The sequence below is a fragment of the Calypte anna genome, chromosome 5A, assembly GCF_003957555.1.
Source record: "Calypte anna isolate BGI_N300 chromosome 5A, bCalAnn1_v1.p, whole genome shotgun sequence".
In the NCBI taxonomy this organism is placed as follows: Eukaryota; Metazoa; Chordata; class Aves; order Apodiformes; family Trochilidae; genus Calypte; species Calypte anna.
The window spans coordinates 41,162,727-41,232,625 of NC_044251.1; the positions used below are offsets into that span (position 1 = coordinate 41,162,727).

Sequence of the window (69,899 nt, forward strand, 5' to 3'; positions counted from 1 at the left end):
TCAGAGATCATCAAGTCCAACCCTTGATCCACTCCCACTGCAGTTCCCAGCCCATGGCACTCAGTGCCACATCCAGGCTCTTTGGAAATATCTCCAGACACGGAGAATCCACTACTTCCCTGGGCAGCCCATTCCAATGCCTGATCACCCTCTCCAGAAAGAAATTCTTTCTCATCTCCAACCTAAACCTCCCCTGGCACAACTTGAGACCCTGCCCTCTTGTCTTGCTGAGAGTTGCCTGGGAAAAGAGCCCAACCCCCCCTGGCTCCAACCTCCTTTCAGGGAGTTGGAGAGAGTGATGAGGTCTCCCCTGAGCCTCCTCTTCTCCAGCCTCAACACCCCCAGCTCCCTCAGCCCTTCCTCACAGCAATTCTGCTGGATCCCTTCACAGCCTCCTTGCTCTTCTCTGGACCTGCTCCAGCACCTCAATCTCCTTCCTCAGCTGAGGGGCCCAGAACTGGACACAGGACTCAAGCTGTGGCCTCCCCAGAGCTGAGCACAGGGGCAGAATCCCTTCCCTGGACCTGCTGGCCACGCTGTTCCTGAGCCAGCCCAGGATGCCATTGGCCTTCTTGGCCACCTGGGCACACTGCTGGCTCCTGTTCAGCTTCCTGGCAATCCAGACTCCCAGGTCCCTTTCTGCCACTCTGTGCCCAGCCTGGAGCTCCCCATGGGGTTGTTGTGGCCAAAGTGCAGGACCCGGCACTTGGAATGTTGAACCTCATCCCGTTGGGATCATCCCAACTCTCCAGTCTGTCCAGGTCCCTCTGCAGAGCCCTCCTGCCTTCCAGCTGATCCACACTTCCCCCCAGCTTGGTGTCATCTGTGAATTTGCTGATGATGGACTCAATCCCCTCATCTAAATCATCAATGAAGATATTGAACAGAACTGGGCCCAACACTGATCCCTGGGGGACACCACAGCCGCCATTTTGATGCAGCCCCGTTCAGCACCACTCTCTGGGCCCGGCCCTCCAGCCAGTTCCTAACCCAGCACAGGGTGCTCCTGTCCAAGCTGTGGGCTGACAGCTTTTTCAGGAGGATGCTGTGGGAGACGGTGTCAAAGGCTTTGCTGAAGTCCAGGCAGACCACATCCACAGCCTTCCCCTCATCCACCAGGCAGTCCCCTGATCATAAAAGGAGCTCAGGTTGGTCAGGCAGGACCTGCCCTTCCTAACCCCGTGCTGGCTGGGTCTGATCCCTTGCCCATCCTGCAGGTGCTGTGTGATTGCACTGAGGATGATCTGTTCCATGACCCTGCCAGGCACTGAGGTCAGGCTGACGGGCCTGTAGTTTCCTCGGTCCTCTTTCCGGCCCTTTTTGTGGATTGGTGTGACATTCCCCAACTTCCAATCATCTGGGATGTCCCCAGTGAGCCAGGACTGTTGGTAGATGAAACCTCATCCCATTGGAATCATCCCAACTCTCCAGTCTGTCCAGGTCCCTCTGCAGAGCCCTCCTGCCTTCCAGCTGATCCACACTCCCCCCAGCTTGGTGTCATCTGTGAATTTGCTGATGATGGACTCAATCCCCTCAATCCCTCCTCTTTGCCAAACTCCCACCAAGCATCCCCCAGCTCCTGCCTGGTTCTGCTCTCCTTGGGCCAAACTCTGCACTTAACTACTCTCTCAGGAAAGAATTTTTTCCTAGTATCTCGTCTCAAATGTCTGCAGCAAAATCTCCCAGTCCAAATCATTGCTGGCTGGCACCTGTGCTCCAAGAAAACACCAATGTTATTTTTGTCTTTTGGATTCATGGAGAGCAGCTGACAGTCAAATGACATTTTCTTCCTTCACCCAGCCAAAACAGGACCCCAAACTTGGGATTTCGTTGGGCAAAAGCTCCAAGATGCCACTGACATCACAGCACTGAGCCAGCAGCTGCTCTTAGGCTGCTCCTGAAACCTTCAGCTTTGCCCCATGATGTGGAGCACCAAACTCTGCCCCATGAAACCATCATCACCATTCCAGCAAGGGCACAGTAAGCAGGATGAAATTGGGGTTGAATTTGCTAAGGGCCAACCTGCCCCACTCCATCCCAGTAAGTTCAACACATCTAAAGAAGCCCAGACTGGTTTGGGTTGGGAGAGACCTTAAAGCTCCTCCATTGCCACCCCCTGCCATGGTCAGGGACACCTCCCACCAGCCCAGGTTGCTCCAAGCCCCATCCAACCTGGCCTTCAGCACTTCCATGGAAGGGATCTACCTTGTTTTCCAGGTGCATTTTTCCCTCCCAGCACATTTCAGGGGTGTGCATCCCTTGTAAATGTTTTTCTGTCCCAGAGGAGAGCACTGATGCCACTCCTGTGCCTCCTGTCCCCCCCAAGCCACCATGGATGCACTGTCCCCCATCTTTCCTGCCAAACAGAAACTAATTAAAACCATTAATTTGCCAAGGTTCCTGCTGCTCCCCATCCAGCTCCAAGCTTGGTGAGCTGCTTGGCCACCAAGGAGCAATGCAAAATGCCACGTATGTCCTGAAAAAAGCCACCACGACAGGAGTATTTCTTGGTGCTGGAGCAATCCTAAGCCTCAGTCCTACTCCTCCCTCCCAAATTGGGCTCCTAGAGGGCTCTGGCATCCCATAACTGCCAGTCCTGCTTGAAGGAGTAATTAATCTTTCTTTGCCAGCTCCTCATCAGCACAAATTGCCACCCCCTTTGCACAGAATCTTCCTCCAGCCTCCACCATCCCCAACCCAACAACCCAAGCCCAACATCTCCCTTTGCTCTTTTCCTCCCTTCCCTTGGGTTTTATCACTACTTGGGTGTAGGTGAAGACTGGAATTCTCTGAAATGTTCCAAAAAATGGCATTTTAAGGGTGGATATTTAGTCTAATCCCTTTAAACAGGCAACTACCATCACAGAGGGGTCTCTTGACCCCTTTGCAGTGGGTTGGGTCCATCCCTGGTCCAAGGCTGGGACACCAGGTCCTTTGCCAAAGATTTTATTACCTTTTAAAAGGTGAAAAGAGCATCAAGGGAGACTTCTATAGACCTGCATCTCTTCAGCCCTGCAGCCTCTGGGCTGCTCTGGGGTTTTAAAGCCTGCCTGGATCTCATCCTCTCCCTCCATCCAATTTTCCCACCTTCTTTTTCACCTCCCAGTGGGTTTTTCTCCACTTGGCAGAATTGTTTTCTCCCCACACCACCTGGAGCTGAAGGAAAAGGTATGGCTTTAGAGGAAAGAAACATCTGGCAGGGAAAAACCTCACTGTACCCCCCACTGTAAAGAGCAAAAGCAAAGCACCACATGGCATCACCCACCACTGAGACCATCTCCTTTTTGGAGTCAAAGCAGAAGCCCCCCTGCTTCCTGTTTTCAACAACAACAAAAAAAACATAAATCAGGCTTTCCATCACTGGTACAGCAGGATTTTCCACCCAGAGAGAGGTAAGTGGGTGAATCCTGTTGGGGCAGCCAGGATTTGGGGGGTTGCAGGGCTTGTTCTCACCCAGCATTTATCAGGTCTAGAAAAAACAATGCTAGGATGGGTATTATTGAAATATAGAGTGGGTTGGGTTGGGAGGGATCATAACGTGATGTTTGGTCCCCAGGTTCAAAGGATTTTAAATCCCCCACCCTATAACTGGACATTTCTCTTCCCTACAAGAGTCTCTGCTCCACCACCTCCATCTTACTGGGGCCCAGGCTCTGCTTGCCCTGGGCCATCTTTGGAAGCCCCTGGGCTGGTTAAATCCCCACCAAGTGGCCCTGGCTGCTTGTTCCAGGGTACAGGTTTCTTGCAGGATGTTCTCTTTACAGCCCAGCTTTGCCACAGGGTTTATCCCATGGCAGGGAGATGGGATTCCAGCAGCCTGGGCTGCAACCTTGGTGGAGTGAGGAATTTTCTCCACATCACCCCGGTACGAGGTGCTTGCTGTTCATTTTTAGGGAGTTTCCATCCTCTTTTCCCTCTAACAGAGAAAGTTGCCTGGAAGACCTGGATATCCCAGCACTGTGGAGGCTGCTCCATGCCCAGGTCCTCATTCCCAGTCTTTTTTCCAGCTGGCTTTGCTTTCCAGGTGGAAAACCCCTTCCAAAGTGGCCCCGGGGTTGAGGTTCCCTCTCCTGCCCCGTGTCCCCAGCACGGAGTCTCCAGGCAATCCGGGCTCTTCCCAACTCAGAGCCAGCCACGTTGCTGCCTCATGGCAATGCAGGAGGGATCTGGGGAGGGCAGCAGCGTGGGGCAGGGGAACCAAAGCTGGCATTGGAGGGATGAGCAGCAGATCCTGGGAAAGGATTTGCTGGTGTCTGGCGGGAGCTGCTGGAGGAACATCCCCCTGGAAAGGGCTTTTTGTGCCCCAGGGCCAGCTGGCAGGGAGCTGGCAGAGAATCCCAGGCTGGTTTGGGTTGGAAGGGACCTTAAAGCTTCTCCATTATAACCTCAGTTTAGGGGCTCAGGGGAGCTTTGATGTGGAGAAGAGCCCAGAGCTCCTGCAGGGAGCTGGGAGGGGAGATGTCTCCAGCCCAGCCAGCTGTCTAGACTGCCTGTGAGGAGAGGACCTTCTGAGAGGGTGTGATTCAGCTCAGCTCCCAAGCAGACACCTCCAGCCACCCAAAGGGACTCTTCAGAAAGGCAGTGGCAGGGAAATTGCAGCCCTGAATGGAAGCCACGGGGCTGTGAGACACAGCTGGGAACCTGTCTGGTTTGAGTTAGAAGGGAGCATCTGTGCTCCTTGAGCATGCCCAAGCATTGGCTCCATGTCCTGATGGTTTGGATAATCCAGAGGGAATGCTCACCAAAACCACAGAAGCCAGGGATGCCATAGCCCAGACTGGTTTGGGTTGGAAAGGACCTTAAAAACCATCCAGTGCCTGTTCCCTGCCATGGTCAGGGACACCTCCCACCAGCCCAGGTTGCTCCAAGCCCCATCCAACCTGGGCTGAGACACTGCCAGGGATGGGGCAGCCACAGCTTCTCTGGGAAACCTGGCACAGGGGCTCAGCACCCTCACACCAAACTATTTCTTCCTCACATCTCATCTCTCTTCCATCTGGAAACCCTTCCCCCTCATCCCATCCCTCCCTGCCCTTGTCCCCAGTCCCTCCCCAGCTTTCCTGGAGCACCTTCAGGCACTGGAAGGTGCTCTAAGGTCTCCCCATTGCAGCCTTCTCTTCTCCAGCCTCAACACCCCCAACTCTCTCAGCCTGGCTCCAGAGCAGAGCTGCTCCAGCCCTCCCAGCAGCTCCAGGGCCTCCTCTGGACTCACTCCAACACCTCCATCTCCTGGTGCTTTGGGGTCAGTATTACAACAGAGGGATGTGCTCCAGCTGCCATTCCTGCTGGGATTGCTCCTGACCCCTGCACATCCCAGGGCTGAGGCAAATGGGGTCTCCTGAAATCTCCCTTTCCCTGTCCCCAGGCCAGGTGTGAGGCAGCATCCCGAAGGGATAACGGAGCCGGGCACGGCTGGAGCATGGGAATCCCTCACGTGGGGCTTTTGAAGTCATCCTGTTGCTTTTTTTCTTTTGCTAAAAGCCATGGCTAAAAATAGGTGTCTGGGTTGAAAAGGAATTACTAAATATATATATATAACTATAAAAATAGTACAGCCCAAAAGAACCCAGCCAAAAGCCACACTTGCAGCGGGTGGGAGCTGTGCAGTCACCTTGAACCCAACAGCAGTTGCAGAGCTGGCTGGGAAAGGAGCCTGAATCCCCCTCTAATTCCCTGTGATTTTCCTGATGGAAAGGAAAAGTTAGGAGCTGGATTTCTGGGCTCCCATCGTGCTGCTCCCCAAAGGACCCAACCCCTCAGCTGGGGGTTTCGAGCCCCAGCTCCCCCTCCCCAGTCCCTTTGCCAACCTCCACCTTTCCCTCCCCCCCCCTCCAACATCCATCCTGGTGTTTACAATCCCTGACAAGGATCCTGGAGGCAGAGGACATGTTGGGAAAGACAGAAAGAAATGAAGAAGGAGCCCGAGGTGTGTGGAAATAAAACAGTGAGCCCGTTTCCATGGCAACGCCTTAGTTACCACACCAGCATCCGCTCCCTCCTGCCAAACTGGGCTGAGGTGGGATGGGTGCTGGTTTTGGTTCCCATGTCAGTGGGTTTGGGTGTCTGGGGGGTGGCAAAGCTGACTTAGCCTGGTGCAGCCCTAATCAGCCAGATTTCACCCCAAAAGCAATGCTGGGGGTAGCCCAGCAATGGCTCCTCCAGGAATTTTCCTTCTGGAGGCCACGCAAAGAGGAGGGAGGGAGAGGGAGATGTGGAATAGGAGAGGAGCAGCTCAGGCTCCAGGGGGACATTTTGGGTCCCTTTTTGCCTGGAGAAGTCACCGTGCTGGGGGTGTGACATGAAAGTGAGAATCTCAGCTCTGTGTTTTCTCCCAGGCATCCAAACAGCTCAGTCAGGGCAAACACAAACTGACCTCAACTTCCTCCTTTTCTACTCTTTAAGTTTGAGGTTTTTTGGAGGTGTTTGGGGTTGTTTTTTATTCTTTATTTTCTTTAAAAAAGAGATTATTCAGGTGAATTCAGGAAATGATCCTCTCATTCCAACCCCCAGCCATGACACCTCCCACCAGCCCAGTTTACCCAGTGGCACTGCCCAGCTCTCCTTGACAATACTTTGGGCACATTATTTAGGATTTCTACCTCAGCAATGACCAAGGACCACCTGGTTTCTCCCTATAATGCTCTGCACCCACCCTATATAACAACAACCCCATTCCAGAGGATTATTCTCTTCCCATACTGGACTGACCCTGATTTAACCCTGTCCAGGGCAGCTGGGGATAACCCAGAACTTCCAAACCCCTCACATGGATGCAGCAGCAGCTCTGTGACAAAACCACAGCTGAAATGCCAACATTAAAAATTCCTTTGAAACCCCAATACCAAAATCCACCCCATGAAAGGTGCTTCCTACCAATGAAGGGGCAGCAGGTTGGGCAGCCCCTTGCTTTACAGGGTAGAAATTTCTCCTCTCAAGTAGACTTTAGGTCAAGGGAAAAGGCACCAACTCCCAGATGGCCAGAAAAGAGCAGAAACCCTCAAAAAAAAAAAAATAATCTTTTTTTTTCCCCATGGAGAGACTTCTAGAAAACCAAAATCACCCTTTAATTAGAAGTAGCAGCACGGCAATGACTTCTTAATTCCTTCATTTCTTGATTTAATCCCCAAAACCAACTTGAATTGACTCTGAAATAAATTCTTCAGAGGTACCTTGCTCAGAAATCCCAGGTCCCTGCCCCTTGTGCCAGGAAAAAAAAGCAAAAAACCCCCCAAAAAAGAGATGGTTAAAGCTGCTGAGGAAGGAATGAGATCCTGGACCAGGAAAAGGAGTTTAACATCTGCTCAGACAGCTCTGAACTCCTGACCCTTCATTAAGGGAAGCAGCCAAGAGTGATTATTTCATGGTAATTAACTGATCCATTCTTGGGTTTCATTTTTCTAACATCCTGCTGGCCAAGGTCAAGATAAAATCCTTTGGGGGAAAGTTTGAAAGGAGGTTTGGAAGGGAAGGGCCGAGGGGAGCATTGCCTGGAGGAGCTCTTTCCCCCAACCCTACAGATGAAAAAAGGATTTGGTGCTTTGGCTGTGTCCCCAGGGCTCCCAAAGGGACAAACTCCCCCTGATGAGCAAAAGTCACCATCAGCTCAAGGCCACGATGAGGGACAAACCATCAACCCAAGAGCATGAAGGTCCAGCCCCCCCTGAGCTTTCTGCTTCATAGAGTCACCAAATGGGTTGGGAGGGACCTTAAAGCTCCTCCATACCCACCCCATGGTCAGGGACATCTCCCACCAGCCCAGGTTGCTCCAAGCCCCATCCAACCTGGGCTGAGACACTGCCAGGGATGGGGCAGCCACAGCTTCTCTGGGAAACCTGGCACAGGGGCTCAGCACCCTCACACCAAACTATTTCTTCCTCACGTCCAACCTAAATCTACATTTAGGTGTCCAGTTCTGGGCCCCCCAGTTCAGGAAGGATATCGAGGTCCTGGAGCAGGTCCAAAAGAGGCAACCAGGCTGGTGAAGGGACCCGAGCACAGACCCTATGAGGAGAGGCTGAGGGAGCTGGGGGTGTTGAGGCTGGAGAAGAGGAGGCTCAGGGGAGACCTCATCACTCTCTCCAACTCCCTGAAAGGAGGTTGGAGCCAGGGGGGGGTTGGGCTCTTTTCCCAGGCAACTCTCAGCAAGACAAGAGGGCAGGGTCTCAAGTTGTGCCAGGAGAGGTTTAGGTTGGAGATGAGAAAGAATTTCTTTCTGGAGAGGGTGATCAGGCATTGGAATGGGCTGCCCAGGGAAGTAGTGGATTCTCCGTGTCTGGAGATATTTCCAAAGAGCCTGGATGTGGCACTGAGTGCCATGGGCTGGGAACTGCAGTGGGAGTGGATCAAGGGTTGGACTTGATGATCTCTGAGGTCCCTTCCAACCCAGCCAATTCTATGATTCTATGATTTGGAATTGTTGGTGTTGGTCTTTTCTCCCAAGGAAGAGGCACTTCCAAGAAGAGAAGAGGGGAGAGGAGCTGATGTTTCAGTGGGAATTGACCCATCATGATCATCTACTCCAAGTGCCTGATCACTTCAGGGCTGACCCAAACTTAAGGAAAATTTCAGAGAATCCCAAACTGGTTTGGATTGGGTGGGATCTTAAAGACCAGGTGTAGTTCTAACCCCCTGCCATGGTCAGGGACACCTCCAGGGTGCTCCAAGCCCCATCCAACCTGGGCTGAGACACTGCAAGGATCCCATCCAAGCCATGTCCCTACCTGGAAAATTCAGAGCAGATGATCCTTGGGGGCTCTCCCAACCTGGCACTCTCTGATTCTATAGTCAGGTTTGGGTAAGAAAGAAACCTCATTTTTTAGGAGTGGGCTCTCCATCACCACATGGATGGAACACATGGATTTGGCCATGCCACAGCTTCCCAGCTCCTCCTGCAAAGCCTTTTCCAGCTAAAAAATCCCCCTTAGGAGGCAAGAACCTCACTCTGTCTCCTCACCCACAGAACTCCTGCAGCAGGACGTGAAGTGGCAGAAATCAGAAATCAGGAACCATCCCCTGATGGCTTCACCCCAACCAAAACCTTTAGGAGAATTTTATTTTAAGTAACACTCACACGAAGCCTCATTACCCTTTTGGCAGCCCCTTGGGAATCACCCAGCAAAAAAAAAAAAGATCCAACCCCATTAAGCAGCCCAGGAGTTTAACCCCCCCCCCAGGAATTACCTTAGACTCCTTTAATTAGGTATCTGCCATACAAAAGAATTAATTAATTAGTGATAAGCACCTGAACCACATTACTCAGAAGGTTCTGTTTCAAGCTTCAAATACAGCCAACAGGTTACAGCCTGGAATTTCTTTTCCCAGCTTTCCAAGCCAAGCCACAAAAGGAGCTTTTATTTTTTGACTTATTTATCTTTTTTTTTTGGGTGTGGGGTTTTTTTTTTCCCATTTTTTTCCCCTCCCAGCTATCCAGAGATGCTTCTAAAATAGTGTCACAGTGCGTGGGGAGGGGAGAGCTTTGGAATTTTGGAGTGTTTGGTGTGTTTTAGGCAGGAGGGGTGGGGGAAAAAAAGGAGGTTTGCAGCTCCAGGTGATCTGCAAAGGTTTCCCTACAAAGCTGTTTTGTTAGAGCATCCCCAAAAATGAAACAAGGGACCAAATCCCCAGCTGCAGGCAGAGGAGCAGCACGAGATGTGGGGTGATTTTAGCAGCTTTCTGCTTCAAATATTAATATAAAAACAGAGAGGAAAAAAATACTAAGAGGAGATAAAAATATATTCCCATGGATTTTCCCAATCCTTGGAAAAGGAATTTCCTGGGTGGGGCCTCCTCAGTTCATGGCCTGCAAGGTCCTGCTGGAAAACTTGAGGCTACAGAGGGGCTTCTCCCAGTTGTCTGCAGCAGGGATGAGGGCAGGGATGCAGGGAGGGATGCGAGGCAGGAGGGGATGCAGGCAGGGATACAGGGAGGGATGCAGGGAGGGATGAAAGGCAGGAGGGGATGCAGGCAGAGATGTGGCATGGATGCAGGAAGGGATGAGGGCAGGGATGCAGGAAGGGACAGAAGCAAGGATGCAGCAGGGATGTGGGCAGGGATGAGGGCAGGGATGCAGGAAGGGATAGGAGGGATAGGAGGGATAGAAGCAGGGATGCAGGAAGGGATGTGGGCAGGGATGCAGGAAGGGATAGAAGGGATAGAAGCAGGGATGCAGGAAGGGATGCAGGCAGGGATGTGAGAAAGGATGTGACAGGGATGTGGCAGGGATGCAGACAAGGTTGTGGCAGGGCTGCAGGCAGGACCAGAAGCAGGAATAGAAGCAGGACCAGAAGCAGGACCAGAAGCAGGACCAGAAGCAGGGCTGCAGAGCCCTGGTGTGCTGCAAACCAGGTTAGCTGGGGCTGGCTGGGGAGAAGTAGGTTGTTCCCCTGGCCTCAGTGAGCTGACCCATATTATCTCAATTAAATTTAACTTCTGCTGCCTCCTTTTTATTTTTTTTTTTCCTTGTCACCCAATGCAGCTGGGTCTAAAGTAGGACCCAGCTGTGGAGGCAGAGAGGACACCAGGGTCCTTCCCCATGTGAGCAGGGCATGGCCACAGTGGCAGAAGTGGGACAGGGAGGTGGCAGGGGGTGGGGAGGTGTCATAGAAAGGGGATGAGGGCTCCCCCCACTCAGCCCTGACCCCCCCATATCACCCCTGGCCACCATCCCCCCCCTTTAAACCTCCAAAAATCTGCTGTGCAGGGAGCCACACTCACTGAGCCCATCCTCATCCTCACCTCCTCACTCACCACTTCCTACCCACTGCCTGCAACATCTCAGTTTTTCTCCCAGAGCTGCCAAAATCCCTGGAATCAGCCTGTTTTCCCTGGGAAATGTGGGCAAAGCATCCCTGCCCCCAGGATTCTGGCTCCAGAAAGGATGGCACAGGCTCAGCCAACACGGATAGAAGGCAGATGGGAGGAGAAATTCCCACCCCCAAACACCACCACCTCCCAGAACTGGAGTTTGCAATACTGAGCATTGGAAAACAAAGTAATTAATAAAAATAAAGCCAAGGGGATGAAAAACAATGAAGTTTGTTGGGGCTTTTTTGGGTTTTTTATTTTGGGGGTGTGGTTTTGGTGCCTAATTTGCCACCAATTAATGGCTGTGCTTACACCAATCTTGGTTTTAAGCTTAAATAAAATAAACCCCAGTGTCTCCTCCCTGCTTAAACCTCTCCTTAAGAGTGGCTGCTTGAATTAAAATCATCTTTTTTTCTCCCCCCCAAGCTCAGAGTGAGAGGAAGGGGCAGGGTCCCCCCTGCTGGTGTTGGCTGGGGAGAGACTGGGAAGCACCCACCATGGATCCAACCCCCCTGATGAGGATGTGAAGATGAGCAGGAATGAGATGAACCCTCCTGAGATGGATGCTTCTTAAGTAATGCAGCTGGGCAGGATGGGACCAGCCCCACCAGCACTAAACAACCACCAGCACCCCCAGATGGGCTCCCCCAGACTCAACACACAGGGAGGGGATTGCAAGGGCCACCAGGTTGGAGGGATTTGGCTGCTGGAACTTGAAGGCCCTGGAAAATGATGGTCTCAGGGAACGTGGGAGTAAGAGGCAGCACAGGATGAAGGAGAATTTGGCTCTTTGCAAGGTGCTACAGAAACCACTGGGCTCCACCAGACCTGGGCAGTGTTCAGTGCATCCCCACCCGAGGTGACAGCATCAGCCTGGGTGCTTCCTACCAGGGACAGAGCTGCTCCAGCAGCAAAGGATCTAAAAACTAACTGGAAAATCTCATACAATCCCAGACTGGGTTGGGTTGGAAGGGATCTGAATGATCACCCAGTGTCACTCCCCTGCCATGGTCAGGGACACCTCCCACCAGCCCAGGTTGCTCCAAGCCCCATCCAACCTGGGCTGAGACACTGCCAGGGATGGGGCAGCCACAGCTTCTCTGGGAAACCTGGCACAGGGGCTCAGCACCCTCACAACAAACTATTTCTTCCTCACATCTCATCTCTCTTCCAGCTGGAAACCCTTCCCCCTCATCCCATCCCTCCCTGCCCTTGTCCCCAGTCCCTCCCCAGCTTTCCTGGAGCCCCTTCAGGCACTGGAAGGTGCTCTAAGGTCTCCCCATTGCAGCCTTCTCTTCTCCAGCCTCAACACCCCCAACTCTCTCAGCCTGGCTCCAGAGCAGAGCTGCTCCAGCCCTCCCAGCAGCTCCAGGGCCTCCTCTGGACTCACTCCAACACCTCCATCTCCTACTGTTCTGGCCTTGGGGACCCCAGAACTGGACCCAGCACTGCAGGGGGGGTCTCAGCAGAGCAGAGCAGAGGGGGACAATCCCCTCCCTGTCCCTGGTGGCCACACTGCTGGGGATGCAGCCCAGGACAGGGGGGGTTTCTGGGCTGCAGCTCCTGTTGAGCTTCTCCTCACCCAACACCCCCAAATCCTTCTCCTCAGGGTTGCTCTCACCCCATTCTCCAGCCAGGCTGTGGGGTTTTGGGATCCCCATGGGCAGGACCTTCCTCTTGGCCTTGCAGTTTCCATGTCTCTGTTTACTCTCCTCTAGGCAGCCACCACATGGTGACACACAGCTTGGTGTCACCAGCAAACTGAGGTCTGAACCACAGGTTGTGGGTGGCTGATGACCTCTCAATGGACACAGCAACACCTGAACCCACAGGGACTCCTGATTCCCATGGGAACAGCACTGAGCTGGTCCTGCTCCAAGCAGGAGGTGGGACCAGAGACCTCCAGAGGGCCCCTCCAACCCAACTGACTCATCATCCACGTTGAGGTGTTACCAAAATCCCTCTTTGCTCACTGGAAAACACCTGAGGGACCTGGAAAGCAAGAGGAAAATGTAGGGGAGGTGCCAGCTCATCCCAAAGCCACCAACTCTCAGGACTCACACATCCCAGGCTGGTGAAATCCAAACCCAGAGCCAGGGACTTCCCCCATAACACATCCCAAGCTGTCACCCAGAGGTAACCATCTCCCCAGCCTCTCCATCCAGCTCCTGCCAAAATGGGTCAAATTGCAGAGCCAAGACAAGCAGAAGGAAGCCTTGGAGCCAACTCAACCATGAGCTAAGTGAGAATAAAACCTGGATGCTGTGCCCAGGGAGCAGGGTAGGAAGCCAAAACCCAACAGTGAGGACAAAACCCAATGATGAGGACAAAACCCAACCTCCTGGTGGGTGGGGGACCAGAGGTGAGGAATCCTCCAGCATGCAGATGTGCTGGTCAGATGTGTTCCTGCAAAGCATCTGCTGCCCTGCAAGCAGCTCAGGGCTGGGGGGGAGGAAAGGAAACAGCTGTGGCTGGAGCCCTGCTCAAGAGAAACCTTCCAGAGATCACGAGAGGTCTGGGTTTGTCAGATAAAAAGCAAGAGCAGGAAATGTCACAAGGTTTGCAGAGCCAAGCAGCTACAGATTGAGTCTATTCAGCCCCCAGGTTTGACTCAGGATCTTTCTGTACCTCCTGCCAGGGTTTGCTTCAAAGCTTTCCCAAAGCTACAGAGAGGAAACATCCCTCTGGTACCAGCACTGGGGCTGCCTCTGCCCCCAAAATGCCCCCCCCAAAAATGGGCACTGACGTTTTCTCCTCTTGCTTTGGTTCTCAGAAGACTGAGATGAAAATCTTGGTGTCCCCCTGACCCTTTCAGGAAGAAAGGAGGAGAAGTGAGATGGTTCCCTTGGGTTCCATGAAGACCTCCAGGGACATTTAACCTTCCTCCAAAGCCATAAAACCTCAACAGGTTGGGTGCAGCCCATCCCTAAGGCCCACATTGGCCCTGGGCAGACATCTGCAGAGGCTGGGGACACATTAATCCCTCTCAGGATGGTGTCTGCAGGTCTGAAACCAAAAGCAGCAGCAAGGAAGAAGGTCCTGCAGCTCCTCCCTTGCACATCTCCAACCCCACAGTGTCCCCTGCATCCCTGGCCCAGGGGTTTTTCCATCCCCAACCCCATGAGCAGATGTTGGGTGCTATCTCTTCCACCCTTGACACCTGCCTGTGCCCCCCAAGGGCTGCTTGAGGAGAAATGCATCAAAATAGAGAAAAAAAACCTCTTGCAAAGGGATTCCTACCTTCACACAGCTCCTGTGCTGCCTTCCTCCTGCTGACCCCAACACAGCTGGCCATAGGATCATGGAACCACAGCTGGGGTTTGGTTGGGAGGGAACTTAAAGCTCATCCAATCCCCACCCCCTGCCATGCCCAGGGACACCTCCCACCAACCCAGGTTGCTCCAAGCCCCATCCAACCTGGGCTGAGACACTGCCAGGGATGGGGCAGCCACAGCTTCTCTGGGAAACCTGTGCCAGAGCCTCACTAAACTCAAATTAAAGAATTCCTTCCTCCCATCTCATCTCCATCTCCCTTCTTTCAGTTAAAAAACATTCCCCTTCACCCTTTCCATCCCATCCCTCCCTGCCCTTGTCCCCAGTCCCTCCCCAGCTTTCCTGGAGCCCCTTCAGGCACTGGAAGGTGCTCTAAGGTCTCCCCATTGCAGCCTTCTCTTCTCCAGCCTCAACACCCCCAACTCTCTCAGCCTGGCTCCAGAGCAGAGCTGCTCCAGCCCTCCCAGCAGCTCCAGGGCCTCCTCTGGACTCTCCAACACCCCAAAACAAACCAATCAATCCCCTCAAGGCAGGACCTTACAAGCCCCACCACGACCACTGCTTTTCCCTGGCCTCAAGACCCCAACCCCACCTTTGCACATTGGCAAATGAGCCAAGAAATAAATTTATTACATGAGAAACATCCTGGGCAGCTGCCAGGGTTTGCCCAGATCCTGTCCTGTCACCAGCCCTGTCACTATTGTCCTCAGGTGCCAGGCAGGGACCAGGGGGCTGCTGAGCTGCTCCTGTGCAGGCAGGAGGAGGAAAGGGGAGGGGGTTTCAGCACCAGTTTACTCTGAGCATCTCCTGTCACTGTGTCTGTGGTGGCACAGGGCAGTGATGGCCCCGTGGTGGCACTGGTGGCTCTGCCCAGGGGGATGGGGACAGCTCTGGAGGCTTCAGGATGGGATTTGGCCACTGTCCCCAGACCAAACCAGTTCCCTCCCAGTGCCAGAGGAGGGATGCAGAGCAGTGCAGGGATGGTAGGATTCCTTTGGTGGGATTCCATGGAATCCACTGATGCTCAGGAGCCCTGAGGAGCTCCAAGGCTTGGACCAAGCTGCTCTGTCACCTCCAGGCTCCACTCCCTCTTCCAAACGAGACCTTTCCAGCTGCTTATAGTGAACATCACAGGAGGGATGAGACCAACTTCCCTTCCCAAAACCCTCAGGAGGAGCAAAGATGGGACATTAAACCTGTTAATCCAAGACACTGAGGTCAAGGAGCTTTGCTGCACCAGAGCCTCCACCCTCTGCCAACCCTTGGAATGCTGTGACACCCATTCCAAGCCCTACCACCCCATGGACAGCGTTTTGGGGGTTCCTATCAGCACCCCCTAAGAATGAGCAACATCTCAGGAGGCCTTTTTCACAGACTCATTCTGGTTGGAAAAGTCCTTCAAGATGGTTGAGCCCAACCCTACCAAGTCCAGTGCAACCCCTTGGCCCTCAGCACCCCATCTGCAGGGCTTGGGTACCTCAGCAGGGCTTTGGATGCACCCAAAAGCATCACCCAGTACCAGAGACCTCCCCTCAGTGCCTGTACCCCCCCACCCAGCAACATTTGCATCTTCTCTCCTGGCTGAACTAAATCAGCCCAAGCTACAGTGATGGACAACAAGGAAATTGCTGCAGAAAAAAAAAGCCAGGGCAGGATGAGATAAGGTGAAAATTAATTGTGTGTGGTAGGAGAAACAAGTCCTGGTGCAGCTGCTGCCCAGGAATCGTGGTGGGTTTGCCCAGCTGCATGCAAATAGGAAGGTGCTGAGTTTTGGAAGGTTGGTGGGATGCCATTTCAGGGCTTTATTTTTATTTTCTCGGTGCTGAGGTTGTGGAAAAAAAAAAAAATTAAAAAAAAATTGGGTTTTGAAGTCCATGGGATGACACAAAATGCCAGGTTTTGGGCTCCAGGCTCAGCAGGGCTGTGTCCTGGCCCAGCCCTGGGGTTGGCTGCATCCAACTCCTGCTGCTTCCCAGCCGGAAAAGCTCCGGTGATTCAGTGCCCGGCTTTGATCGAACCCATCATTAATTAATCACTGGTTTGACCCAAAGCTTCAGCTCGAGGGACACCAGCAGCCCAGTGACTTCGGATAAAGCCCTGAAATGGCATCCTACCAACCCTCCAAATAAAAAAAACCCCATAACTCTCTGCAAGCAGCTGGGAAAAGCCTCCAAGATTCCTGGGCAGCACCCGGACCTCTGGGCAGCATCCTCCTGCTGCACAAGATTAATCCTCTCCTTATTTCATCCTTTTTTCTGCAGGACAACCCCACCCCCCTTTATTAATTCCCCCCCATGAGTTCAGGGGGTTCCTACCCTCTAAAGGAACCATTTTGGGGGGTGTTGGCACCCTACGTGTTGAATGCAGAAATAAACAAAAAAAAGACCCAGGGGAAGGTTGGAGCCTCACTGGAAGCCAGCAGGGAATCCAACTGGGAAAGGACAAGCACAGGAAAACCTCACACCCCCCTTTGCCACCCTGCACCTCCACCCTTTTAATCCCCCCATCTTTTCATGAGCTTTTCATCCCAGGAGGGAGCAGCTGGGGGAGAAACCAGAGGGAGAAAAAGAGCCTAAAAAATTAAAGACCCACCCTAAGCCCTCTGCTGGTTCCTGGGCTGGCTGGGAAGGCAAGAGAGCAGCATCCCCCATCCCACCCTGCCTGCAGGAAGAGGAGCTGTGCTGAGAACTGATGCAACTCATGCCAAAAATGGTGGTTTTCCTTCCATCCAACCCTTTAATCCCAACCCAAAACCCGGGGCAGCACCACTGGTGTCACGAGCACTCTGGCCTCAGTGCTGGGGTGTGTGTGGGGGGAGGTTTGGGGGGACACAGGGGGTCCCTGGGGGCTTTCTCCATCACTAATTACCATGGTAACAGCCTGCACTGACACCCGGATGTCCTCTTTTGGTGACTCACTGGGTTGGAAAAGCAGAAAGTGGTGGCTCAGCCACTGCCATTTGGAGGCCAAAGCACCCAGAGCATCCCCCCCTTGCAAAGCTGGCAGGTCCCAGGGAGTTTGGGAGTGATGGACACGTGTGGGGACCATCCCAGAGGTTGGGGGGGTACCACCTCCCCACCCCATCCCAAACTGGGGTGAAGGAAGGAAGGAAGGATGAGTCTGGTTGTCCCACAGGTGATGCTGAGCCCACCCAACTCATGGCACAGGTGAGCAGCAGCTTCCTCTGAGAAGCTGGAAGAGCCCCCCCTAAAATCCCCACCCAAAACGATGCCAAACCTCAGGAGAGGCCAAGAGGGGGAATGTTCCCCCTTTACCCCATGGCACAAGGGGGAGAAAAACCTCAGGAGTGCCTTGAAACCTCCTCCCAGAGAAAGGCTTCATCCCGGGGCTTTCCTGGCAATAATTAATTGAGTCATATTTCAATCCAGCCAGAGGCCATATGGTAGAAAAGAGGATTAAAATCGCCTGCTCCAGCTGCATTCAGGGAAATCCAGTTAGAAGGAAAAAAATCCTCCGTGCCTGGCCCCACTCAGCTGCCAGGGGAGGAGTTGCTGCCACCCCCATGGCCCCTGAGAGGGAAATCTGGGGGCTGGGAAGGCAATAAATAAAATAAAATAAAATAAAATAAAATAAAATAAAATAAAATACAAAATAAAATAAATAACCCCCTAAGCCTGCCATGATCCCCTGCCCCACATGCACCAGGTAAAGCTGTGGCAGGTAAAACACCCACTGGGTCACCACCCTTTGGGGTAAGAGCCTTAAGTTTAGTAGTAACTCGTTAGTAAGGGGCAGGGGATTGCTGTGCTCCAGGGTTTGCCTTCAGTATTAATCCATTTTTTCCTTGAAGATGCAAGAAAGCAAAAGTTTTTGATGCTGGATTCCCTTTTTTCTGCAATCCCTGGACCAGTTTTCCCCGGGCACATCTGCCTGGGGGGTTTTCTCAAGATTACTTTCCCTCAAACCACCACTGGGAAAAATAAAAATAATAATAAAAAAAAGGATTTGGATGGGAATGATGGGGAAAAAGAGGGTGGGTGCTGAGGGGATGGAAGGGTGGGGTGTCACCCCCCTCCTCCAAGCCAAGCTGGGAAGGTAGAAGCCATCCCAGCTGAGGTTTCTTGCAGGGATTTGGGGTTGGGGGGGGAGAAAAAAATAAAATACAACTCTCAGCCTGCTTTCTCAGGGAATAATAAGTGAGTAAGTAAGTAAATAAATAATTAAAAATAAGAAAGAACACTACATCTCATTCATCGGTGGAAAAAAAGCCTTTCCTGTGATGGCAAATCAGTTGATTAACTGAGGATCAAAAGCCTCTAAATCAAACCTTTGTTGGGGAGACTGAACTCTTTGTCTCAGGCACCCCCCGCCCCAGACTGAACGGGGACCCCCACGCGTGTGTGTGTCCCCCCCACCCCATCTCCTTCCCGCAGGTGCCATCGCCCCCCGAGCCCGTGGGGTCCCCGCGGGATTGATGGGGGTGGGACCCGAGGAGATGGGGAGGGAAGGGGGCGATTTTTTGCTGATTTGGGTTTGGGAATGAGCCATTTGGGGGTCCACGGGTGGCAGGGGGGGTGTTGAGGACCACCCGGCTCATCCCCCGTGTGTGCCAGTGCTGTCAGGCTCAGCCCTCCCAGTGCTCCCAGTGCCCCCCCAGTCCCCCTGTGCCCGGCGGTACCTGGAAGCGGGAGGTGCTGCCCCGGATCCCGGCGGGGCGGGCGGCGGCGGGACGGATGGATGGATGGATGGATGGATGGATGGATAGATGGATGGAAGGATGGAGGGAAGGATGCGGGCAGGAGGCAGGAGGAAGGTGGTCAGCAGCAGCCCCGAGCGCCGAGTCCCCACCCAGCTTTGTCTGCGCTCATCCCTCTGCCTACAGGAAGCGGCTCGGCCCCGACTTCCTCCTCCTCCTCCTCCTCCTCCTGCTCTCCTCTCCCTTTCCGACCCCCCGGGTTTTGCAGGTGGTTTCTGTCCGGTCCCCCGCTGCCTCCCGCCCCTCACCCCACCTCAGGCCCTGCCTCTGCCCCTGGCCCCCTCCCCTTTCTGCCCCTGCCACCCACCACCCACCCTGACCTCCCCCCCACCCTGCACCCCACACATGCGACACACCAACCCCAAAACCCTCACCCCCTCCCGCTGTACCCCCATCCTGCACACCCCAATCCCCCTGCACCCCACAACCTCCCCTGCACACCCAAAAATCCCCCTACACCCACCCTGCACCTCACAACCCCCCTGCACCCACCCTGCACCTCACAACCCCCTGTTACCCATCCTGAACCCCAAAATCCTCCTGCACCCTGCAACCCCCCTGCACCCCACACCCCCATCCTGCAACTCACACTCCCCTTGCCCCCCCAAAACCTCCCGGTATCCGTCCTGCACCCCCAAATCCTCCTGCATCCATCCTACACCCCACAACACCCCTGCACCCCCAAATCCTCCTGCACCCATCTTCCACCCTCCAGCCCCCCTGTATCCAACCTGCACCCCAAAATATTCACGCATCCTGCACCCTACAACCCCCCTGCACCCACCCTGCACCCTCCAATCCCCCTTCATCCTTCCCAACACCTCTGTACTCTCCAGCCCCCCATGTCCAACCTGCACCCCAAAATCTTCCTGCATTCACCCTGCACCTCATCCATCCTGCACCCCCAAGCCCCTGCACCCATCCTACACCCCACAACCCCCTGCACCCATTTGCACCCCCACCTCTGCACCCCGATCCCCCATACACCCAGTCCTCCCCTTTCCCACCCCCAGCCCCAAACACCCCACACCTGGTGACCATTTTCTGCCCCCCAACCCTCAACCCCCTGCCCTAGTGGGGGGCACCCTGACCATCACAACCCCCCCAGTGCCCTCTGTGCCCCATTTAAGCCCTTCCCAGCACCCGTGGGTCCCTGTACCGAACCCACCCCCCACCCCCATCCCCAGGGCACAGCTGAGAGGAACAGTCAGCAAAAAATTGGTGTCTGTGTGTGTCACCCACCCCTGTCCGAGCTCTGCAGGGCTCCTGGCAGAGGGGTTGGTGGCCATGAGCAGGGTTTTCCCTCCTGTTTCCATAGCAACACTGGGGGACTGATTTCATAGAATCCCAGACTGGTTTGGGTTGGGAGGGACCTTAAAGCTCCTCCATTGCCACCTCCTGCCATGGTCAGGGACACCTCCCACCAGCCCAGGTTGCTCCAAGCCCCATCCAACCTGGGCTGAGACACTGCCAGGGATGGGGCAGCCACAGCTTCTCTGGGAAACCTGGCACAGGGGCTCAGCACCCTCACAACAAACTATTTCTTCCTCACATCTCATCTCAATGAGAACCCTTCCCCCTCATCCCATCCCTCCCTGCCCTTGTCCCCAGTCCCTCCCCAGCTTTCCTGGAGCCCCTTCAGGCACTGGAAGGTGCTCTAAGGTCTCCCCATTGCAGCCTTCTCTTCTCCAGCCTCAACACCCCAACTCTCTCAGCCTGGCTCCAGAGCAGAGCTGCTCCAGCCCTCCCAGCAGCTCCAGGGCCTCCTCTGGACTCACTCCAACACCTCCATCTCCTTCTGGCCTTGGGGACCCCAGAACTGGACCCAGCACTGCAGGGGGGTCTCAGCAGAGCAGAGCAGAGCAGAGGGGGACAATCCCCTCCCTGTCCCTGGTGGCCACACTGCTGGGGATGCAGCCCAGGACAGGGGGGGCTTTCTGGGCTGCAGCTCCTGTGGAGCTTCTCCTCACCCAAAACCCCCAAATCCTTCTCCTCAGGGCTGCTGGCAGCCAAAGCAGATGATCACCCTACAAGCCCCAAGTCCTGGAGCTGTCAGGCTGCCACAGAGTGGTGGCAGGAGATGCAACATCTGGAATTGGAACAGCTGGAGATGGAGCTTCCATCCTTGGAAGGGTAACAGAGAGCAGCAGAACAGCTGCCAGCACCTGGGAGTGTCCCAGGGAAAAGGCTGCTTGGGAACACATGGGGTGGGAACAGGAGGACCTTCACCCCCCCCATGGGACATCTCATCTTGGCAGGATGAAGGAAGATGGAGGCCAAGCCATCAAATGCCTCCAAGGGGAGTGGGATTCATTAAAAAATAAATCCAGGCTTGCAGGATGGTGAAAGGTATGGGGAGAAACCACTCAGGAAGTGTTGCTGATGCTGCTTCCCCATAGGACATCATCTTCACCCCATAGAATCACTGAATTGTTTTGGTTGTTTAAGATGATCAAACCCAACCATAACCCAGCAGTGCCCAGGCCACCCCTGCCCCATGTCCCTCATCCCCACATCTCCAGGGCTCTGAAACCCCTCCAGGGATGATGGGGACTCCAGCCCTGCCCTGGGCAGCCTGGAGGAAATTGTTCCCAAGCTCCAACCCAAACCTCCCCTGGAGTTTCCATTCCTGGACTGGAATAATGGAACTGTTTTAGTTGGAAAAAACCTTTTAAGATCATCAGGGCCAACTGCTCACCCAGCACTGCCAAGGCCACCACTAAGGGGGTGGGGAAAGGGATGGGGATGAGAAAGAGATTGGGATGGAGATGGGGAAAGGGATGGGGATGGGGAAAGGGATGGGGATGGGGATGTCTGGGCCCTGACAACCCTTGCCAGGGAGAAATTCTTCCTTAGCTCCAACCTAAACCTCCCCTGGCACAACTTGAGGCTCTTTCCTCTTCTCCCATCCCTTGTTCCTTGGGAGAAGCAACCAACACCCACCTCTACCCAACCTCCTTCATCTCCATCCTTGTATCTTCTTCATCCTCTGCAGGAAATCAGGATGTTGCTGCTAATAATGGTGACCTCATCCCATCAGCTCTTATCTTCCCTACTACTTGTGCCTCAGCACTTAGGATTGGGTTGGGTGTGGGAGGATTCATCCACTGCAGGTCAAGGGACACTCAGGGAAGAGGGACAGGGACAGGCTGTGGTTTTTGGTACCTCTCACAGCAGCTTTCCTCAGCTGGAGGAGGTGCCAGGATCAATGAACTCAAAACCAAGAAGAAAGGAGCTGGCTAATTACATTCTGAGACATTTAATTAGCCCTGGTGGCATGGGAGCTGGAAGGGTGGTCCTGGGTGCTAGAGAGGGGAAAAGCTGCAGCACAAACCCTCTGGCAGACATTAAAGAATCCAAGAACATCAATTTGGGAATGAGAAAACAAAGAGTTTTCCCCCAGCAGAGAACAGAGCTTTGGGAAATGTCCAGGGGCACCTGGAGAGGAGCTCTGGGAGCATCCCTGAGGCCAAGTCCTGTCCTGGGCTCTCGAGTAGGATCCTGCTCAGGGTCATTAATTAATGGGGTGGGTTTAGGTTGGAAGAGACCTTAAAGATCATCAAGATCCAACCCCCCTGCCATGGTCAGGGACATCTCCCACCAGCCCAGCGTGCTCCAAGCCCCATCCAACCTGGGCTGAGACACTGCCAGGGATGGGGCATCAACAACATCCCAAGGCAACCTATTCCATTGCCTTACTGCCCTCATGGTGAGGAATTTTTCCCTAAGGACCTAAATCTCCCCTCTTGCAGTTTAAAATCATCCCCCTTGTCCCCTCATCCCAGCACTGCTCCCAAACACCCATCCCACCCTTTCCAAGAGGGGATGAATGGGGTGGGAGGGGGTGATGCTGGGGCACAAACACCTCCTGTTGATCCCATTCCCCATTTCCTCACCCCACTTCAATCCCAGAGGATCTGATATTGCCAAGAGTCCAAGTGATGCAAACAACTTGTCACTTTATTGTCACTTCCAGCCGTGCCCCACAAGGCACACAGCAAACTCCCTTGGTACAAAACCATTTTGCTGTGGGAGGGGGGCTTGGGGGAGGTGTTTTCCATCTGGTTTTCCTTGTATTTCCCTCCCTGCATCTCTGGGATCAGGAGATCCTTTCACAGAAAGGATTATTCCCTTATTTCCATGGGGCAGACAGACAGCTCCTTAGTGCAGGGCACCAAGGGCAGGAGGGGACAGCCACCCCCACGAGCCACCTGCAGAATAAATGGCACCTCTTTTTGTGTCCTACCCCCCCTCTTTGGCTCTCCCTGCTGCTCTCCCTCTTCCCTACAGGGGAATCCTCAGCATCATTCCCAACCCCAGGATGCTCCAGGCTGAGTTGTGGGATAACGGGGTGGGGGGACTTTGGTCTTGCTGCCCTTCCACCCTCCCTCCTAATGCTTTCTGAACAGCATCCAGCATTTCTTTACACATTTTCCCTGTTTTTTTCTCCTTCCAACTTGGTGTTTCTGTGGAGCAGCAGGTGAGGGAGCCATGGGGGACACTCAGGTGGGGAGGGTCAGGGACAAATATAATCTGGGGATGAATTTAAGGGATTTCCTCTTTTTGTGTCCCACCCCCCCTCCTTGGCTCTCCCTGCTCCTCTCCCTCTTCCCTACAGGGGAGTCCTCAGCATCATTCCCAACCCCAGGATGCTCCAGTCTGAGCTGTGGGATAATGGGGTGGGGGGACTTTGGTCTTGCTGCCCTTCCACCCTCCCTCCTATTGCTTTCTGGACAGCATCCAGCATTTCTTTACACATTTTCCCTGTTTTTTCTCCTTCCAACTTGGTGTTTCCGTGGAGCAGCAGGCGAGGGGGCCATGGGGGACACTCAGGTGGGGAGGGTCAGGGACCAAAATAATCTTGGGGATGAATTTAAGGGATTTTCCAGCACACTGCTGGGGCACACACCAACCCCCTGCATGCCACAGACACGTGGATGGGGGGCTTGGAGTGGGGCTGCCACTAGCACACCTCAGCATCCCCCCCTGGATGTCCCCACAGGAGAAATTTTGGGGTGTTTGCTGCCATCCCCCCACACCAGAACAGGGCACATAGCCCTGATCCCCCCCTCACCTCCCAAGCATCCCTCTGGGGCAGCTTTGGGGGAGATCAAGAAGCTTTAGGGGTCACCAACCTCCTGCTCCCCCTGCCAGCATTTGGCTCTCTACATTATTTTATCATTTTTCCATACTTTTTCCATTGTGCCAGGGAAATGGAGCACTGTGATCCTGATGCTTTCCCCTGCCAGCTCCCCTATTCCAATAAAACCCCCTTTTTTTTTTTCCTTTGCACTGTGCTAAAGAGCTCCACATTCATTTTCCCTTTGATACCAGCTCCCCTTTCTCCATTCCCTCCCCCAACACTTCTTATAAAAATAAGATTGTGCTTCTTTATACATTTTTTCTTTGTTAAGAAAAGTTTCCAGGGTTTTTTTTTTTTTCTTATCTGTTTTTTTTTTTTTAAAAAAAAAGGTGGTGTATCAAAACATGGCAAACCTTTGGCTGTCAAATCTCTAAACTCTTAATTAATTAAAAATATTGACTAAAAAGGCATTTGTGCTGTGAGTATTTGCTGCTGTAACTTTTTTACCCTCCAAACCTGCTGGTCAATACTCCACCTGGGCAGGACACACACTCTGAAGTTGGTTTGTTTCTTGGTTTGATTTTTGCCACCATCATCCTTTTAGCAGAACTATTCCAACCGGAAGAGGTTTAAAAGATGCAGGAAAAGCCTTGGAAAAATCCAATGTCCCCCTCCCAACCTGGTGGCACGTGGATTCTTCTCCAAAGTCTCTTTGCTCACCTTAGTGCTTCCAAAAAGAAAAAAGAAGAGGGTGGTTGCTGGGCTTGGTTAAAGATGAGAGGCAGATCCTGGGTGTAAAAGGCATTTTGGAGCAGAAGTAAAATGCAAATGGGTCTGTGAGATCCAGACATACATAAATATCCATCCCTCAAGATATTTATGTATGTAACCTCTAGATATTCAAGCTTGGATGCAGTATTGCCTTCCAGGTGACTTTTTTTTTTTCCTCCAACCTCCTTTGCTTTTCTTTATCCTGGGTGGGTTGTCTTGTCTTCTTATTTGTGGGTTGGGTTTGGTTTTTTTTTGGTTGGGTTTTTTTCCTCAAAAATAATAAAAAAAAGAATAAAACCAAGCTGCAAATGGCTCCAGCCACCTCTCTGGGATGGCCCTGGCCATGTTTTTTGGAAGAAGTGGGATGATGCTCTGCCCCAGGAGCTGCTGGCCGTGCCTTCCTCCAGGAAACATCCCCCTCACCCGAAGCTCCCTGGCTTCTTATTGCTTAATTCTCCCTTTTCCCCTACTGGCCTCCAGGGTATTTATTTACATTTCTTTGGCTTTGACTCTGAACACAACAGTCTGGCACTTTTCTCTTCGGCAGTGTCACTTGCCACCAAGCCACCAGTTGCCACCGAGCCACCAAACCGGAGCCGCCGGCAGCGCTGGGCATGGGGGCAAGGAGCAGAAGTGGCCACTTGGCCACAAGGCAGTGAGAAAACACGGGTTGGCTTCTGCTAGCTCCAACATCTGGCTCTCCCCCCAGCTTCTGTGGGGACACAAGACAACTTGTGCTTTGCACAAACTCATCCAGAGGAGAAAGGATGCTGGGGGACCACCGGTGTGAGCCCACCATGCTGAGGGGGTCTCCATCCATCCATCCATCCCACCTGCTGTCAGGACCATCCTCCCAGCGCCGTGGTTTCCATGGTCTCATTTGTTTTTTTGTTTGTTTTTTTGGAGTGGTGTGGGACGGGGGGAGAAGGTGATGGTGACAGCCCCCAATGCTTTGGGGGAAGCCCCAACCTTTCCCCACCCCCGCAGCACTCAGACGACGAACTCGGGGACTTCGTCGTGGGTGAGATCCAAGGAGAAGTATTTGCTGGTTCTTTTAACTGGGAAGGTCTCCTGGATGTTGATGCACTGCTGGGCCAAGCAGCCATTGCAGTAGAGCTCCTCTTCCTCCAGGCCATGGGCACAGCCAAAGGTGTAGCTCTGGGCTGTGTCCTGGCAGAGGTTGGCAAGCTGCAAGAAGTCCTTCTGGTAGAGCCGAATGTCATCCAGGCTCAGGCTGTGCCTGTCTGTCGAGGTCTTTGGTTTCCTGCACGTTGTCTGGGGGAAGAAGAGATGGGGCTCAGGACCCACCAGGGAGCCAGAGGGGTTGGGGAAAGCCAAAAGAAGAGCTTTGGGTTGCCCCAAAAGCCCCGCCAGAGCTTACCCTTACCTGGGGTAAGGAGTCGGTGCTCTGCCCTCGCAGCTTCACCACCGTCTCCGAGGAGCTGGAGGTGGAGGAGCTGATCTCCTTCACTATGAGCCCTGCAAGGAGGAAGAGAAGGGTGAGAAGGTTACTTTGAGGCTTCTCATCCCTCTTGGGATTGTCTCTGCTGCCTCTGGGGACTTGTCCTTGCTTTGGGGTGAAGGCACCCTCAGCTCAACAGGGCCCTGCTGGCTCTGCTTTACCAAATCAAAGAACCATGTTGGTTGTTAAAGAGCTAGAAGATCATCATTAGCCATTAGGATCATCATTAGCCATTAGCCATTAAGATCACCATTAGCCCAGCACTGCCAAGGCCACCACTAAACCATGTTCCCCAGCACCACATCTCCAGGGCTTTGAAATCCCTCTAGGGATGATGAGGGAAGAATCCACAAATGGCATCCCAACCCATCCCCAGGGAATTCTGCACCCCAGACACTTCCCAGTAGCTCCCAGCATGGAGCTGGAAGGGTGGGTGACTCCCTGGTTGCAGGTCTGGAGAAACCAGGCTCACATGTGTGTCAACAGCCCCCGTGCTCATGGGAACAAGTGAGGAGTAGTCATGAAAACCAGAGCAGGGGCCAGAAAATGAGAACATGACCCAAATGATGTCCATCACCCCTGGGCAGCTCCTGCCACCAACCCCACCACCTGCACCTCTCCTGGCCAACCCCTTTTTTTTTTTTTCCCCAAAAAATTCCTTCAGCTGGAAGGCAGGAGGGCTCTGCAGAGGGACCTGGACAGACTGGAGAGTTGGGCTGATCCCAATGGGATGAGGTTCAACACGGCCAAGTGCCAGGTCCTGCACTTTGGCCACAACAACCCCATGGGGAGCTCCAGGCTGGGCACAGAGTGGCAGAAAGGGAGCTGGGAGTCTGGATTGCCAGGAAGCTGAACAGGAGCCAGCAGTGTGCCCAGGTGGCCAAGAAGGCCAATGGCATCCTGGGCTGGCTCAGGAACAGCGTGGCCAGCAGGTCCAGGGAAGGGATTCTGCCCCTGTGCTCAGCTCTGGTGAGGCCACAGCTTGAGTCCTGTGTCCAGTTCTGGGCCCCTCAGCTCAGGAAGGAGATTGAGGTGCTGGAGCAGGTCCAGAGAAGAGCAAGGAGGCTGTGAAGGGATCCAGCAGAATTCCTGTGAGGAAGGGCTGAGGGAGCTGGGGGTGTTGAGGCTGGAGAAGAGGAGGCTCAGGGGAGACCTCATCACTCTCTGCAACTCCCTGAAAGGAGGTTGGAGCCAGGGGGGGGTTGGGCACTTTTCCCAGGCAACTCTCAGCAAGACAAGAGGGCAGGGTCTCAAGTTGTGCCAGGGGAGGTTTAGGTTGGAGATGAGAAAGAATTTCTTTCTGGAGAGGGTGATCAGGCATTGGAATGGGCTGCCCAGGGAAGTAGTGGATTCTCCGTGTCTGGAGATCTTTCCAAAGAGCCTGGATGTGGCACTGAGTGCCATGGGCTGGGAACTGCAGTGGGAGTGGATCAAGGGTTGGACTTGATGATCTCTGAGGTCCCTTCCAACCCAGCCAGTTCTATGATTCTATGAAATTCATCCCCTCTTTCCTTTGACTGACTGAGCAGACAGCTCTCCCAGGCACCCCAATCCAAGGGAATTCCAAGTGGTCACCACCTCACCTGAGTGCCCGTTGAACTTGCGTGAGAGCAGCATGTCCTCAGTGATGTAGACACACATCTCAGGGCTCACCTCCAGCTCCCCAGCCTGCTCCAGCTCCCGGGGGTCATCCACCAGCATCTCGATTTCTGCAGGCACAGGAGGAGATGGGACATCTCACTGATGCCCACCTCAGGAGCACAGTCCAACCCCCAGTTGGAAAGTCTTACTGGGACAGGAACTGGGACATCAGGCATCAGAGTGGGGCTCGTGCCCTGTCCTGTGGGGTCCAGGGGTACCCAGCAAGCCAGGATCAATGATGGGTGCTCAGGGGGGATATGGAAGCAGAAGAAGAAAAAGAAAAGATAGAAGTAGAAGAAGAAAAAGAAAATGAAAAGAAGAGGCAGAAGCAGAAGAAGCAGAAGAAGCAGAAGAAGAAGAATAAAAAGAATAAAAATAAAAATAAAAATATAAGAAGCAAAAGCAAAAGGAAAAGGGAAAGGGAAGGAAAAAGGAAAAGGGAAAGGAAAAGGAAAATGGAAAGGAAAAGGAAAAGGGAGAGAAAAAGGGGAAGGAAAAGGAAATACAAAAAGAAAAAGCAAAAGAATAAGAAAAAAAAGAGAAAAATAAAAATAAAAAGAGAAAAAATAAAAATAAAAAAAATAAAAATAAAAAGAAAGAAAAGAAAAAGAAAAAGAAAAAGAAAAAAGAAAAAGAAAAAGAAAAAGAAAAGAAAAGAAAAAGAAAAAAGAAAAGAAAAGAAAAAGAAAAAGAAAAAGAAAAAGAAAAGAAAAAGAAAAGGAAAAAAGAAAAGAAAAGAAAAAGAAAAAGAAAAAGAAAAAGAAAAAGAAAAAAGAAAAAGAAAAAGAAAAAGAAAAAGAAAAAGAAAAAGAAAAAGAAAAAAGAAAAAGAAAAAGAAAAAGAAAAAGAAAAAGAAAAGAATGAGAAGCAGAAGAAGGAGGAGAAGAACAGCAACAACAACAAGAGGAGAAGGGAGAAGATGAAGAAAAAGAGAAAGAAGCAGATGAAGCAAAATAGCAGAAGGAAGTAAAAGAAGAAGGTGAGGAGGAGAAAGAGGAAGATGAGGAGGAAGATCTCACATATGCCCAAGGGCTTTCTGAGCTCAGAGATGAGATGCAGGGCACTGGGAAGTGCTGCACCCCTGCAGGCTCTGCAGGGCAGTGATGCAGGCTCAGGGGGGACATGGGGACATGGGGACAGCCACTCCCCACACACTCCCACCCCCAGGGCTGTCAGAAGGATTGGGCACCTGGTCCTGGTTGCTCACCATCATCCTGGGAGTCCTCCTCCAGCCGGTCCTTCCCCCCACTCTCCACCCCGGAGGTGTGGGAGCTGCCGTGGCTGGTCATGGAGCTGCAGGTCTTCAGCTTACGGTGGGTGCTGGCAGCTGAGAAGCCATCCTCAGGTCCCATCTCCCTGGCTTTGGGGTCAGCCTCGATGCCTGAGGTGTGGGAGCTGCCGTGGCTGGTGGTGGAATGCCGGGAAAGGCGCTTGTGCCGGATGCTGCCGGCGCTGCTGCCGCTGGCCCGCGACCGCTTCTCCAGCTGCTCCATGTCCAGGTCCAAGGTGTCACTGATGTAGGACTCCCGGTACTGCTTCTTCTCTGCCAGGCCAGCAGCACCCTGTCAGCACCTGGCAGCATCAACCCCAACCCCTTGGGGTGCCCTGGGTCCCACCACCCCCTGTATTCCCGGGCGACTTGTCAGCTGAGCTCAGAGAGGTGGCACACCAAGGGACAAACCTGTGCTGGTGGCGTTTGGAGATGGGGAGGTGGGGTGGGGAGACTTGAACTGGCTGTGATCTGTGCTGAGCCATCCCTCTACAGGAGGATGAGGAGGATGAGGAAGATGAGGAGAAGGATGAGGAGAAGGAGGAGGAGAAGGAGAAGGAGAAGGAGAAGGATGAGGAGAAGGAGAAGGAGAAGGAGGAGAAGGAGAAGGAGAAGGAGAAGGAGAAGGAGAAGGAGAAGGAGAAGGAGAAGGAGAAGGAGAAGGAGAAGGAGAAGGAGAAGGAGAAGGAGAAGGAGAAGGAGAAGGAGGAGAACAGCAACAACAAGAGAAAGAAGAAGATGACGAAAAAAAAGAAGAGGATGAAGAAAAATAGGAGAAGGAGGGAAAAGAAGAAGGTGAGGAGGAGAAAGAGGAAGATGAGGAGGAAGATTTCACACATGCCCAAGGGCTTTCTGAGCCTGGAGATGAGATGCAGGGCACTGGGAAGTGCTGCACCCCTGCAGGCTCTGTGGGGCAGTGTCCTCAGGGGGGACTTGGGGACATGGGGACAGCCACTCCCCACACACTCCCACCCCCAGGGCTGTCAGAAGGATTGAGCACCTTGTCCAGGCAGAGCAGTTGTGTGGGAGCCCATCAGAGGTGGGATGGACCCTTTGGGGAGGACACACTTACCCTCGTTCTCCTCCAGCTTGCGGACCTGGCGCAGCACGGGCTGCAGGTTCATGTAGAGCCGGTGGCTGCTGCTCAGCAGCTGCAGGAGGTGACGGGAGCGCAGGGGACAGCCCGTGTAGTAAATGAGCTTCCTGGCTGAGGGCAGCCCGTCTGGCAGGATCTCAAACTTCTTCCCCTACGTGGGAGAGGGAGAACGTCAGCCCCAGTGAGAAAAAAATCCTCACCCGGACCTGGTGGTAAAGGGTGAAGAGTCTGGAGCAGAAGTCTGCCCAGGAGCAGCTGAGGGAGCTGGGGGTGTTGATCCTGGAGCAGAGGAGGCTGAGGGGAGACCTTCTGGCTCTCTGCAACCCCCTGAGAGGAGGTTGGAGCCAGGGGGGGTCGGGCTCTGCTCCCAAGGAACAAGGGATGGGAGAAGAGGAAAGAGCCTCAAGTTGTGCCAGGGGAGGCTTAGGTTGGATATTAGGAACAATTTCTCCCTGGAAAGGGTTGTCAGGGCCCAGACATCCCCATCTCCATCTCCTTCTCCTTCTCATCCCCATCCCTTTCCCCATCCCCATCCCTTTCCCCAGTCCCTTAGTTGTGGCCTTGGCAGTGTTGGATTTGATGATCTTAAAAGGTTTTTTTCCACCTAAAATAATTCCATTATTCCAGTCCAGGAATGGAAACTCCAGGGGAGGTTTGGGTTGGAGCTTGGGAACAATTTCCTCCAGGCTGCCCAGGGCAGGGCTGGAGTCCCCATCATCCCTGGAGGGGTTTCAGAGGCTGGAGATGTGGGGATGAGGGACATGGGGCAGGGGTGGCCTTGGCACTGCTGGGGGAAGTTGATGATCTTAAAGGTCTTTTCCAACCAAAACAATCTGATGATTCTATGAGGTCTGTGCAACAGCACCTTGTGCCCAAATCAGAGAAATTTTTCACTGTGAGGGTGCTGAGCCCCTGTGCCAGGTTTCCCAGAGAAGCTGTGGCTGCCCCATCCCTGGCAGTGTCTCAGCCCAGGTTGGATGGGGCTTGGAGCAACCTGGGCTGGTGGGAGGTGTCCCTGACCATGGCAGGGATTGGGTGGCAATGGAGGAGCTTTAAGGTCCCTCCCAAACCAGTGTGGGGATCTGTGACAGTGATGCTGTTCCAGGGAATGGTGGCACTCACCACAAACACCAGTTTCCCCACGTTTGTCCAGGGGAAGTCATAGAGCAGCTGCTTTTCTTCATCCAAATTCTGCAAACAGAGGAGAGGAGGGGTCTGTCTGAGGGCTCCAGCAGCAGGCAGGGATCTGAGCCATTGCTCTCTCTCAGCATCCATCCTACCTGGAAGATCTGGATGCCCCGTGTCGTCAGCCCCAGTGTCAGGGATGCTTCCACCTCCCTTTTGTCCTAAGAGAGAAAAAACCCCAAAAGGATGGTTTTTTAATACATGATTTGCAGCATGAGGTGGATAAACCTGCCCCTTAGCCCCTCCTGTAGCTACCCCATAGAATCAATTAGGTTGAAAAAGATCCTTTAAGATCATCAAGACCCATTAAGATCAATCCCAGGTGCCTGCTGCCCCCTCACCACCCAGGAACACTCCAGCTTAAGGGGCTGGAAAAGGAGTTTAACCTCCAAAAAACTTAGAAGGACCTTCAGAAATGGACCTGGGGGCAATCCTAACTTGGAATTCAACCCGATCCCACCCTGGGATTCCTGATGGTTTCTCCTCTTTAACTTCAGGATGCTACAAAATGGGTTGGGAACCATCAAATCAATGGCTTTGCTGGGACAGGAAACCCAACATAAACTCCTGAAGGAAAGGATATGGAAAAACAAGATCCCAGAAACCTCAGAATTGCTTCCTCACACCCAAGCAACCCTCTCACCAATCCAGAACATGTCAAAAATGTCCAAAGCATCAAAAGCTGCATTCCCTTGAGAAGTACAGCCCAGGAGACTGCTCTGCTCCTTGCAGGGGGTGTCAGTTCCACTGAAGTTCTTCGAATGCTTCAGAAATAGCTCAGCAGTTGCTCCTTGCAAATAAAAAAGCAGCCCTTAACCTAAAAGCCAGGCTGGGCTCGTGGCCAAACTCACCTTGTACAACCTGTAGTAGTGCACAGCCACGTCGTCCAGCCTGATGGCCTCCTTGATGTACTTGAGATGGGCTTCAGAGGCTGTCAGAGCAAACTGATCCTTGTGCATGTTTGGGACGTGCTTCAGGATGTAATCCTTTCCCCTCTTGGCAACCACCTGTTAGGAGGAGAAGATTTTCCAAGGGAGATGCTCCAAGCTTGGACATGGAGGTGTTGGGGAGGTCACAAAGATGCTGGGAGGGCTGGAGCAGCTCTGAGAGTTGGAGGCTGGAGAAGAGAAGGCTGCAATGGGGAGACCTTAGAGCACCTTCCAGTGCCTGAAGGGGCTCCAGGAAAGCTGGGGAGGGACTGGGGACAAGGGCAGGGAGGGAGGGGATGAGGGGGAAGGGTTTCCAGATGGAAGAGGGGAGATTTTAGGTTAGATATGAGATACTAGAAAGAAATAGCTTGGTGTGAGGGTGCTGAGCCCCTGTGCCAGGTTTCCCAGAGAAGCTGTGGCTGCCCCACAACAGGGCTGCAGACAGATGTGGACAGGGACAGTTAGGGGTGATGTGGTGGCCTGAGGTGACCCACACCACTGGTGGTGATTTCCCTCAGTGGGAATGCTCACAGGAGCTTCCCTATATGCTGGACTGGTTTGGGTTGGGAGGGACCTTAAAGCTCCTCCATTGCCACCCCTGCCATGCCCAGGGACACCTCCCACCAGCCCAGGTTGCTCCAAGCCCCATCCAACCTGGGCTGAGACACTGCCAGGGATGGGGCAGCCACAGCTTCTCTGGGAAACCTGGCACAGGGGCTCAGCACCCTCACACCATATTATTTCTTCCTCACATCTCATCTCTCTTCCATCTGGAAACCCTTCCCCCTCATCCCATCCCTCCCTGCCCTTGTCCCCAGTCCCTCCCCAGCTTTCCTGGAGCCCCTTCAGGCACTGGAAGGTGCTCTAAGGTCTCCCCATTGCAGCCTTCTCTTCTCCAGCCTCAACACCCCCAATTCCCAATTCCCAGCCTGGCTCCAGAGCTGTTCTCACCATCAGACCCCCGGGATCTCACTTACCCAGGAGGGGAAATAGGCTTCTGGCTCGAAGTACTTCCCGTAGTGTTTGTTTCTTTTGAAGTCTCCCAGGTCTGCCTGGAGGGCGAATGCAGTCAGGAGGAAGTAAACCTCTTCCCGCAGGACACACTGGGAATGCAGCACCTGCTTCCTGAGGTGCCAGTAGTAATAGTACCGGGCTGTCCGGTCACTGCGGGGGGAGCAGAGGAGAGAGGGGAGGAGGAGAAGGGAGATCACAGAATCCCAGAATTATTTGGGTTGGAAAGGAGCTCTGGGATCCTCAAGTCCAACCCTTGATCCACTCCCACTGCAGTTCCCAGCCCATGGCACTCAGTGCCACATCCAGGCTCTTTGGAAAGATCTCCAGGGATGGAGAATCCACTACTTCCCTGGGCAGCCCATTCCAATGCCTGATCACCCTCTCTATAAAGAATTTCTTCCTAATCTCCAACCTAACTCTCCCCTGGCAGAGCTGAAGCCCATGGCCTCTTGTCCTGGGAAAAGAGCCCAACCCCCCCCTGGCTCCAACCTCCTTTCAGGGAGTTGCAGAGAGTGATGAGGTCTCCCCTGAGCCTCCTCTTCTCCAGCCTCAACACCCCCAGCTCCCTCAGCCCTTCCTCACAGCAATTCTGCTGGATCCCTTCACAGCACCCCACAAAGCATCCCAAAGCAACGCTCAGCACCCCACAGCACCCCACAACATCCCAGAGCATCCCAAAGCAAAACTCCCCATCCCATCCCATCCCATCCCATCCCATCCCATCCCATTCCAAAACTCTCAACAGCCCGCAGTGTCCCACAACATCCCACAGCATCCAGCAATATCCCATAGCACTCCACAGCACCCTACAGCACCGTACTAGCACCCCACAACTTCCCACAGAACCCCACAGCATCTCACAACACCCCACAGCATCCAGAAATATCCTGTAGCACCCCACAGCACATTACAACATCCCACAGCACCCCACATCACCCTACTACATCCTACAGCACCCCACAGCATCCCAGAGCAACTAAGAGCACTCTACAACATCCCACAGCAACCCACAGCACCCAACAGCACCCTACAAAATCCCACAGCACCCCACAGCATCTCAAAACACCCCACAGCATCCAGAAATATCCCATAGCATCCCACAGCACCCTACAACATCCCACAGCATCCCACATCACCCCACAGCATCCTACTACATCCTACAGCATCCCATAGCATCCCACAGCAACAGCACCCTACAACATCCCACAGCACCCCACAGCATCTCACAACACCCCACAGCATCCAGAAATATCCCATAGCATCCCACAGCACCCTACAACATCCCACAGCATCCCACAACATCCCACAGCACCCTACAGCACTCTACTACATCCCACAGCATCCCACAACATCCTACAGCATCCCACAGCAACAGCACCCTACAACATCCCACAGCATCTCACAACACCCCACAGCATCCAGAAATATCCCATAGCATCCCACAGCACCCTACAACATCCCACAGTACCCCACAACATCCCATAGCACCCTACTACGTCCCACAGCATCCCATAGCACCCCACAGCATCTCACAACACCCCACAGCATCCAGAAATATCCCAAAGCATCCCACAGCACCCTACAACATCCCACAGCATCCCACAGCACCCTACTACGTCCCACAGCATCCCATAGCACCCCACAGCATCTCACAACACCCCACAGCATCCAGAAATATCCCATAGTATCCCACAGCACCCTACAACATCCCACAGCATCCCACAACATCCTACAGCACCCTACTACATCCCACAGCATCCCATAGCACCCCAAAGCATCTCACAACACCCCACAGCATCCAGAAATATCCCACAGCATCCCACAGCACCCTACAACATCCCACAGCATCCCATAGCACCCCACATCACCCCAGGGCTGTGCAGCCCCAGGGACTGGTGCCAGAAGCAGGGGCACCCCAGGGTGCTCCACCAAGGTGGGTGCCCATGGCAGGGGGATTTGGGGGTTCCCACCCTACCTGATGAGCCGTCCATTCTCCACGTAGTACTGCACTCGGAAGTGGATGATCATGGGGGGGCCAAACTGGTCGATCCCCTGGAACCCAGGAGATATTCAGGGCTCCTGTGGGGACCCCAGCATTGCACCCCAGCCCCTCAGTTCCCTCACGGTCCCCCCCAGTGTCCCCCTCCCCATCCCGGGGAAATATTCACTCCCTAAGTTGTTTTTTTTCTCCCAAACGAGCATTTCACACCCATTTTTTTTCCTCCCAGTTTGGATTGAAGCAGCAGGTGGGGCTGCAGTCCCCCATTGCTGCTGTCCCTCTGCTGTCACCCACAGGGTCCCCATCTCAGGTGCCACCACCAGGACCTCACACCAACCCCCTTGGCCTGGTGCATTGCAAGAATTAAGAAGTGCTTTGAGGAGGGGAGAAAATACTTAAAAATTCCATTTTATAAACTCTCAGGGACACTTCTGAAGTCTGCAGGGTTAGAAATAAAGGAGGAAAGGAGGAGGGGACACGTCCCCAGCTGGGTTGTGTGGTGGCCCTGGGGGTGACAGCCATCAACCACCACCTGGGTTTGATCCCCCCTGCAGACCCGTGGCTCCCCCCAGCCCCACACTGGTTGCCAGCCAAGTGGCAACCATGCCACCCCCCTTGTCCCCCCCTGTCCCCCCCGCCACCGCCCCTCGGCTGCGTTCCCGCCTCTTGGAAGTGACCTGGGACGGGGACAGAGGTGGCCTTACTGCTGTCAGCTCTCCATGCAAGACCTCACCGCTGACCTTGCTGGCCTCCTTCTTCCACTCCTTGGGGCAGTACTTGTAGAGTTTCTGGGCCAGGTCCATGTAGACGTGCTCATTGTCTGGGTGAGGGCAGAGGTGGCATCAGTGTCCCCTCCCCTGAATGTCCCCTCCAAGCCCTGCCCTGCTCTCCTGGACCCATAAACCTCCTCCTCACTTAACCAGAGGCCACCAAAGGGCTGGGTTTTGGGGCCCACGTTGAATGTCATTGCTGACATCTGGCTGGAGCAGCCGTTGCCACCAAACCCCTGGCATTAAGGTCCTGGCTTACTCTGGATGACGCTGAGCCCGAAGAGGTGACAGTCCTTCAGCCTCAGGAGGTCACACACCTGCACCAGTAACTCGTGGCACAGAATCTTCACCTGCAATAAAAACCCACATGTGGTCCTTGCTGCAGCTGCACCCAGCCCAGACAGGAGCACTGGACCCCCCCACACCCCCAGGTAGGAGCAGGGGGGTGACAAAGCTGGGACATGGGGCTCATTTTTCCATGAGGTCAACTTGGAAGACCCTAAAAGCAGGGTTATACACGAGGGTGCAGGGCCAGAACTCCTCAGGGGATGGTTGGATGGGGCTTGGAGCAACCTGGTCCAGTGGGAGATGTCCCTGCTCATGGCAAGGGGTTGGAACTGGATGAGCTTTAAGATCCCTTAAAGTCTGGGATTCTGGGATGCACAACAGGAGGGATTTCAAAGCTGTGTGCTGAGGGCCATGGGTTAATGGTTGGATCTGATGATCTTAAAAGGTGTTTTTCAACCAAATTGATTCTGTTCATCTACGAACTGCCATCCAGGGTGGATGCAAGGACTGAAGGAACCTTCCCCTCCTCCCCGTGACACCCCAGGGGTTGGCACACCTTTGGTCCACACCCAAAATCCCGGGGCTGCCAGCAGCACGTCAAGGCAAGAAGAGACAGGAAAACATTAAAAAAACCCAAAAAACATTGCTAAATCCTCAGAGGGGAATTTCTTGGGCAGGCTGGAAATGAAAAGCCAACACTCCTGGCTGTGATGAAAGTGTCAGTGCTCGGGGGGGGGGGTTGGTGCCTTACGTTGATGATGATGTTGAGAGAATCGTCGTTGGGGAGGAAGATGCAGACGCTGCGTCGGTCCTGCATGACTCGGTTGTTGTGGAAGCTCAGTTTGTTCATCCTTGGTCTGGGCTCGGGGCTCAGGAGGGGGTGGGGGACACCTCACCGGCGGGCCGGGGTGGCCTCGGTCCCCGTGGGTGCCATCCCTGGAGGAGAGAATGACAGAGTGATGAGAGGGAGCTCTGAGGCCATCACATCCTGACCTGTCACCACCACTCAACTTCTGAAACACCTCCAGGGATGGTGATTCCAGCACTGCCCTGGGCATCCATCCCAATGTCCCTCTCCATGAGGAACTGCTTCCTGAGATCCAACCCAAACCTCCCCTGGAGCAGATTCAGGCCATCTCCTCTCCTCCTGTCACTTGGGACCCAACCCTCACCTGACCACAACCTCCCTGCAGGTGTAGAAGTGATGAGGTCCCCCCTGAGTCTCCTCTCCTCCAGGCTGAACACCCCCAGCTCCCTCAGCCTCTCCTCACCAGACCTTCCCCAAGGGAAAGGCAGAAGGAGGATGCTGAGCCAGTGCCTCATCCTTCCCACCCATCACCACCTCCCCACAAAAGCCAGGGGACCCCCAAACATTTCCATATACTCAGCACCATGCTGAGGGAAAGGCTCAATAGAGCAGCTCAGCCCTCCCAAAAAAACCCAACCCAGCAGTTTTATCCTCCTGTGGGTTCACAAAACCCTCAGAAAAGGCTTTCCTGGAAGGAATCCTTGAAAATCTAAAGGTCTCTCTGCTGGGAACACACCCAGCTCCGCCACAGCTTCAGCAGTGTGAGAGGTTCTGCTGTGAGGGGCTGGTGGGGGGTCCCAGGAGGACCCCTGCCCCTTCCAGCATCATCCTCCAGCTCCAGCACTTTATGGGCAAACCCAACCCCATTGCTAACAGGGATCTGCAGCAGGAATCACCAGATCCTGCTGTTCCACCTAAAGCTGTGCTGGGGCCACAAGGTGGATCCATCCCAGCACCAACACCAGGCAATTGGGATTTCTGACAGCAGAGCAATTCCAGAGGAGGCCCTGGAGCTGCTGGGAGGGCTGGAGCAGCTCTGCTCTGGAGCCAGGCTGAGAGAGTTGGGGGTGTTGAGGCTGGAGAAGAGAAGGCTGCAATGGGGAGACCTTAGAGCACCTTCCAGTGCCTGAAGGGGCTCCAGGAAAGCTGGGGAGGGACTGGGGACAAGGGCAGGGAGGGATGGGATGAGGGGGAAGGGTTTCCAGATGGAAGAGAGATGAGATGTGAGGAAGAAATAGTTTGTTGTGAGGGTGCTGAGCCCCTGGTCCAGGTTTCCCAGAGAAGCTGTGGCTGCCCCATCCCTGGCAGTGTCTCAGCCCAGGTTGGATGGGGCTTGGAGCAACCTGGGCTGGTGGGAGGTGTCCCTGACCATGGCAGGGAACAGGAATTGAGTGATCTTTAAGGTCCCTCCCAATGCAAACCATTTCATGGTTCTACAATTCTATAAAATACTTCTTAAAGCACTTTTAACCCACAGCCCATCCCCAGGGACATAAATACATGTGTGATACCAAGAGCAATGACCTTTAAACCAGTTCACCATTTTCCTAACCTAGATTTACGCTGGCACTGGCACTGGAGTGTCTCCCTCTTCCCCAAATATTTGCTGTGGTCTAAATGAAAATGCCTTTGGCTTCCAAAACAGTTTAACTCACATATTTGTACAGCAGGAAAGTAAGTGCCCTGAGGTGCCTCTGGGCTAGGGAATTACTGGAGTTTTGCAGGAGTTGGGAAATGCAGAGGTGAGGGATGGTCTCTCACCACAGCCCTTGGGATTTGCAGCCCCAATGGCATCCTGGGCTGGCTCAGGAACAGCGTGGCCAGCAGGTCCAGGGAAGGGATTCTGCCCCTGTGCTCAGCCCTGGGGAGGCCACAGCTTGAGTCCTGTGTCCAGTTCTGGGCCCCTCGGGAAGTTCAGGAAGGAGATTGAGGTGCTGGAGCAGGTCCAGAGAAGAGCAAGGAGGCTGTGAAGGGATCCAGCACAAGTGCTGTGAGGAAGGGCTGAGGGAGCTGGGGGTGTTGAGGCTGGAGAAGAGGAGGCTCAGGGGAGACCTCATCACTCTCTCCAACTCCCTGAAAGGAGGTTGGAGCCAGGGGGGGGTTGGGCTCTTTTCCCAGGCAACTCTCAGCAAGACAAGAGGGCAGGGTCTCAAGTTGTGCCAGGGGAGGTTTAGGTTGGAGATGAGAAAGAATTTCTTTCTGGAGAGGGTGATCAGGCATTGGAATGGGCTGCCCAGGGAAGTAGTGTCTGGAGATCTTTCCAAAGAGCCTGGATGTGGCACTGAGTGCCATGGGCTGGGAACTGCAGTGGGAGTGGATCAAGGGTTGGACTTGATGATCTCTGAGGTCCCTTCCAACCCAGCCAGTTCTATGATTCTATGATTCAGGTACAGAGTGATGAGGGCTCCCCTCACCCTCCTCTTCCTCACACCAAACACTCCCAGCTCCTCCAATTGCTCTTCAGAAGATTTATTCTCCAGGCCCTTCACCACCTCCCTCTGCACCCACTCCATCATCCTGATATCTCTCTTCTATAGAGGTGCCCAAAACTGCACCCGTGCACCACAGCTGTGCATCACAGCTCTGCACCTTGGCTGTGCTCTGCATCACAACTGTGCACTGCATCCATGCATCATAGGTATGTATTGCATCCATACATCACAGCTGTGCACTGTGTCTGTGCATCGTGGCTATACATTGCATCCATGCATCACAACTGTGCATTGCATCTGTGCAACATGGCCATACATTGAATCTGTGCAATATGGCTATACATGGCACCCATGCATCACAGCTGTGCACTGCATCTTTGCATCACAGCTGTGCCTTGCACCCATGCACCATAGGTATGTATGGCAGCTGTGCACTACAGCCGTGCACTGCATCATGCACACTGCACTGCCCCTGTGCACCATGCCTGTCCAGCACAGCCACACACTCCCTCCATGCACTGTAGCTGTGCAACCTGGCCATGTGGTGCCTGTCTGCACTGCACTGGTGCATTGGGGACATGCACTGTGGCTGTGCTATGCACGGGTGCATCACAGTCACACATTGCAGGTGTACATCACAGTCACATTACAGCTGTGCATCACAGTCACACCTTGCAGCTGTGCATCAGTCACACATTACAGCTGTGCACATTGCAGCTGTACATCACAGCCACACGTTACACCTGTACATCACAGTCACACATTACAGCTGTACATCACAGCCCTGCCCCGACGTGACAGCTCCCAAACAGCCCAGCACAGGGCCGGGTTTCAAGGTTCATTAAAAATCCCCGCGGTGAAAAACTGGGGCAGAAGGGATTTGGCAAAGGGCCGGGGCCGGGCCAGGTGCCGGCAGCTCCCGTGCCCCAACCCAGGGCTGGGCGTGAAGCAACTCGCAGGGGCTGGGGCTGGGGCAGGGAGGACGCCGTGTCCCTGCAGAGCATCCATGGCCCGGGGCTCCTCCTGCACCCTCTGCACCCTGATCCCACCCAAACATCTCCCGAGGGGAGCATGGGGCTATCGGCTCACTGCTGGAGCTGCAGCTGGTTCCTGGAGACAGCCACGGGCACAAACCAGTAAAAAAGGAGATGGAGGTGTTGGAGTGAGTCCAGAGGAGGCCCTGGAGCTGCTGGGAGGGCTGGAGCAGCTCTGCTCTGGAGCCAGGCTGAGAGAGTTGGGGGTGTTGAGGCTGGAGAAGAGAAGGCTGCAATGGGGAGACCTTAGAGCACCTTCCAGTGCCTGAAGGGGCTCCAGGAAAGCTGGGGAGGGACTGGGGACGAGGGCAGGGAGGGATGGGATGAGGGGGAAGGGTTTCCAGATGCAAGAGAGATGAGATGTGAGGAAGAAATAGTTTGGTGTGAGGGTGCTGAGCCCCTGTGCCAGGTTTCCCAGAGAAGCTGTGGCTGCCCCATCCCTGGCAGTGTCTCAGCCCAGGTTGGATGGGGCTTGGAGCAACCTGGGCTGGTGGGAGGTGTCCCTGACCATGGCAGGGGGTGGCAATGGAGGAGCTTTAAGGTCCCTTCCAACCCAAACCAGCCTGGGATTCTCTGCCAGCTCCCTGCCAGCTGGCCCTGGGGCACAAAAAGCCCTTTCCAGGGGGATGTTCCTCCAGCAGCTCCCGCCAGACACCAGCAAATCCTTTCCCAGGATCTGCTGCTCATCCCTCCAATGCCAGCTTTGGTTCCCCTGCCCCACGCTGCTGCCCTCCCCAGATCCCTCCTGCATTGCCATGAGGCAGCAACGTGGCTGGCTCTGAGTTGGGAAGAGCCCGGATTGCCTGGAGACTCCGTGCTGGGGACACGGGGCAGGAGAGGGAACCTCAACCCCGGGGCCACTTTGGAAGGGGTTTTCCACCTGGAAAGCAAAGCCAGCTGGAAAAAAGACTGGGAATGAGGACCTGGGCATGGAGCAGCCTCCACAGTGCTGGGATATCCAGGTCTTCCAGGCAACTTTCTCTGTTAGAGGGAAAAGAGCATGGAAACTCCCTAAAAATGAACAGCAAGCACCTCGTACCGGGGTGATGTGGAGAAAATTCCTCACTCCACCAAGGTTGCAGCCCAGGCTGCTGGAATCCCATCTCCCTGCCATGGGATAAACCCTGTGGCAAAGCTGGGCTGTAAAGAGAACATCCTGCAAGAAACCTGTCCCCTGGGACAAGCAGCCAGGGCCACTTGGTGGGGATTTAACCAGCCCAGGGGCTTCCAAAGATGGCCCAGGGCAAGCAGAGCCTGGGCCCCAGTAAGATGGAGGTGGTGGAGCAGAGACTCTTGTAGGGAGGAGAAATGTCCAGTTCCAGGGTGGGGGGTTTAAAATCCTTTGAACCTGGGGACCAAACATCACTTGAGCTCAGGGACTGAACATCTCTTGAACTTGGGGACTGAAAGTATCTTGAACTTGAGGACAGAAAATCTCCTGAACTTGGCAACTGAACATCACTTGAACTTGCCAGCTGAGGTGGATTTTGCTTCCCAAGCAGCAAGCACTCAGGTTCTGTGCACACCACGTGAGGCTGCTCTGCACGTGCAGCCATTCTTCCCTCCCCATTTACAAAATCTTATTTCAAGAAGCATCCCCACCTCCATATCCAAAGGTTTGGCTCAGCTCTGTAGCCCCATGGTCCCCACCAGACCATCCCAGTTGAGCCGCCAGCTCAACCCAGCCCCCAAACTCATCCACTCCCTTTTCTCCATCCCTCCAATACACCCTCCCCTTAACCAAAACATCCATTTTCTCCTAAATCCTGCCCTGCCAGCCACCAAACCCACCACCAGGCTTTCGTTCCAGCCCTCCTGAGCTGAGGGAAGGGATTCAGCACGGGATCCATCCCCACGTAGGCACGGGCCACCCCGCAGCCGGAGGCAGCACGGAGCGAGACGGGGGAAGATGAATTCACGGGGCAGGAATTTCTTGTTTTTGAAGAGTTTAGAGTCAGTTTCACCCCACATCACAGGGCGCCAGGTATGTGTGAGCTGTTATTACAAGTCTGAAGGCCGTAGCTTCACGCAGCCTCTACCAACCCCCCCCAAAATGAGATTAATTCCTGCCTGCGGTTGCCCCGTAATTAAAATCGTCTCCAATTCTTCATGAACTCAACAGTTTCCTCCTAATGAAGAGAGGCAGATGAAAGAGACCTTCACTGGGAAAAAGGACTCGGTTATAAATATTACATTACTTCATCCACCACAAAAGCTATTTGGATGCTGGAAACTCAGCCTGGACAGCCAGGGGCCAACCCCACCAGCCCCACCAACCCCAGCCGATGTCCCCCAGCTCTGGAGGCATCCAAAAAACCTCTGCAAGGAAGGTTCCCTCCCTCCTATCTCCACCTCTTCAATCATCCCCTTCCTCCTCCTCTTCCTCCCCTTTGGCTGCTGTGATGGAACCCACGGGCAGAGCTGGAGACACCCAGGGATGGCCACAAAGGGCTAAAATGGGACAACAGCCCCTTGGTCACCTCCCATTTGTGGCACAATTGCAGTCCTTGCCATCACTGGGGACAAACCCCATGGGGATGTCACATCAGGGCATGGGGAAACACGGGCTGAGCCATGACAGCTCAAGAATCCTCTCCCCCCATCCTTCTGCTCTGCGTAGCCAAACCTAGCCTGGAAGCACTGATTTTCCAGCCACCTGCACCCCGTGCCAACATTATCCTCCCAGCCCAGCCAGCCCAGGCCTCTTCATCCCCTTACTTTGACCCACTAAAATATAAATAAAGCTCCCCAGGCTCCAGCAAGGATGCAAAGAGCCATGGATTTCACTGGCACGGGTTCCAGGGAGGCAGGGAACGGCGCCTGCTCTTCCTCTTCCCTCTCCTGCTATTCAAGCCATGGCCCCTTCCATTTCATTTCCTTCCGGAAAACTTTGCCTGGAGCCTTCAGGATTAGAGCAGGATCTGCAAAGAGCAGCCAGCTGCATCAGGACTGGGTTGGAGGATGCATAGGGGGATCATGCTCAGGAGACCCCAGCTCTTCCATCTGACTCCAGATCCTCTCCCCCTGCATTCCCAGGGGGAATTTCTGAACCATTCCCCCAGCACCACCAGCAACAAGCCCAAACCTCCCAGTGCTCCCACGGGCACCACTCCAAAGGACACACAGGGATACAAAGTGGAGCCTTTGCTCCCCCTGTTCCGTGGGCAGGCTGCAGCCCACGCTGCCAGCATTATCCCTAAATCCTTTGGGATTTGTCCCTGGGCCTGGGCTGAGGGATCTGGACCACAAAGCAGCTGTAAGGGCCAGTGGCACCATCCTGCATCCCCTGAACACAGCCCTGAGCTTCCAAATCACCTACATCCCTATTTAATAACATGGAATTTCCAGGGGGAAAGCACTTTTGAGGAGCCTCATCCCCAACATCTCCCTCCCAGGAATCCTCCTGTGCTTGGGATCAGCTCCCAAACCCATCCCCTCTCCAGGGAATGCCCAGTGCCTGCCCGGTGCACACAGGGAGGGGAAAAAAAAATAAGGATGCAGATGGAAAACCAACTCCATTTTATGCCAAAACACCCAGAAAGGAGCCTGGACTACCCAGAGCCAGATCCAGCAAAATGCAGCCAAACCAAGAAACTTATTTTTTAAATCCTGGAGGGGGTTGAGGTGGGATTCACCTTCCCCCAGCTCTCCAGCTGGGATTGCTCCTCAGCCACACCAGTGCCTCCATGAACCTCCCTGCCCCAGCAGCAACGGGGAAAAGCTTTTTGTTGTTGTTGTTGTTGTTGTTTGGTTTTTTTTCTATTTTAGGGGATTGAAAAATAGCCCAAACTCGCTTTTCAGACAAGGCAGAAAAGAAAGCAGCAAAGTCAACCACCAAGCAGGCGGATATTTTCCCCACTGCCATCATTTGTGTGCTCCATCTGGAGTCCAAAGGCTGCTTTTTATTTTATTTGATTATTTTTTTTTTTAGCAGGAGGGAGCTGACATCATCTTAATTTGAAATTCGCATTTATTTTTACATCTGGTCTGAATTAATCTTTTTTTTTTTTTTTTTTTTTTTTTTTCCAGCGTCCTGACTTTCATGTAATGGAGTAATTGCTTACAGACTCCAGGGTTTAAAGAGCCCTGAATAAACCCAGTTTTACAAAAAAAAAAAAAAAAATCCAGTCCCTACCAACTGAACCCCAACACGCCTTCAGGACTGGGAGTTTGAAATAAACCAGCATCATTTTCCTAGCAAGAAAACTCAAATTAATCCCTGCTCCAGCCAAGAGGGTGAGCAAACCCCATGGAAAAGAAAACATGGACCCAAAGCTGGCCGGGAAGCAGCCAAGCTGAGATCCATCAGCACTGAAGCATCCCTGGAAAAGCAGAATTGGGCTCAGGGGGAACAAACATCTTCGTGAGCAGGAAGGCAGGAAAAAAAAAAGGGAATTCAGGACTGGAGACAACAGCAAAGGTTGGGAGGAGGGATGAGGATGGGCATGGCCAAAGGATATGGGAACACTGGGATAGCTCAGCTCCATCCTGGGGCACTTCAGAACCCATCTTGCTGCCCCGAGGGCACAATCTCAGTTCAAGTCCAACTGAAGTTCTGCCTGGGTTTATCCTCACCACTTCCAGAACCAGCCATTCCCAGTGGGATTCATGGAAAAGACCACCAGTGGCACCACCAAACACCAGTCCCCAAGGCATGGGACCCTCAGAGCTGCCATGGGAGGGGAGGTCCAGGTTGGGGGCTGTGACCCAGGGCCAGGATCCATAAATGAAGGGACCAGGAGGTGACAGGACCCACAGGTCCTGTGGGGTCACCCGTGGGCAAACACAACCCCCCAAAAAAAAAGATCTCATGGACAAGGGGACCTTTGGGTGAGGGGATCCACACACAGGTGATGGGCCCTAGGGGTAGGGTGACCCACGAGTAAAGTGGTCCCACAGGGGGCTGCGTGGGCAAGAGTGAGCGTGGGTTGAAGGGTCCTGCAGGCAAGGGGACCTTTGGGTGAGCGTGACCCAGGGCTGAGGGGATCTGTGAGTGATGGAGATCCACGGGTGAGTGTTACCCAGAGATGAGGGGACCCGTGGGCTAGGTGACCCACAGGTGAGTATGATCCGTGGGTGAGGGGACCTGTGAGTGAGACACGTGGGTGAGCGTGACACACAGGTGAGTGTAACCCACGAGCAAGGGAACCCACAGCCAAGGGTGACCCACAAGCAAGGAGTCCCAGTGGGCATGGGGACCCGTGGACAAATAGTCCCAGTGGGCAAGTGTGGCTCTCAAGCAAGGGTTCCCAAGGGTGGGGGGGATCTGTGGGTGAGTGTGACTCTGGGGTGAGTGTGACCAAGGGGTGAGTGTGACCAAGCGGTGAGTGTGACCAAGCAGGGAGTGAACCCATGGGCTTGTGACCCACAAGCAAGGAGTCCCATCGGCAAGGGGACCCACGGGTGAGTATGACCCACAGGCAAAAGGGGTCGTGGGCAACTGTGACCCACAAGCAAGGAGCCCCGTGGGCGACTGTGACCCACAGGAAAGGGGTACAGCGAGTGACGGGACCGGTGGGCGACTGTGTCCCACAAGCAAGGAGCCCCGTGGGCGAGTATGACCCACGAGCAAGGGGTCCAGAAGGCGAGGGGACCCGTGGGCGAGCGTGACCCACAAGCAAAGAGTCCAGGGGGCGAGGGGACCCGTGGGCGAGTGTGACCCGTGGGCGGGGGGTGCCGCAGACGAAGGGTCCCGAGGGCTGCTGTGACCCCAGAGCCGGTGTCGGGGGAGCCGGGAAGGGGGTGAGGGGGTTCGGCCCGGGCTCTGCTCGCCCCCAGCCCCCGCCGGGCGGGCGGGCAGAGGAAATGACTCGCATTCCTGCAGCCGGAGCCGCTCGCACTTCTCGGCCACCAACCAACTCGGCTCGGCCCCCCCTCTATCCCCACCAAAAATAATTTTTAAAAAAAGCGCAACAAGCAGCTGCCCGGCCCCACAGACACCCGGCAGAACGAGCAGCCCCGGTCCAAACGATACCCCACACCGGGCCCACCCTCGGTAGCACCGGGGGGGGAAGGCTGCGCCGGGCCGGGATAAACCGAACCGGGCTTAGGCGGGCTGAGAGGGCACCTACCTGCGGCTCCGGGGACCGTGGTGCCTGCCGAACCGAACCGAACCCTTCCGAGCCGAACCGAGCCCCGCCGTGCCGAACCGAGCCGTGCCGAGCCCAGCGGAGCCCAGCCCAGCCCAGCCCTGCCCGCCGCCCCCGCCCCTCCCCGGCCGCACCGCCCGAGCGGCACCGGCACCGCCTCCCGCCGGAGCCGGGACCCCGGGACAGCCCCCGGGAGGGGACCCGGGAGGCACCCGAGGGACTCGAGCACAACCCCGGCAGCCCCGGCGATGGGACCCGAGCAGCGGCCCCGGAGGCGGCGAGGGAAGTCGGTTCTGCCACCCCCTCGGCCCGGTTCTGGGGGTCCCGTGTTGCCTTGGGGGAGAAGGAACCGGTTCGAGAAGAGACCTGAGCATCCCCAAAGGAGGGCACCCCCCTCCTCACCCTGGTTCCAGGGGCCTCGTGATCCCTTTTGGGAACATGAGCCTGGTCTGAAAGGGACCTGAGCATCCCCAGGGGAGCTCATCCCACCCCAAACCTGGTCCTGGGGGTCGGAACCAGCTCTGGAAGGGACCTGAGCATCCCCTGCAAAGGGCACTCAGTCCCGGGGGGATCTGAGCATTTCCCAGGAGAGGTCTCAAACCTCTCTAGGGAATATAACCCACCTGAACACATCCTGAGCATCCTTCTGGGATGGCCTGGGAGTCTCACACGTGCCCCAGGGTGACCCAAGCACCCCTGGAGAGAGGGGACCCCAGTGCCCCCAGCCCAGGCTGTACCACCCGTGCATTAAGCCAGCTCGTAGGAGACAGGAGCAAAATTAGGGCCCAATTTTGCTGCCATTAAAGCTTCCTCTGGATGAGTTGGGCTGGTTCCTGTGATGGACAGCACGTCCCAGGGGGTAATGCACACACAAGTCCCTCTCCATAGGTGACCTGGGATGGGAATAGCAGCACCACCACCACCATAAATTAGCAGCAAAGCATCCCCACGTCGCTCCATCCTCAGAAGTGCCATATGGTGAGATTGTTTGGGAAGTAGTTATTTATTCCTCACTTTTAAGTGTCTATAGGCATTTTTTGGGATGACCTGGGAGGCTGGCTCTGCCCCCGCAGTCTCTACAAGGCTCTGGGAGAAAATAACCACTCGTTCCCAGACCTAAATAAAGAGCAGCTCTGCTGTGAGCACCCTGATGCTCCTCTCTGAAATCTGTTTGCAGCTCAACAGATCCTGCTGGGTAATTACATGATGCAAGCGTGCGGTACTGGCAGCAGGGATCCAATCTCCTCATGGAAAAAAACCAGCCAGGCTTTCAGCAGAGCTAGGGCTAGGAAACCCTCAGCTCCTCTCCATGCCATGGGAAATTTGGGAAGTGTTCCCATCCAGCAGCTCACTCCTGTTCATCTTGTGTTGAGTCCCCATGAAGCCACTTGTGCCCAATGCCACTGCAGGGTAGGGCATGGGCAGCACCCTGGCTGAGCAGGGATCACCATCTCAGAGAAAAAGGGCCTTTTTTCCCCCAAAATTCACTCTGGAAACACAATTCCAGCAGATAACATGGGGGAATGGCCAGGTAGGGGCCAAGCATGAAGCAATCTGATTCATTTAATCCAACTCCTGAAACTGAGAATCCCAGAATGGTTTGGGTTGGAAGGGACCTTAAAGCTCCTCCATTGCCACCCCCCTGCCATGGTCAGGGATCCTACATGGCACGGAAACCCAGACCCAGGCAGAGCTCATGGGTGGCACTTCAGAGCCTGCTCAATCTGCCTGAGGATTTTATCAGTGAAAGGATCCTCTTGGGAAGTGAGGTTGACATGGAAGCTCTCCCTGTGTGCATAACAGGAGGAGGGTGAGATGGGGACCCCCAGCTGCCAAGATCCCCTCCAAAGTGGTCATTGCAGGGGGACATTTCCCCTTGGAAACTTCCAAAGGTTTTGAGCACTAGAAGGTGCTTCTTTCATAGAATCCCAGAATCCTAGACTGGTTTGGGATGAGAAGGAGCTTAAAGCTCCTCCATTGCCACCCCCCTGCCATGGTCAGGGACACCTCCCACCAGCCCAGGTTGCTCCAAGCCCCATCCAACCTGGGCTGAGACACTGCCAGGGATGGGGCAGCCACAGCTTCTCTGGGAAACCTGGCACAGGGGCTCAGCACCCTCACACCAAACTATTTCTTCCTCATATCCAACCTAAATCTACATTTGGAATTGTTGGTGTTGGTCTTTTCTCCCAAGGAACAAGGGATGGGCCAAGAGGAAAGAGCCTCAAGTTGTGGCAGGGGAGGTTTAGGTTGGAGCTGGGGAAGAATTTCTCCCTGGCAAGGATTGTCAGGGCCTGGCCCAGGCTGCCCAGGGCAGGGCTGGAGTCCCCATCATCCCTGGAGGGGTTTCAGAGCCCTGGAGATGTGGGGATGAGGGACATGGGGCAGGGGTGGGCTGAGGGTTGGACCTGATGATTTTAAAGCTCTTTTCTATCTGAAACAATTCCCTGATTCCACATTCCTATGATTTTAGGGGCTGGGGAGGGAGCAAGCAGGACACATCCCCATTTCCCTCTGCATTACCGAGGAGGCTGAGTCCATCCCACCCCATGGCTCTCAGCCTTCCAGCCTGGTGCAATCCACAAACCTGGCATCCCAACTCCTGCCTTGCCTCAGAGGCTAAATAAAGCAGTGGGAAGAGCTCTGGAATACCAGCAAGGAGATCTATAAACACATCCGGGGATGGCACGGATGCTCCTGCTGTTACCCAGCCCTGGAGAAATGCCACGGCTCGCTCCGACGCTCCGGGAAAGATTCTCCAGGAATATCCACACAGACTGTGACCCCCTCGGCCCCGAGGTGGGGGGAGATTGGAAAGATGGACATGAGCCAGTGTCCGGTCTGCCTCTCCTCTTTGTGGAAAAAAAAAAACCAAGCCTCAAGCCTCTGGTGACATTCCTCTTACACAATTCTGGAATGAGCCTCGGTCAGAAGAAGCGGAAACGCAGATGGAAAAATGTAATAAATGGAACTTTTTCTCTTTTTTTTCCCCTTTTTTTCTGTGTGTTTTTGTTTGGGACGAGGATTAACTGAGCTAATGGCATGGCTAGGGTGTATCTCACCAAAAAAAAAAAGGGTGTTGTGGTTATGACTGGAAATTCTGTGCTCATTAAATATACAGATTTCTGTCGCATGAGATGTATTTATATGGAGAGGAGGAGAACCAGCAGCTGTTCCCTGCAAGCCTGCATTATCACCAGCCCAGTATCCTCCATCCCAGCCTTTCAATACCCTCATTGTTACTGCCAGGGATGGTCCCACAAACTTCTGAGCTCTCTTATCTCCTGCTGAGTTCCCCTCATGGGATAAAAACTATAAACACAGCAACAGAGTTACAACTAAATCCATCCCGCTCCCTTTCCCAGGGGGCTGAGGGATCATTTGCAAATCCCAACTCATGCTCAGGATGATTTTCGGGATGTCCTGCTAGGAAATCCACCCAGAGAACTTTTGAGATGGGTTCTACTTGGAAAATCCACCCCAGGCCAGCAGGTCCTGGCTTTGGGGAGCCTGGAGGGGTGCATTTGGGGACAGGGATGTCACCGCTGCTCCACAGAGCCTGGCATGGCCTCGGGGCTCCTGCTCTGCCTGCAGCTGAGCTTTGGAAATTCTTCCCTTGGATCAAATAGGAAAACAAATCCCAGCTACTGTGACTGAGTTGTGCTGGAGCTCCAGGTGGTTTCTCAGCCCATAAGGGGAAGAAAATAAAGAAAGAAACTCCCAGGAGGAGCCACAACAGGCAGAGCCTTGCTAGGAACCCCAGAGAGGAGCTGGACCTTGCTCCAGAGCTTGCTTTGCCTGGGGGATTTCCAAGGAAGCTTCTTTCTTCCCTCCACATCCAGGATGGGATGGACACATGGAATAATTGGGGTTGTCAGGGCTCTCTGCAGGTCCCAACCCCCCTGCAGTATCAGGGACACCCTCACCTAGATCAGGTTGCTCAGAGCCTCTTCAAGCCTCACCTTGAATATCTCCAGGGATGAGACCTCAACCCCCTCCCTGGGCACCCTGTGCCATTGTGCCACTGCCCTCAGGGGACACAACTTGTTCCTCACATCCAATCTAAATCTATTTTTCTCTAATTTAAACCAGATACAACCCCCCCAGCACTGAAGCAATCAGAGAAGAGAGACCTGAGCTGCACTCTGGGGAGCAAATGCTTCCTCTGACATTTTTGGGGCTTTTTTTTTTAGGAGAATTTGATCTGATTTGGGGCCACAAATGCCCACTTCATGGAGACCTAACCAGTCCTCTGCTTTATTTTGGTTTATGATTAAACCCAGGCACACATCGAGGCCTCTGCTCTGGGTTATTAACCTGATGCTGCCCCCCCCCCCCCCTTTGACATTTTTTCTGGTTGTAGGTGAGGTCCCCCACCCAAGAGAACCCAAACTTCATCCAGCCCAGTTGAAGAGCCAGCAAACTGGGAAAACTGGGCCCAAAACTCCATCCAGCCCAGTTGAAGGGCCAGCAAACTGGGAAAACTGGGCCCAAAACTCCATCCAGCCCAGTTGAAGAGCCAGCAAACTGGGAAAACTGGGCCCAAAACTCCATCCAGCCCAGTTGAAGAGCCAGCAAACTGGGAAAACTGGGCCCAAAACTCCATCCAGCCCAGTTGAAGAGCCAGAAAACTGGGAAAACTGGGCCCAAAACTCCATCCAGCCCAGTTGAAGGGCCAGCAAACTGGGAAAACTGGGCTCAGGACAGCTCTGGATGGCTCCAAGCATCCCTGGCTGATCCCAGGGATAGAAACAACTTCCCAGGAGGGTTACCCAGGATCAGTGCCAGGGGACACACACATCAGACCCAGCAACTCCCAGGAGCAGGATGACCCATGGAGTGTCCAGCAGGAATATCAGCAATGCAGAACCATCCCCAGGGATCTTGGGGGGGATCCTGGTGGAGCAAGAGAGGGAAGAGCCTGGGGATGGTGGTGATGGTGTTAGGATATTTATCTGGAAGCCCAAATCTCCCTTTTCATTTCCCCTCCTCTAACTCAGCCTGGGATGTCAGCAAGGGTGAAAATAAAAAGGGGAGGGGTGGGATTTAAGCCAAATGGGATTGAGAAGAGGGAAAACTGAGGTCAAATACAGAAGGATATCAGGATAATGTCCCTGGGGAGACATAACCCTCATTTCCTGCTCCCCCAGTACTGCTGTATTTACAGGGTTGGGTTTTTTTTTTGCAGTATTTACAGCTGCCTGTCACCCAGGATCAGCTTTAACATTGTGTGGCAGCAGATCAGAGGCTGTGGAATTCCTTGGGATACAAAGGTGGAATCATCATCATTCCCACCTCAACCCTGGACCCCTTCCTTTCACCCTACCCAGGCCCCCGAGCTGGATTTTATTACCAAATTATTGATAAAGCAGGGAGGGAGGTGGGCAGGGACCCCCCAACCCCCTGGCCAAGGAAACAGCTGCACCCAGCACCTCTCCATGGTTCAGAAAAACCCCTTGTCCCATGCACCCCCCCCCCATCCATTCCTTTTCCAGGGGAACTAAAAGGGTTTTGGGGGGATCTGGGTCTGGGGGTTTATTCCCAGGGTTTGCTCTCAGCCTTCCCAAGCTGCTGAGAAGCTTCTGGAAATGTGTTATAAAGCAGAAAAGTGGGTGGTGAGGATGTCTGGGGGGGGGAGACAGATGGGATGGGAAGATCACAGAAATGGGAGGAATATTTTAAGGCCATCCATGTGCCTCCTCGAGGGCTTCAGAGCCACCCAACAGAGGGACAAACATCTCAGGGCTGCTCCCATCCCTCCAAACAGGAGAAAAAGCCCAGCCAGGACCCCTCTTTTCCCCCCCTAACACTCAGGGATCAGGTTAGGGTGGGGGTCACCAGGAGCCCCAATGCTACGAGACACCAGAGAATCCCCACCCCCAGGGCACAGGGTTGAAGGAAGAGAAATGGGAATGAGAAATAATCATAAATCACCCCACAGGGTGGCTGAATCAGGGGCACCCATGAGAGTCCTACAGCAGAGAGGGGGGGGACATGGGATGTGTATCCCACCCCTGGCTTCCCCCCCCCAGCCTCAGCTTTTCATCCCACTTGGCAGGAGCCAGCAAAACTTTTTGGGATTGTTTCAGACCTCAAGACAGGTGGGGATAAAACCCTCCCACTGCAGTGGGAGCTCAGCATCACCTCCCTCCCCACCACCCTCCAGGGAAAAACCAACCCAGGCCACCCGTGTGCTGGGTGAGTTTTGTCCCCACCCTCAGGGACAAAGCACCCTGGGTGCCCCAGGCAGGCAGGAGCTTGGCCCTGGCCCCATGGATCCATCACCCACCCATCAATGATTTACTGGGGCTCTGCAGTGCTGTTTGTGCCGCTGCCAAGGTCAGCTCTGGGAAGGGATGGGAGAGAGAGGGGCTGGGAGCCTGTAGGATGCTGCTGGGTACCAGCAAGGGGGAAAGCAGAGCCCCCTCCCAGCCCACCAGGATGGGCTCATCCTGAGCACCCTGAGCTCCAGGAAAGCTAGGGACAAGAAGTCCAAGAAGCTGGGGACTGGGGACAAGGGCAGGGAGGGATGGGATGAGGAGGAAGGGTTTCCAGCTGGAAGAGGGGAGAATTAGGTTGAACATTAGGAAGAAATAGTTTGTTGTGAGGGTGCTGAGCCCCCAGCCCCTAAAATCATAGAAATGTGGAATCAGGGAATTGTTTCGGATGGAAAAGAGCTTTAAAATCATCAGGTCCAACCCTCAGCCCACCCCTGCCCCATGTCCCTCATCCCCACATCTCCAGGGCTCTGAAACCCCTCCAGGGATGATGGGGACTCCAGCCCTGCCCTGGGCAGCCTGGGCCAGGCCCTGACAACCCTTGCCAGGGAGAAATTCTTCCCCAGCTCCAACCTAAACCTCCCCTGGCACAACTTGAGGCTCTTTTCTCTTGGCCCATCCCTTGTTCCTTGGGAGAAAAGACCAACACCAACAATTCCAAATGTAGATTTAGGTTGGATATGAGGAAGAAATAGTTTGTTGTGAGGGTGCTGAGCCCCTGTGCCAGGTTTCCCAGAGAAGCTGTGGCTGCCCCATCCCTGGCAGTGTCTCAGCCCAGGTTGGATGGGGCTTGGAGCAACCTGGGCTGGTGGGAGGTGTCCCTGACCATGGCAAAAGAGGAGCTTTAAGGTCCCTCCCAACCCAAACCAGTCTGGGATCCCACATAGGGGTGGTAAAACCAGGCTTTGCCAGGGCTCTGCAGCATGGAGAAGGGATGTAAATCCCCTTTGGAGACAGGGCTGGGAATGGCTCCCCCAGGGGTGAGTGACACAGTGGCCAGCACAGGGTTTGTGCAACCACTCAGCTTTTTGGAAGCACCCTGTGAATGCCCGACCAAATGTAAATTGATTTTTCAGCTCCAGACTCAGCTGGCCTCCATGAGGATCCATAGCCTGGCTAATATTTCTCTAATGGACTCCCATAAATAGCTCATTAATCCCCTTGTATTTAATTAATGGCACCCACACAGCTGCAGCCCAGCTCCCCGGGCACATTGGGGTCCCCACAGCCCCTTTGCTCTGGACACCCCCTTTTTTCTCCCCCCCCCACCCATTCCCTCTCCTCCCCCATTCCCTCAGGCATCCCCCAGGGCTAAAAAAATCCATCCATGGGACCTGGTGCTGACCCAGTTCTGTGACCCAGCTCAGACACCGCTTTGAGGGCTTTGGCTGAGCTGTTGTCACCCAGGACATCTCAGTGGAGAGGTGACACCCCCAGGGCCCTGACCCCACATCTGACCCCCTCAAGGAGAAAGCTTGGAACCCCTCACTGATTGCAACCTCCCCCTGCAGCTCCAGAAAATTCTGGGTTTCTCTATTTATTTACTTCTTTAGCTGGGAATTCATCCAGGGGGGAGGCTTGAGAGTGGCCTTGGAAAGATACAATGGGTGAGTAAACGTGTTGGAGGGTTATTGCAGCGTGTGCCAAAGGGGGGGAGTTTGGGTCATTTCTTTGGCAGGGGATGACTGTGAATAGGGAAAAATAGGGATTTCCAAGGGTCTGGAGCAGAAGTCTGCCCAGGAGCAGCTGAGGGAGCTGGGGGTGTTGATCCTGGAGCAGAGGAGGCTGAGGGGAGACCTTGTGGCTCTCTGCAACCCCCTGAGAGGAGGTTGGAGCCAGGGGGGGTCGGGCTCTGCTCCCAAGGAACAAGGGATGGGAGAAGAGGAACTTTGGGCCTCAAGTTGTGCCAGGGGAGGTTTAGGTTGGTTATTAGGAACAATTTCTCCCTGGAAAGCTCAGAGATGGGAAAGGTGTGTGGTCTACAAGCTGAGGAAGAGAATGATCTGCATGCAGGGTTTGGAAGAAATGGAGATAAAGTGTTGGAGGGAGGTGGGTGTCAGTCTCTGCTCCCAAGGAACAAGGGATGGGAGAAGAGGAAAGAGCCTCAAGTTGTGCCAGGGGAGGTTTAGGTTGGAGCTGGGGAAGAATTTCTCCCTGGCAAGGGTTGTCAGGGCCTGGCCCAGGCTGCCCAGGGCAGGGCTGGAGTCCCCATCATCCCTGGAGGGGTTTCAGAGCCCTGGAGATGTGGGGATGAGGGACATGGGGCAGGGGTGGCCTTGGCACTGCTGGGTTATGGTTGGATGGGATGCTCTGAAAGGGCTTTCCCAACCCCAACCATTCTGGGCCTCCATGAAGCTCAGCTCCTCCCCACACCTGCAGCTCCCATCTCCTCTGTCCACACCTCTCCTTTGTGTTTTTTTTTGCCCCTTCCAGCATGTCCAGATCCTGTCACTCAGCCCATGGGCTCCTGTCCCTCAGCACCCCCATCCAGCACAGCTCTGGGCTGCAAGGTTGGGCTGGGGACACAAGGACTCTCCCAGTTCCCAGATGCTGGATGCCTGGGCATGGTGCTGCCACCCCATTCCCTAAGGATGAGGGGTCCTGAGATGGGAGCACCCACTGCCCACCCCCCTCCCTTCCTCACAGCAACCCCAGCAGAGAAAGATTGGGTTGTGTTTGGATTTTCAGGAGGATTTGCTGTGGAAACCTTTCCCAGAGGTGCCATTCCTTGGGAAGCAGCAGCTGCTGTGGGTTCCACCACCCCCATCCCCATCCCTGCCAGCAATTCCCAATTAATCAGAGAAAGGAAAGCACATGTTGGGATGGTGACTCAGGACCCAAAATGACATCAGCTCCCACCTGGGATGTGTGGGGATGGATCAGAAGGACACTGTGGACATCTCAGGGATGTGCCAGGGATCATCAGCATGCTTGGGGACAACCAGGTGGTTTCCATCCCAGATGTTTTCCATCCCAGATGTTTTCCATCCCAGATGTTTTCCTTCAGCATCAGCTGATAGGGATAAAAGGCCCCAGGGTGATGGCAAAGCCCCAGACTGCTGGGTGCTGTGGGTGCCCCAGCACACCACAGATGGAGGAGCAGCCCCAGCCCTGACCCCAACCCAAGGTCTTACAACTCCAGGAGGGATTTTCCTCCATTTTCAGACCCCCATCCAACCCCCCCCTTCCAACCCACGGGCTGGAAGAAACCAGGATGGCCAGAGGGGAATCCAGTGGGGAATCCATGGAAGCAACCAACCAGCAACCCAACACCACCACGTCCTCATCTGCCCACCCCAAAACACCCCTCACCACCCTCCCAACCCCTTTTTTGGTGTCCCCACCCCAAGGGTGGGTGCTGCAGGAGATGGGATTAGCACCCAGGGTTGCCCTAGGGCAGAACATCACCAGTGCAAGCCCCAAACCCCAAATCCCCACCTGCTCTCATACACACTCAAGTTTTCATGACACCTTAAAAAAAACCCCACAACCTAAATCAGTTTTGGGGGCTGTTTTCCACCACAACCCCCATGGCAGCTGCTGGCCTGGGCACTTTGCAAACCCAAAGTTGTTCAGGAGCTCTGTGAGCACAAGAAAGCAAAAGCAGCTGAGGCTCCCACCTCTTTTATGTGTTGGTTTGGTTTCTTTTCTTCCCTTATCCTCTGAATTGTTATGATCCAGACAGAAAACTCTATGAAACAGAGGTTTTCAGTACAGTGACACCCAGCAAGGAAAGGTCTGGAGATGCTGCACCCTGCCCTTCATCCTGCTGGGATGGGGATAAGAGTGGAGCAGGGATGAGGATGGGATAAGGATGGGGTAGGGATGGGGATGATAATGGCTTCCAGCATGCACAAAGCCTCCAGGCCCCAGGGCCTTTCTTTCCAACCAATTTTTTTGGGTTTTTTTAAAGAAAAAAGCTAAAAATAAAGTGCCAGGAAATTGGTGATGGGGAGAAATCCCAGGTGCTTCTTGTTCATGTTTGCACAATCCTGCCCTGTGCCAAGGTTTCTTTGCCCAAGGCTTTAGTTGAACAAAGGCAGAGGGGTGAAGGATGCTGTGGGTATCCTGGGAAAAGAGTGGGAAACCTCCCTGTCCCCTCCCTGAAACCCTGCTTCCAGCAGCCCTGCTGCCTCAGGCTGCTTGGTCAGCACTTTCTGTATTTAGGATCAGTGCCTTTCTGCTCTTTTTGACTTTCTTTTTTCTTTTTTGGCATTCATATTAGAACATCACAACATCCCTGAGGCCAGGAACCCCCTTGGGGAGCACCCAGGGTTGGGCTCTAGAGGCTGGCAGGGAAAACCATGCTGGAATATAGAGATATTTCTTCCAAGTCTTAGCAGAAAACCAGGATGAAGGTGATTTCCTCCCTGCCCTTCACACTCCCAGCTGTGGAAAAGCTTCTGCTTGCTCCCCAAGAGCTTCTTGACCCTGAGGCTGGGCTGCCTGCCAGTGGCATCCTTGGGACCAAGCTGGGCCATGGGATGTGTCCCCAGCACCTCTCCTCCTGAAGCTCTGAAATTTTGGGGATGAGAAGGCTCTTAAAAACTGCTGGGCACCTGTTTGGGGTTCTCTGGTGTTATCTCCCCCAGCCAAGCTCATCTCCAGCACAAGGCACCCACTTTGCACCTTTTCACAGCATCCTCTGTGCAGCCACAGCCCTGACTCTGGTGGGGATCACTGGTTTGGGTGTTTTACAGGTGGGAGATGAAAATTGTGTTCAGTTCTGGGCCCCTGAGGCCAAGAAGGACATTGAGGGTCTGGAGTGTGTCCAGAGAAGGGAATGGAGCTGGGGAAGGGTCTGGAGCAGAAGTCTGCCCAGGAGCAGCTGAGGGAGCTGGGGGTGTTGATCCTGGAGCAGAGGAGGCTGTGGGGAGACCTTCTGGCTCTCTGCAACCCCCTGAGAGGAGGTTGGAGCCAGGGGGGGTCGGGCTCTGCTCCCAAGGAACAAGGGATGGGAGAAGAGGAACTTTGGGCCTCAAGTTGTGCCAGGGGAGGTTTAGGTTGGAGCTGGGGAAGAATTTCTCCCTGGCAAGGGTTGTCAGGGCCTGGCCCAGGCTGCCCAGGGCAGGGCTGGAGTCCCCATCATCCCTGGAGGGGTTTCAGAGCCCTGGAGATGTGGGGATGAGGGACATGGGGCAGGGGTGGCCTTGGCACTGCTGAGGGAAGGGTTGGACCTGATGATTTTAAAGGTCTTTTCTAACCAAACCCATCCTATGATGTCTCTCTGTGGGGTCCCCACACACAGCTGTCCCAGCACTGAGCTCCCAGCCCCATCTCCCCCTGACTGACCCCTTTCCTACCATTCCTATGGCCATGGCCCCAACCCCTCCAGCACTACCTGGGGCTGCCAGAGCTGCTCTGCTCAATGACCAGACAGATGCCAGCCTGGGGCAGAGCAGTCGCTTTGTCACCCCTGGTGGGGACATTCCCCTTCTTACAGCATGACCAAGAAGTGATAAATCCCTTGGCTGAGCCCACCTGAGCTCCCCAGGTTATGGGATGCTGCTGGGGGGGACACCCCCAATCCTTGCAGGAGATCAGGTAAAACAAAGCAGAGAAAGTAATGCTTATTTTTTTCTTTCTTTCAAGTATAAATCCTCATTTTGTTTTCACATGTAATCAGGTCACTTTGCAGAGGTGGAGAAGGCTTTTTCCATTGCCCCACCACCCAGCTCAGCAAACCAGCCTACCTGTGGAGCAGGATGGGATGCTTTACCACATTCCTCTCCTGGTGTTTATGACAGGGCTGGATCTTAAGCTCTTGCATGAAAAAAAACACCAGGCTTGCCCTCCTTCCCAGCCAGCTTCACACCCAGCCCAAACCAACACCTCCTGCCCTGGCCACCAGGCACCAAACCTCCTTCCACAGCTCTGAGCTCCCCTTCCATCCCAACACCTTGGGCTGCTCCTCCTCAACCCCACCAGCACCTCCTGGAGGGATGCAGTCACCCACCAGCATCCTGGAGACACTGGGACCAGTAACATCTGCCTGGTGCTCCCATCCCCATCCTGGAGCCGTGGGAAGGTTCCTGCAGCAGTGCCCAGGCCAGGCAGGGTGGGGTGAGCTTGGAGAAGACATTTAATTACACAGCACAGGGTGTTTTTCCACTTGCAGAGCTCTGCCTGCATTTGCTTTCCCCGTGCTGGGTGCCATTAGTCCTGTTGGACAACTAATTGGCAATTAATCAGATCTTTGCATTATGCAAATGGGTTATAAATGTTCTGCGGATGGTTTGGTTTGGGTTTGGTTTTCTTTTTTTTTTTTTTTGTTTTGGTTTTTTTATAGTGCCTTTGCCTTGGCTTCTAAATTTAGTGGGGTTTGGGGCTCAGGTTGTGTGTGTGACAGCAGAAATCTGGTGAGGAGCAGCTGAGGGAGCTGGGGGTGTTGATCCTGGAGCAGAGGAGGCTGAGGGGAGACCTTCTGGCTCTCTGCAACCCCCTGAGAGGAGGTTGGAGCCAGGGGGGGTCGGGCTCTGCTCCCAAGGAACAAGGGATGGGAGAAGAGGAAAGAGCCTCAAGTTGTGGCAGGGGAGGTTTAGGTTGGAGCTGGGGAAGAATTTCTCTCTGGCAAGGGTTGTCAGGGCCCAGACATCCCCATCCCTTTCCCCATCCCCATCTCTTTCTCATCCCCATCCTTTTCCCCATCCCCTTAGTGGTGGCCTTGGCAGTGCTGGGTGAACAGTTGGCCCTGATGATCTTAAAAGGTTTTTTCCACCCAAAATGATTCCATTATTCCAGTCCAGGAAAGGAAACTCCAGGGGAGGTTTGGGTTGGAGCTGGGGAACAATTTCTCCCTGGAAAGGGTTGTCAGGGCCCAGACATCCCCATCCCCATCTCCTTCTCATCCCCATCCCTTTCCCCATCCCCATCCCTTTCCCCAATCCCTTAGTTGTGGCCTTGGCAGTGTTGGCCCTGATGATCTTAAAAGCGTTTTTCCACCTAAAATAATTCCATTATTCCAGTCCAGGAAAGGAAACTCCAGGGGAGGTTTGGGTTGGAGCTTGGGAACAATTTCCTCCAGGCTGCCCAGGGCAGGGCTGGAGTCCCCATCATCCCTGGAGGCGTTTCAGAGCCCTGGAGATGTGGGGATGAGGGACATGGGGCAGGGGTGGCCTTGGCACTGCTGGGTTATGGTTGGACTCCATCAATCCTCTTCAAGCCCTTTTCCAACCCAAAAGATTCCATGATCCTGTTCTCCATTTTTGTGCTACAGGCTGGAAAAGGGGCAGGGGGAATGTTTAGGGGTGCAAAAGCAGCTCACCCCTCCTGGATCACCCTGCCTGGGTCAGTAGCCCAGGGTGCTGGCTGGGAGCCCTGGGCTGATGGAAGCCTCCAGGCTGTATCCATCTGCCCCTGCAGGCAGCTGAGATGTGCTGGGCTGGACTTGGCACTTGGGGCAAGGCTTTGGGTGGCACATCAGGGTTGGAAAAGCATTAAAAATGTCTTCAAATCCCAGGAGGAGCAGCAGCTCAGGGTGATGGCAGAAAGCTCAGAGCCAGCACCTATCCAGCTGGGCTGTGCTTGTGGTAGTGGGGGAGAAGATGGCTGCAAACAGCTCAGGATGAAAAGATTGGGAAGCAAGGAGCAAGCTGGGACTTTCCAGGAGCAGGCAGCCAGCAGCATCCCTTTTATCTGCTGTTGGGAGTGTCTGGTTCCTCAGGGCAGGCAGCCTGGCCCACCCTGCCTGATGGGTGCCATGCCTGAGGGGAGCAGGCAGTGCTGGGGGTGAGACCTGTGATGGAATCCCAGACTGGTTTGGGTTGGGAGAGACCAAAGGGAGACCCAGCAGCCCTGGGGGGACCCTCATTATATGTTTTCCCTACAGGAGGCACTCTTTTTGGGGAAAACAGAGGCAGATTCATCAGCAGGAGCAAGGAACTCACACAGAGTGATAGAATCCCAGACTGGTTTGGGTTGGGAGGGACCTTAAAGCTGATCCCTACCCAACCTCTGCCATGGTCAGGGACACCTCCCACCAGCCCAGGTTGCTCCAAGCCCCATCCAACCTGGGCTGAGACACTGCCAGGGATGGGGCAGCCACAGCTTCTCTGGGAAACCTGGCACAGGGGCTCAGCACCCTCACACCAAACTATTTCTCCCTCCCATCTCCTCTCCATCTCCTCTTTTCCATCTGGAAACCCTTCCCCCTCATCCCATCCCTCCCTGCCCTTGTCCCCAGTCCCTCCCCAGCTTTCCTGGAGCCCCTTCAGGCACTGGAAGGTGCTCTAAGGTCTCCCCATTCTCTTCCCCATCTCTCTCACCCTTTCATATCCATATCCATATCCATATCCATATCCATATCCATATCCATGTCCCCCTGGCTGGGGATGGCACTGGGTTCCCCTGGGCTTCCAGTAATTAAAAGCCATGGTGGGAACAAGCCCTGCTCAGCAATGTTCATCCATTTCACTGCTCTAAATCCCTGGGGATGTGAAGCTGAGCTTCCCAGCAGGAGATATTTTCTTAGACTCGAATTTGTGCTCCCATTTTGCCATCACCTTGAATTTTGGGGCAGCAGAGAGTTCCTATCAGTCCCTGCTGGTTGCCCAGGGCTTAAAGAGGCATCTTTAGGAAAGATAAGCAAGATAAAGAAATTAAACCATCACCACCCAAAGAAAAAAAAAAAAAAAAGGGAGAGGGGGAAGGATCTGTCATGTGCAGGGTGAGCACCTGCACTTCTGTCTCCCTGCCTCTGGGAATGGTTGGTGCCATCCCAGCAGATGGACTTAGACAAAGAGGATGGAAAAGCAGCAAAAAGCCCATTTTTCCCCCCAGTCTGGGCAATTCCCAGTTGTAGATTTGCAAACCTGGAGAGGAGGGAAATGGAAGTTGCTTGTGAAACTGGCTGGGTGATGCTGTGCTCATGGAGATCTTTCAGAGGAGGGGGAAGCTGTTTGGACAAAAGAAAAAGAAAGCAAAGGGACTTTTTTTTTCCCCTGGTTCTGCTCAGGAGCTTTGTTTCACACTGAGCAGAGCCTCCTCAGAAGGACATCCCCATCAACACTTTGCTTCCCAGGCTACACATCAACTTCTTCTACTCATAAAAGAAAAAATAAATTAAAAAACAACAGCAGCAACAAAACACAACTGTGTTCCTTTGAGAAATCATTTGCATCCAGGGTAATTAAACTTTAATCAGCAAAGCCAAAGAAACAGATTCTTTTCCAGCAGAGATGAGATAGAGATGGAGCTGGTTAGATGTAACCTGCCCCATTAACACTGCCCAACTCCTGCTGCTTTCTCCTTCCCTCTTGGAGTGGGAAACAAGATGAGGAAGAGCAAAGGGTGGGGAGAAGCAGCAGGGAAATTCAGGCGTTTTCCAAGTGAAATGACATCGCTGAGTTCATAGGGATAAAAATTACCTTCCTCTGCCCAACTGCTTTCTGATGCCTCAGTGGCAAAGCCTCTGTGCTGGTGAAACCCTCCCTGCCTGGGTGGGGAAGCTGAGGAGCAGGGAACCTGCTCATTGCTGAGCTGGCTGAGCAGGCAGGGAGCCTGTGCCCAGGGGCAGGAAGGTGCTGGCCCTTTCTTCCCTTTCCCCATCCCCATCTTCATCCCCATTGACATTCCTCCCTCCATCCCTATTCCCATTCCCACCCTAACCCATCCACATCCTCATTCCCATTCTCATCCATACCCCCATCTTCATCCCATCCTTGTTTCCATCCATATCTCCATGTCCATCCCCATCTCCATCTCCTTCCCCTTCCCCATCTCTAACTCTGGATGTGTTCTGTGTGTCCTGCCCTGGGGGATCCTACTGGGACAAGGCTTGGACTGGAGCAGCTCCAGAGGTCCCTTTAAACCCCTGATATTCTATAATTCTATGATCTACATCTCCATTTCCATCCCCATCTCCATCTGCATCTACATCTCCATCCTATTCCCATCCCAATCCTATCCCCATCCTCATCCTATCCCATTTCCATCCCCATTCTCATCCCCATCCCACTTCTATCCCCATCCTTATCCTATCCCATCTCTTTGCCACCTCTATCCCCATTCTCATCCCCATCCCAGTTCTATCCTCATCCTATCCCATCTCCATGCCATCTCCATCCCCACTCTCATCCCTATCCTACTTCTACCCCCACCCTCATCCTATCCCATCTCCATCCCCATTCTCATCCCCATCCCACTTCTATCCCCATCCTCACCCTATCCCATCTCCATCCCATCACCACCACTCTGGAGCCCAGCACAGGGGTCACAGCCCTGCTTAGCCCCTTCCCCAAGGATAAAACCTCCCCAAAACAGCAGAGAACATGGAACCAGAGCACAGGCAGCCCTGGGGACAATCTGTCTGCAAAGCCATGGAGCATTCCTCCTCTTCCCTGCAATCCTGAGCATGTGCCTGTCACTGGGAATAACTTGTTGGGGGGGATAAAAACCCTCCCTGTGTCACAGGGGACACCAACACCTTGGCCAGTCCCCTTCTGCTGGAAAATGAACATTCTAAGATGGACCAGGAAATGATGGTCAGAAAAATAAATCCAGATCTGACAATTTTAGGGTTCCTTGAAGGGCTTTAAGTGAGTGTGAGGCACGAAAAGGCTGAAAGGGCCCCTGGGATCTCCTGCTGGGTCCCTCCTGCCACCCACAGGAGGGACAGGGGACCAGAAGCTCCTGTCCTGGGGTCTGTCTGCAAGAAGCCAAGCCTGGGGGTGATGCTGGAGGTCCCCGGAGGACAGGAGTTTGGTTTGAGATGGAGGAGAAGGCTCCGTGCAGAGGGAAGGCAAGTGAGGAGGAGGAAATAAAAACTAATTAAGTGCTAAATGTGCTGGGTTGGCTCGGGGGCAGCGGGAGAGAGCTCCAGAGGGGTGACTCACGGTGACTCAGGATGCAAAGAGTGGGTGGAAATCTGGCACTGGAGCATAAACTGCCCCAACCATGCAGCTGGGCTCTGGGCACCCAACCCAGAGCTGCTGGGCCCCAGCATCCCCCAGGGGACTCACACATCATGTGCTTTCCCTACAGGAGGCAATTTTCCTGGGGAAAACAGAGGGAGATTCATCAGCAGGAGCAAGGAGCTCACACAGAGTCAGAGAAACCCAGACTGGTTTGGGTTGGGAGGGACCTTAAAGCTCCTCCATTGCCACCCCCTGCCATGGTCAGGGACACCTCCCACCAGCCCAGGTTGCTCCAAGCCCCATCCAACCTGGGCTGAGACACTGCCAGGGATGGGGCAGCCACAGCTTCTCTGGGAAACCTGGCACAGGGGCTCAGCACCCTCACAACAAACTATTTCTCCCTCACATCTCATCCCTCTTCCAACTTAAAGCCATTCCCCCTCATCCCATCCCTCCCTGCCCTTGTCCCCAGTCCCTCCCCAGCTTTCCTGGAGCCCCTTCAGGCACTGGAAGGTGCTCTAAGGTCTCCCCATTGCAGCCTTCTCTTCTCCAGCCTCAACACCCCCAACTCTCTCTCTGGCTCCAGAGCAGAGCTGCTCCAGCCCTCCCAGCAGCTCCAGGGCTTTCTCTGGACTCACTCCAACACCTCCACATCCTTCTTGTTTTGGGGTTCTTCTCCAGAACTGGACCCAGCACTGCAGGGGGGTCTCACATGGGCCATATGGAAGCATCTCCCTTTTCCCTGTTTTCCCCTTACCAATCCCCAGGCTGGGAGGGACACAACCAAACCCCAGCCACAGGAGAAGACAACACCAGCATAGCCCCCCCAAAAACACCCACCCAAAAGCCAGGAATCACATCCAGAGCAAGAAGAAAACCAAAGGGATGGCTTTTAAGGGACGTGCTGACCCCTGCCCTTGCCCAGCCGGGTCCCCACGGTACCGGTACCGCCCGGTGTCTTTGTGCCCCGGCGTGTTGGTGCACGCTGGTTCTGCCTTCCCCACCTCTGCCCATGGCCTCAGCTGCACCTCGTTCCTCCCTGATGATGGGGCAGGATTGCTTCACCCCACAGGCTCTGGCCACAGGGACAATGTCCCCTTTGTCACCCACCCCCGGGCCGTGGGGTCCCAGGGTTTGGCTGCAAGGAGAGGAGGGGGGGAGTGGGTTCAGCCCTGGTCCAGAACAGGGCTGGAGGTTTGGGGGGGGCATCACCTCTTGCACCCCTATTTCCATAAGGCTCTGCTGAAGGGTTTGGAGGAGGGGGAGCTCCCCAGGAAGGGTCCAGCTCCCATCTGCACCCCCCTGAGCAGACTCTGTGCTGGCTGGGATGAGTCCCACCCTCTGCACAGGCATGAAGAAACAGAGCAAAAAGAAAAGTTCTGCACTGGAGTTGTTGTTTTTTTTTTTCCCTCACCCCCAGAGGCTTTGGCAGAAACTGAAATATTTTTATTTTTAATTTTTTTTTTTTTAATTTATTCTCACTCCCTTTTTTTTTTTTTTTTTGATATTTTCAACCAATGCATTCCTGAAGTCTCTCGCCTCCTGACAAAACCCAGGCTCCTTGCCAGCACATATTTCTGATAATTCATCCATTATTAAGTGAAATCAAAGATAGGAGTCCAAAAAAAACCAATAAAAACCAAAAAAATGGAACTGTTTTCATCCAAGAGAGGATGTTTCCAGCCAGCCTGGGAGTTACTTGAACTGCAGAATGATCTCCCTGAGGAAAAACCCCCCAAAACCTTGTTTGGGGAAAAAAACCCCCAAAACCTTTGCCTTGCTCCTCAAACTGCCAACATCTCCAGGTGACCAATGCCAAACCCTGGGGATTTTTCTGCCTGGCTCAAAGCCATTCCCTCCATCATCCCCTGGCTGCTGGGAGCCCAAACTCTGATGTGTGCTGGACACAACCTTGCTGCTGGGGATGAACATCCAAGCCCTGGTCAGAGACAGCCCAACTGGATCAGCCGGTCCTCTCCAAACCAGAGAGAGAGGAAAATCTGATGGAGAGGGAGGGGCAGAGCAATTACAGCCTTTTCCCTTTAATAACCCTCGCTGCTTCCCTGAGTCCCTATTTACATCCTTCTCGGGCCACAAGTAGTAATTAAAATCTCTCCACTCAGGTCTAAACCACCAGCAGACCCTCCTGTTATTCAAAGCAGAGGCAAAGCTGAAAATAAACCTGATTTTTAAGGTTGGAGCAGCCCCAATCCCCTCTCTATGGGTTGGTTCATGCTGGAGGGAAGGAATTAGGGCCACGGGTTCCATGCTCTGCCAGGGCATCCATACCTTGCCTGTCACTCCAGGGGATGCCAGGGATGGGAAACAGCTCTGTCTTGCTGGTTCTCACTTGGTTTTCAGCTGATTCCACCACCCATGGAGGAGCAGATGGGGTTTGGGGGTCTGTGGGCTAATGGGGCAGAACCCCAGCTGTGCCCAGAGTCACCTGGGAGCACTTTGTACCCGACTGGAGCAGCTCCAGACCCTCCTTCTCTCTTTAAAGAAGCTATCCAAAAAACTGAGAATATTAATTATTCACTAAGACTGCCAATTAAGCACATTTCCTCTGTGAGGCCATGGAAGAAACCGAGCTAGAAATGTTCTTAATTGTTTCAAAAGAGCTTTTCCTAGAGGGGTTCCTCTGCTCTGCCCACTAAAACTGCCTGGCCCTGGGTGCCACCAGCACTGGAGGAGTTTCCTGGACCTGGTGCTGGCCTCACACCACACTTGCAAGGAAGTGAAAGTCAACAGTGAGCCATGAAATCTTCCTAAAATCCCATCCTGAAAGCAGGTGACCCAATGTCCTCAGCACCATGGTGCTGCCTCCTCACCCAGGCTCTATAGGAGGCTCTATAGGATGCTCTATAGGGCACTGGGTCAAAGCAGCCCAGAAGAAGGAGTAGGTCCCTCGTGCAGGTTGTGTTCAGATGGTCCAAGAGCACCAGGAAGATCTCATCCTACACTGGGATCCTGTGCAATGTGGTGTTGGGCTCCTGGGCAGCCACAGGTCTGGTCTGCACTGTAAGCATCCCACAGCTGGGTCACCAAAGGTTATTGAATCACAGGACAGTTTGGGTTGGAAAAGACCTTGAGGATCATCAAGCTCAACAGTTAAGCCAGCACTGCCAAGGCTACCATGTCCCTCAGCACCATGGGGACTGATGCTCCCCACTGCCCCATCCTTTGCCCTGTTCCCAGTGCCACATCCACATAAGCCCCTTGCCCAGAGGAACAGGGTTCCCATGGGAGAAGCCACCCCATTGCCACCAGGCTTTCAAACAGGGGTTAAACCCACAGTGGAATGCCCAGCAAGACACCCAACCTGCTGATAACTATGGTCAGAAGGAAGCCTTAACTCCATGTCCTGATGGTTTGGATAATCCAGAGGGAATGCTCACCAAAACCACAGAAGCCAGGGATGCCAGAGCCCAGACTGGTTTGGGTTGGAAAGGACCTTAAAAACCATCCAGTGCTTGTTCCCTGCCATGGTCAGGGACACCTCCCACCAGCCCAGGTTGCTCCAAGCCCCATCCAACCTGGGCTGAGACACTGCCAGGGATGGGGCAGCCACAGCTTCTCTGGGAAACCTGGCACAGGGGCTCAGCACCCTCACAACAAACTATTCCTTCCTCAGATCCCATCTCAATCTCCCTTCTTTCAGCTGGAAACCCTTCCCCCTCATCCCATCCCTCCAGGCCCTTATCCAAGATCCTTCTCCATATACACATAGATACAAAAATAACATATAAATGCTATAAAAATATAAAAATAACCAAGTTACAGACAGCTTTCTGGTCCATCAGCCTGCAGCCCCAACTCATTTCTCAGGTTATTGGGGAGCTCTGATCAGCAAACAGCCCCCAGGATCCGCTCTTGCTCCCACCTTGACCCTAAGGCTGAGCATTGCACCCACTTCCCAGGAGCACCCTTAGGTGGGTGGGTGAGGAAGAACAAACCCTCTGTGCCCCATGGAAAGGGAATTGCCTTCTCCCCAGCTGCTGGGGCACAGTAGGTGGGATTGGAGGTGTCCAGGGCTGGCAACCCTCCGGTAGGTCTCCTCAGGACCTCCATCCAACTTCCCGTGGCAAGGAGCCATCCCGAGCTTTGCCCTCCATCTCCCACCACCATTTTGCTTCTGTCCCCTTTTGCCAGGACCTTCCCTTCTTCTCCTGTAGGGGCTGATGGAGAAAACCACTCCAGGATCTCACATGGCGGAGAACAAAAGGATTTCTTTTCAACACCAATGGATTCACCTCCAAGGAGCTTGGCCAGGAGCAGGGTGATGCTGTGCCAGCCTCTCTTCTCCCATGGAGATCAGTCCAGGTACAAACGAGGTGGGCTTGTGTCATCCCCCCCAGCCTTTCCCTCTCCAGCAGTTGCCAGGACAGGAGAATCTGGGGGCTGGTGATCCCTGCCTGGGATCACGCACGCAATCCCCAGGGAAAACCAAGTGGTTCCATCCCAAGGAGGTCACTTCAAGAGCTTGGCTTTTCCTCCCCAGCAACCATCCTCCAGAAGCATCTCCTGGGAGCCGGGCTATTCCCAGAGCACTCCCTGTGCCAAAATTCCATGATAAAGGAAAATACAGCCCTGAGGAGCACGGCTGCTGCTGCTTGGCCAACCGTGTCCTTACTGGGAGAGGACAAAACTTTCTAACACCAGGATTGTCCTGAGGTCCTCAGCTGGGTTACCAGCAGCTGGGAAATATTTGCAACCTCTTGCTAGCCACAAGCAGCACATGGACAAGCACTGCTCAGCCAAAGCCACAGCCCTACAGCTCAGCTGGGAACCAGCTGGAATGACCCCACCAGCACCAGCTCACCATCCACCCCACCTTTCCCTTCCCTTCCATATCCCAACACCATTAAAAAACCAGGAACTCCTTGTCCTACCTGGTGCTGGGAACATCTACGAGTCGGGTTCCTCCAGCAGCTCCATGTTGAGCTCAGGGGTATCTCAGAAGAGCTGGAAGAAAAAGCCCCCAAAAGAAAAGCTCAGAGCTGGGACATTCAAGGCAGGTTCCTCCCCATCCCGCGGGAGCTGGGGGGACCGTGGGGCTCTCCACGTCCTCCTGGGCTGGTGAGGCGCCAGGATCCCTGGGAATTGTGCTCTGCTTGGAGGGACCTACCCTTTTTTGACTGGTGGCCAACCCCAAAGCACATGTTCTTACCTGCTCCCTGGAAGACAGAGGAAGGCTCGAGCTCCTTTCCGAGAAAACTCATGGATGCCCGTGCGGTGCAGGAGCTCGCTCCGTTCCTCCTCCTCCTCCTCTTTGCCCAAAAAATCTTCAGGAGAAAACAGGGATGCAGAGCTGCAGGAAGGTGGAGAAAAGAGAGCAGTGGTGGAAATGGGCCCTGGAGCTGGTGTCTCCCCAGCTCTGCTGGTTGGGGAGCACTGGAGCTCTGCTCAACAGGGACATGGGTGTCAAGCTGGGACTTGTCTCCTCGGCAAGGAGAGGGAACAGCAGAGATTACTAAGCAATGCAGGAATGTGGTTTGTTTAATATGAGCCATCAACACAGGAGAGTAAAATAATGACAGATGTGTAATCACATTTCCTGACTCGAAAACCAGGAGATAGAGAATTTAAACACCACTTTTCCCAAGATCAAGAAGAGGAGCCGTTTGGTTAAGAACTCATTTGGTTACTAATTTCCTCAGCATTAAACCAGTTGTTTCCTGAATCTCTTGACATACTTTGCCCAAGAGCTCCGAGGACAGGGCTGCTTTGATCTGAGGGTAAGCAGGGAGAGAAGAGGCTTTGGAATTAGGGATCTGCCAGCTGACCAAGCCTGCCCAGATCAGAGGTTCCTGAGCGTGGCTTAATTGGTTTATTTTAATGAAAGATGGGCAGATAAGTTTCACATGGCTCTTTATCAAGGAGAATGGTGGGAGATAGAAAGCAGGACCTGGGTTGGAGTCAACCCTTCAAGGAAAAGCCTGAGAATTGTGGAAAACTGGAGTTTGCTTGGTTTGGGTATCTCCTGCAAGGATGCTCTGCAGAGGAACAGCAGACCCAAAGCCCACCAAGAGTTGGGGGGGAAATCACTGCTCAGCCTTGGTCTTGGCCTTCAGCTGTGGCATTTTCCCCAAGGACAGGGGTAC

The 69,899-nt window shown here is 54.0% G+C and overlaps 2 protein-coding genes across 7 annotated transcripts in view; both read right to left on the reverse strand.

Annotated features, from left to right (window-relative positions):
* Positions 1-18,782, reverse strand: part of GNG2 (G protein subunit gamma 2) — a 23,393-nt gene extending 4,611 nt beyond the window's left edge. Inside the window, exon 1 of the mRNA XM_008502181.2 lies at positions 18,716-18,782. The gene's annotated coding sequence lies outside the window, so the exon portion shown is untranslated. The remainder of the gene's footprint in view (positions 1-18,715) is intronic.
* A 4,600-nt stretch (positions 18,783-23,382) lies between these two features.
* Positions 23,383-46,778, reverse strand: FRMD6 (FERM domain containing 6). Of its 6 annotated transcripts, none has more exons than XM_030452461.1 (14): positions 46,647-46,778; positions 37,053-37,237; positions 36,273-36,363; positions 35,984-36,063; positions 35,220-35,296; positions 33,208-33,394; positions 32,153-32,308; positions 31,397-31,462; positions 31,239-31,307; positions 30,093-30,267; positions 28,958-29,293; positions 27,693-27,818; positions 26,035-26,126; positions 23,383-25,922 (listed from the first exon to the last, which is right to left on the reverse strand). In XM_030452461.1, the coding sequence occupies exons 2-14, from the start codon at positions 37,149-37,151 to the stop codon at positions 25,638-25,640; spliced, it is 1,839 nt and encodes a 612-aa protein (XP_030308321.1). In that variant the 5' UTR covers positions 37,152-37,237; positions 46,647-46,778; the 3' UTR covers positions 23,383-25,637. The 6 variants fall into 6 exon arrangements, with proteins under 6 accessions (XP_030308321.1, XP_030308319.1, XP_030308322.1 ...); XM_030452459.1 differs by having other exon boundaries at positions 35,921-36,063; positions 46,647-46,770; XM_030452462.1 differs by having other exon boundaries at positions 35,977-36,063; positions 46,647-46,750.
* Positions 46,779-69,899: the final 23,121 nt, after the last annotated feature.

What these genes read in the sequence shown, in the direction of transcription:
- FRMD6 (XM_030452459.1), bottom strand. Translation starts at nt 37,151, where the DNA reads ATGAACAAACTGAGCTTCCACAACAACCGAGTCATGCAGGACCGACGC. An exon ending in CAAGCTGGAGGAGAACGAGG is followed by an intron (nt 29,294 to 30,092) that starts GTAAGTGTGTCC and finishes CTGGCCTGGCAG; the next exon opens with AGAAGAAGCAGTACCGGGAG. An exon ending in GGAGGACTCCCAGGATGATG is followed by an intron (nt 27,819 to 28,957) that starts GTGAGCAACCAG and finishes CTGTGCCTGCAG; the next exon opens with AAATCGAGATGCTGGTGGAT.